Source organism: Gossypium hirsutum, chromosome D11 (assembly GCF_007990345.1).
Source record: "Gossypium hirsutum isolate 1008001.06 chromosome D11, Gossypium_hirsutum_v2.1, whole genome shotgun sequence".
Lineage (NCBI taxonomy): Eukaryota > Viridiplantae > Streptophyta > Magnoliopsida > Malvales > Malvaceae > Gossypium > Gossypium hirsutum.
Window position 1 is genome coordinate 65,475,623 of NC_053447.1, and position 62,813 is coordinate 65,538,435.

Here is a 62,813-nt window from a genome sequence, read left to right on the forward strand (position 1 = left end):
TGAATTTCAAATTCAAATTAAATATCAAACATCAAATTTTAAATTAAGTTAAAATTCAGCTCAACTCGAATCCACCATAAGTGTTAAAGGGATGGGGGAATTGTCTCCTTGCTTCCTGGCCCTTGTGGCAGTGGATCTAGGTCTGCTTGCTATGTTAGGCCCTTTATTTATGGATTGTATTTCTCTTCTTCAATCAGTGATGTTTTTCTTTCAATAAGAACACAATTGGAAAAAAAAGTATTAAAGAAATAAATATAAAATTATGTTAATTCTTTCATGTTTATTACAACTAATTCTTAGTACTATATGTGTTTATTGTGATTTTACTGTGTTTATTTTCTTAATTTATTAAATAATATATTTTAATTTATATAATTCATATATTATTCGAATACTAATAAAAGTGTAACCGAAACAAAACAAAACAATTTAAATTATAAAATATAATTTAATATAAATATAAATATAATAAAAAATATATTATTTTTGTATGAATTTAATATTTTATGTGTCCAACTTGTAAAATAATAAAAGCTAGTTGTATTTCCAGAACTTTCATGACTTTTCTATCCTGCTGAAATCCTGATGCAACAGCTGTTAGCAAAATAATAATAAGGTTAAAATATGCCATTAGTCCCTGTATTTCTACATAATTTGATATTTAGTCTTTATACTTTAAAAGATAAAATTTCAATCTTTTTACTTTTTCAATTTCAAAATTATAGTCCAATCATTTTCGGTTTTAGGAATTTCTGACAGAATTTGTCAGCTTGACATGTCTATTTTTGTCAATCATATACATTGTTATATGTGAACAATTAGTGGATTCATTAGGGGGCCAAATAAAATTTTAAAAATTTGAAGGGCCAAAATTAAAAAAATTATTTGAAGGGGTTTAAATTATATACTTCATAAATAAAAGAGACTAAAATAGATATCATATCTCTTAGTTACGAGCGACCTTGATGATAATTTAATTCATATACTGCATTGACAAAATAAAAAAAATAAAAATTAAATTAAAAAATTAATAACTTTTTAAATACAAAAATTAAATCTCAAAATTTATCCACTAATAATTGAATATTTAAGTAATAATAACTTGTCAAATCATGTCTTTGTTTTTATTTATCAAAGCATGTCTTTTTTTTAATCTTTTGATCCAAGAAAAGATTATGTTTGGATACAAAGTGTATATTTTTATACTTAGATCTGTCATTTCCTTTTAAAAATTACTGTTTTTATTATCCTATTGAGGATTTTATTTAAGTGCTTTGAATAAAACAATACAGCTACAACAAGTAAAAAAAAAAAAAGTAAGTGAGAAAAGCGAAGTGGAGAGAGAGAGAGTTGTACATATACCATGACATATACAACACTCTCGTGGATCTGTTATACTGTGGAGCACTATTTGGGTTTTGTTAAAGCCTTTCAGTTTCAAAACTGCGGCTTTGGTTCTTTGTATCTTAAGCTGATGAAGGCAAAGCAAAAAGATGGAAGAAAAACCCTATTTTTCTGCCATTTTTGAAGCTTTATATTAAGATTCATCTATATTTTATTTTATTTTATTTTTGAGATGAACCCATTTCAGTTTTTCTGCTCTTGAACCCTAAAGTAAAGTTTGTTCCTTGATCTACTTTTGCATGTTGATCAGAACATGCATTGTAAAGGTTAGCTCTTTTTTATTTTATGTTTTTGGATAAAGTTTTGAAAGTTTGGGTGTTTGGTATTGGATGGATGTATCGATTTTCTCTCTGATTTTGATTTCTGGGTTTTGATCTGCATCTGGTTTGGTGTTTTTTAGGTCCTAAAATATTTTGGGTTTTGGTTTCTTTTACCATTTCTAGTGAATTTTTTAGCTGAACTCTTTTTTTTTTCTTGAATTTTCAGGATTTTTCTTTGAATTCAGGTTACTGAAAGTTGAAACATGATAAATTGGTGATGAAAAGACTGTGAACTAAAAAAAATTCAAGTTTACAACTACTGTTTCTTTAACTGGTGCATGATTGAGTTTTACAATTCCTGTTAATGGCATAATTATATATAAGTATATATTTCCTTCTTTTGGGGATTGGGGTAAACCGGTAAGAGTTAAGTGTGTGCTTTGTAGGATAGATGGTCTTAGTTTTTAGTAAAAGGAAAGCATACTGAAGATGTGGACTTGAGAAAGACCTGGTTGTGCAGTTTATAGTGTGCAAGTGCAGTTCTATATTGATTGTGCTCCAAATTTGGATCTTTGTTGCGTTTAGAGTACGAGTTTTTCTATTTTCTTTGCTCTCTATTTTTCTTTGTGAAGTACAATAGCTTTTTTCTTTTTGCATGAGCAGAAAGTAGGTTAGTTGTTGACTTGTTTCGTTTGAAATATAGGCTAATATACTAATTTCACAGCTCCAGCCATAGTAATGGCAACAAGGATTCGACATATCTGTTATACCTTGCTAGCAAAATTGTACTAAAGGAAAAGACATCTAAGTAAAAGTTTTGCAATTGCTCTTTTCGTATCAATGGAATTACTGGGCATTTTTGGCAGCAACATTGTCTTTAAAAGAAGTATTGTCACTTTATCACTGTTTTTTATCCGACTTTGTGAGAAGAAAGAAAAAGGGATGCATGTTAATATTAGGTTAATATGCAGTTACATTTTTGGAAGTCTTTATGCATGAAAGTAGCTTATTAATAGAACATGTATGATTCAGGAAAGAAGTTTAAGAATCCTTCTATAGAATGATTTGCGTATTTTAAGATGTTATTTAATGGTCGTACCAGATGTTTGTCCTATATAACATGGAGCATGTGATGGTAGGCATTTGGAGATGTATATTGACAAACAAAGGTGTTGCTACATGGTTAATTAGATAAAAATTTCATTATAGGAAATTAAATACAGTGGTATTGTTTAAGTGTTACCATCATTTGTACAAACCAACTATAGTGCCGCATCAGTTAGGGTTTTTCTTTCTTTTCATTTGTATAAACCAACTATAATGCCCTGCTGAAGTGAGTCAAAGATGCGGATTTTGTATTTCCCCTCTTTCTCCCAAATTCACAATGAGTGCTTTAATTGATATTTTGTAACCGTATTTGGATATTTTGTCTTCTTACTTCCATTTTTGCTGCTTGGTTCCTTCGTTTCTTGTATGCATTAAATGGGAAACTGTTGCTGTTTTGTTATAACTGAACTATATATGTGATGAAATTTCCTTCTACCAATTAAATAAATTGATTGATGTTAATCCAGTTAGTTTCTTGATTTTACGGTGTTATATAATGTGCATGTTAGTTGCGTATCTTGCATGTAATGTAACTTAGGGTGGTACGAGTCATTGCTGTTATAAAGTTAATTCAGGCTTAAGGTTTATAGTTAAATAATAATTAATTATGTATTGATTGTCTTCTTTATAGATCTTCTTTTTACTCTTTTGCTACCAATTAATAGATGGTTTGAATCTAAAGCATTTATTATTGAGGGATATGTCTAACATCTTTTCTTATTGTGGCATATAGATTGTGCAAAGCGGGTTTGCCTTTAGCAGAGATGTCGTTTAGTGCAGATACGGAAGATCTGCATGATGATGGTTTTGAGGGGTCACATGATGAGCATGGCATTTTTACGAAGGTTTTCTTTGAAAATGGTGGTGGCAGCACAAGTAAAAGATGTCCTGTTGCTGGTGTAGATAATTTTGAATGTAAGCATAGCAAGAAATTAGATACATCATTGTGTTCAAATAGTGCAAATTCAGCTGTAACAAGCTGGTCTTGCTCGAAAAATTTATGCCAGGAGGATACTAATGCAGTAATTGAGAGTTATGGTGGAGTTTGTGCATCAGGTAGCTTTCTTGACAGAAATGCTCTGGCTGAGAGAGATGACCTGGATGCAAGTGTCAAGCGAATTAAGTTTTCTGCAGCTGAAGTTTCTAGGGATAAAGCGGAAAGGAGAATGGTTTTGCATGCACCATTGCAGCAGAATGAAATTGTTAGTGGCTTGTACTCGAAATCTCTGGGTTCTGTTTATCAGAAAGTTACACCTGATTTAATTGATTCATCTGCTCAGGGGTTTACATCTAGTGGCCATCTGTTGAAGCAGTATGTGAAAGGGGGCAGAGGTACTAAAACGAAAGATAAGGATATTACTAAGTCTAGGATACAAGACTTAGATGCAAGTGACAGAAAAGAAGCAGTGATAGGTAAAGCTATAGCTTCACCAGTTTCACAGGAGAGCTTTGCATCAAAGCTTGTGGTTTCTAGTCCTGCCGCTGTTGTGGAGAAGTTCGAGTCTCCTTTTAGTGTGGAGGAACAACGTAGTGGATTTCAATCATCTGGAGTGGGCAGTTCTGATATATCTGGGGTAATAGACTCTAAGAAGGATCCTCGTCCTCTTCTTCAGACCCATGTTTTTCGCATACTAAGAAGTGCAGGCTGGTCTATTGAGAGACGTAAACGATCCTGTAGGACTTATGTGGAAACAGTTTATAGATCACCTGAGGGGAGGCTATTTCGTGAATTCCCTAATGTTTGGAGGTATTTTGGGCAGGTTTTGTTTTCTGATAGCTGCAACTTTGTGCTGGATAATGATGGTAAGAAATGGACTGATATGAGCCAGTTCTGGTCTGATCTATTAGATACGTTGGCGAATATTGAGAAAGAACTTAACCAACCTAATGTTTCTTATACATTGGCTCATTATTGGGCTATATTAGATCCCTTTGTGAATGTTATATTCGTTAATAGGAAGATTGGTTCATTAAGAAAGGGAGCTGAGGTTAAAGCAGGGAGCAGTTTAGCTACTCAAATTAACAAGAAAAATGGTGTTGTTTTAGCACGGAGAAAAAATGTTACTAAGGAAAAGTTCTGTTCTCAGGGACATATGTCAACTCAGCTTCATGATTCTTCTCTGGCTGCTGAAAGCTCGTTGACAGCTTCTGAGAGGAGTTACAATACCTGTAATGGCCTATCCGGCAATGGAAGTTTGTCAAGGGCAGTGAGACGTCTGAAAGGTGTACGTGTTCCTCAGGCAGACCAAGTAAGTATGTGTTTGGAAGATACTGCCAACAGGCCAGAAACTTTTGATTGCAAGGTCAAAGGTCAGCGAATTGCTTCATCATATGCTTGTGGGTCAGATAGCACCCATGGCCAGCTAGGCAATTTGAAGTATATTGATTTTGTTGCATCTGGGGATGTTTCCGACATACTTCAGGGTTCTGTATCTGCTGCCCCTTACCAATATAGCAACTTAAGTTCTCCAAGTTCTAACAAACAAAGATCTGAATGTAACGTAAAAACTCCTTCTGAACTTCCAGGAGATTTATCATTCGAGTCTCTGGAGGAAAATGATAAATCATCTGGAGCTCAAGATACTGGCAAGGTTGGAAAGCTTCCACAGCATTTACTGGATGACCATCCAAGTTACCTTAGTGACGGCCTTCTGCAATCTGGGTGCGATGAGTACCAGTTTGATAAGCTCACTGATGCTCTGAAGTTTGAAACAAAGGATGAAGGTTCTGCCCTGGGTGTTATTTTGAAAAAGAAGGCTTGCAGGAGATCTAGAAAGATATCTGAAATTAGATTAACCGCATTAAACCAAAGTGGTTTTTTATGGTCTTATCCTCCTGGTATGAATGATCATCGTGATACTGACGTATGCCAGGCTGAGTTAAATTCAAAAGAGGCCCAAGAATCCTTTGTAACCAAAGGAAACCTACGGAAGTCCTCATCTCTTGGCACTTGCCTACATCAAGTGAAGAAAAAAGGTTCGAAGTTTAAGAGGAGTTTTGGCACTCGTGATGATTCTAAAAACAGACAAAAGAAATCAACTGAATGCCAAATTCAAGACGATGACCTGTTGGTTTCTGCAATAATAAGAAACAAAGACTTAGGCTTGGTTGCTACTGGGTCTAAATTGAAGGGCCCCAAGAAAAGACCTCGGACCAAGTTCAAGAGCAAGAAGAGCCGCTGCAAGTTGCTTCCTCGAAGCATTGGTAAAGGAGGGAAGCATATTACTGAAATTAAATTGTATAATATCGGATCCAGGACTGTGCTCTCGTGGTTGATCTTAGCTGGGGTTATTTCTCTGAATGATGTCATCCAATATCGGGACCCCGAGGATGATTCTATCGTGAAAGATGGTATTGTTTCTTGGGATGGAATAGTGTGCAATTGTTGCAATAGGGTGCTATCAGTTTCTGAGTTTAAGACTCATGCTGGATTCAAGTTCAATCGTCCCTGCATGAATCTTTTCATGGAATCCGGTAAACCTTTCACTTTATGTCAGCTGCAGGCATGGTCTGCTGAGTACAAGACCAGGAAAAATGGGATCCAGAAGGTGGAAGCAGATGACAATGATCAAAATGATGATTCTTGTGGTCTATGTGGGGATGTTGGTGAACTGATTTGTTGTGACAACTGCCCTTCTACTTTTCATCTGTCTTGCCTGTTTATGAAGGTTCCTTCTTTACTCGCTCTTGCCCTTTTTTTTGCATTGACCTGCATGTTGTTCTCACAACTGATCTTTATTCTTAATTATTCTCCTTATTTCTTTTCCTTTTTGTTGCAGCTTTACTAAATTTACTTATGTTGAATATATTTGGCCTAGTCTCACTTATTAATCTTGCAAGTTCCTTTTGCAGTTACCAAAAGCTATTCTTGGTAAAATTTCTTTTTGGTTGCAAATGTTCCATATGGTAAATTAGCTTCTGAGCTTGTAATAAGACAAATAGCATAAGTAGGGATGATTAATTTGCCTCAATGACCAAAAACCTGTGAGACTTTAAACTATGTGTGCTTTTCCATTTGCATGGTTATATATCTGCAAATGAATGCTGAGCTTAGTAACAATTAAATATTATTTCTTATAGACACCAACATAATGAGCTTTAAAAGTGTCAAGATAGACATGTTAGAATCATGTAGGTGGTGTGCTTTCTATGTAATAGATTTCATTGATGATTTTTTTAATGGAGCTTAAGTTAAGGAGTCCAGTAGCAGGTGCCTTGTATTTGTACTAAGATTGAGAACAACAAAAAGAGCCACAACTTTGATGCTTATACATTGTGCATAAAACATATTGGTTGAGTTTCTCTCCCCTATATACTTAACTTTGTTTTATATATGTCACCAAAAAAGTGTGTATTTATATGTACATGTCTCTTGACTGCTCTGATTCAAGTCAAACCATTCGAGATGGTCTTCTTTTCCTCTGTATACTTCTATCTTGTAAATGTTGGTAAAAACTTTCTTGTCTTCTTTGTTTTCATTTTCTATCTAAAATGTTTTCTTTGGTTTTAAAAACATAGTTTAACTACTAGTGAACAATGATTTTTCCCCCTTCCATTTTTGTCCAAAATTTTCCTCTATATATATGACTTGGTTCTACTTCTGTGTTCTACGGTGCATGGAAATTACTCTAATTTCTTTCCTTTTCACGTGCGTGGCTTTACTATTTTCGTCCTTTTTTTTTAATTACTAATGACTTCACGTGCTTTACTTTGTTGCTTCCAGGAACTACCGGAGGGCAATTGGTATTGCTCAAATTGCACTTGTCCGATATGTGGCAACTTTGTTAATGATAAAGATGCTTCGAGTTCATTTGATTCATTCAAATGTTCACAGTGCGAGCACAAATGTAATTCTTTCCCCTCGGCATGACGTTTCTCTGAAAAAATTATATTATTTATTAGGACAGCATTGAGTTTCTTGAAATATGGTTTGGACCAATAATCTTTAGTTTAATGTAGGGTAGCCTACTAGTTACCGTTTTAAAGAACATTTTTCTTTTATTTGTTTCTTGATTTAGCTTTCTCAGAGAGGAAAAAGAAAGAAGATGGAATTGTTATATCTATTGTAGAGCATAACATTGAAAATCTTCGTAAAGCCTTTCTCTTAGCATATTTTCTTTTAAGAAATTGAGATTTTTATTCAGCATCCGGAATCAGTTGTATCGTGCTACATGAAGAAAGGTAGGCTAAAAGTATGAAAACAGAGAATATGATACAATAAACTACCCAATTCTGCTCATTTGAATGTTCTTGGTTTTCTTTAGGCTTTTTGTTGAAATTGCTCTTTTACCATTATAATGCGAGTGTTTCATGATACTTCTCTGTGATTTGTGTTTCTAATTTTTTAGCTTATTCACTGTTTGTAAACAGATCATAAGGCATGCCTGAATGATAAAAGTGAGCTTGAAGAAAAGGTTTCTGATACTTTGTTTTGTGGAGGAAGCTGCAAGGAGGTACTTTTGTGATTCAAACTTCTTGAATCTTATTATGCTGCAAAGAATCTGTTGGATTTACCTTATTAAATAGTTTTCTATTCTGGGCATAAGTTCAAGTCTTTGCCTTTGTAATTTTATTTAGCTACATGCCTTGCCTTCTGTAGCTTGGTATATTCCACATTATCCGCTTTCTATGTTCTGATGCAAGTTCACTGGTATTTGCAGCTGCACTTGGGTCTTAGTTCTCGTCTCGGGATGATTAATCACCTCTCTAATGGCTTTTCTTGGACACTTCTTAGATGTATTCATGAGGATCAGAAAATTCATTCTGCTCAAAGGTTGGCCCTGAAGGCAGAATGCAACTCAAAACTGGCAGTTGCACTGTCTATCATGGAAGAATGCTTTCTGTCTATGGTTGATCCGAGAACAGGTGTTGACATGAGGCCCCATCTCATGTACAATTGGGGGTGAGACACCTGTTCTTTTTTTTTCTTTTTTGTATTAATTCCCTATTTGTCATTATCTTCAATGTTCTGGGTCTGGCTTTTACATGTAGAGACAAAAATTTTCTCATTCTCCTCAAATATTAATTATTTTTATTCGCTTCATGCTGCGTTCTTATGATCATATATTTTGTAGAAAAATAGTAATTTGGGTTAATTTCTTTTCAATGTCATCTAGTTCTTGATCTGTTTCTTGCTCTCATAAATCTTTCCATTTTCTGATTTGAAGACTGCTTATGATTCACATTCTTCTGTTTTTAAAATGATCAGGTCAGAATTTGCACGCTTGAATTTTTCCGGATTTTACTCTCTTGTCTTGGAGAAGGAAGATGTGGTTATTTGTGTGGCATCAATCAGGTAGTATAGTAGGTATATCATATTAGATCATTTTATACCACATTTTCCATTGTTTCTTTCTGAATGTAATAAGATCAAGTTTTAACAATAATTCTTCTTTTTTTAAGTATGAGATATAATCGAGTTGTTTTCATGTTTATAAGTTCATTCCAACCATACCAAATAGGAAGATGGCTATATATACATTCTCATTACGAGAAGGGGTCATTCGAGCATATCTGAATAAATACTATGTTTACATAAGGCACTTATGTCCTTGCATTCCATTTACAGAAGGGATGGGAGTACTTGGGCCTTCATATAAAACTTCTGGGGATTATTCATCTTTGTCATGTTCAATATAAAGATATCAATTTGCCACATGTATAGTATTATCAACATCTAATATATTTTGCTTATTGTCACTTTAGAAGTGATCATTCTGAGATCTGCAAATTTGATTCGGGCTCCAATTATTCGACATTGCATTTAATTCCTCCTAGTTAATTGAGCAAATATGTCTTAGACTTTCCGATTTATAATGATGTTCTAAGCCATTTTGAACCTTCTATGTCATTGGCATTTTGATTTACTTTTGGTTTTTCTGTGTTATTTGGGGTAGGATACATGGTGTAACAGTTGCGGAGATGCCTCTTATTGCAACTTGCAGCAAGTACCGTCGTCAAGGAATGTGTCGATCTCTTGTAAACGTCATTGAAGAGGTGTGTTCTCTTCTCCATAATCGATATGCTTTGATACACTCTTTGTAGCACTAGTTCAAATATTATATGCACAAGTTGTTTACCATAGGAATTTAACATTGTAAAATCCTCACAGTTGATAGATATTATTGCTTACGTTTTTTATTTTTTGCAACTGTTGTGTTTGAAACTTAATTTTATTTGTTTTATTCACCCTTGTGGATCGATGTTTCCTCTATAGCTGCTGATCTCATTCAAGGTGGAAAAGCTTGTGATAACTGCCATTCCGAATGTTGTGGAAACATGGACCAAGGGTTTCGGTTTCAAGCTGGTGGAGGAAGAGGAAAGAGAAGCACTTAATAAGATCAACTTGATGGTGTTTCCAGGAACAGTATTGCTGTCAAAGCCCTTGTATCAATCCCAAAAAACAGATGTACAATCAGGTAACTTCCACCCACTTTTTAAAGTTCATAGTTCTTCAAGTTCAAAGAAACAAAATTTGATCTTCGTGGTTATACAGAAACCGGCAATACATCATGTTTGCAACAAGATAACTCAATTGAACATTTGAGACGTGAAGAACTAACCAACGCAGGCATTCAAGCTGTAGGAGATCAATTAGCCGATTCATTACAGCATACCATTTATGCAAAAGAAGCTTGTGCAAAAGTAGTAACCGAGTTTGTTGGAGACAAGACTCTGCAAGAATCGGAAATCAATGGTACAAAGGAAATAGCCAATGCCGGTGGAGAGGAGCTGTGTGATAACTTGGCCTTACGAGTTATAGAAGAAACTACTAGACTAGTTATCTGTACGAAGGGAAAGTCGGCAGACGAATCTGTACAATGCGCTGATTGTAATTTTTTGTCTGAAGAAGTTAGGATCAAGCTGGAGGAGCGGCCTAAGGTCAGGAGTTGTCAAGAATATCCTGCTGGAGAAACCAACTCCGTGTCCCAAACTGATGGTTGCTGTGGAGACAATGAAGCTGACACTGTAATGAAAGTGGAGTCTGTGCAGCAGTCGGATCCTGTTTGTGTCGATAACCATAGTGCTAAAATCGATGAAGGGGTAGTTGTGACGCCAGAACAGTTTTTGGAGGTGTCCTGTGAAGAACAAGAAATGGCATTAGCTTCTTCTAGTGTTAAGGAATCATGTATTTGTAATGGAACACAGGTGTCTGTAGGGGAAACAACTGCTGAAAGACTGTGAATTGGATGTATAAGTAACAATGTAACTGTAAATTTTAGAAAATCCCTTTTCATGTGCTATTTTTCCCTGTTTTGGGTACAATTCTATGTTATCATAAATGATCCATCTTTTTGAAGTGATTTGTTTTTAATTTAAATTAAGTATATATATTTAAATATAATAAAAATAATACATATAAATTAGATTTTAATTTGTTATGATTTATAATTTGTAAATTATAATTATCATTGGCTTATTGATACCAAATGTGTAATTTCAACTTAAATCATATAATAGCAAAAATCTCATTGATTTCTACTGAACTCTCAAATTTTAAATTAAATTACGTTATTAAGGAAATAGAAATATAAAAATTTAAATTAAATAAATGTTTTTAAAAGGAAAGATGTAATTTATTAATAAAACTTTAAAAAAATATAGCGAATTATCATGAAAAATAAGCATCTTACACACATATATATATATATATAAGTTTAACTAATACAATAGATCAACCTGAACGCGAAATTCAACCAATTCAAATTATTGTGAATGAAGAATTGGATAAAGTCAAACCAATTCAAAAAAAGAAAAAAAGACAAAATTTAAGTAGAATATACACATATAATGAGAGCTAAATTCACGAAACTCGAACTTGATATCCAACGTTAAAACTTTTGCCTTAACCAATAACCTAAGTACTCATTAGCATCTTACCCATCTAGTCTTATTGTCCTCTCTAGAGGAACGTAGTTTATTAACAACAATTTTTATTAATTGTTAATTTCTTAAATATTAAATAAATTATAATTTTTATCATATATTTATAGATTTTAAAATAATGTTTATTGCAGTTATTCTCTCTTCACTATAATTTAACTTGTAGTCATTACTGCGATTGAATTCAAATATATTTTAATTTCACTACTATAATATTTAATCTCACTACATCGATACAAATATTTAACTGCCACTCATTGGGAGGCAATATCACAAGGGAGCCTGGATTACCAAAACAAACTTACTTCGCCCAATTGATGGCATATAACATTTTATTTAATTGATTAAATAATATGTTTAAAATTTAACAAGCAAAAGACATTCAATCAGGGTGGCCGAGTGGTCTAAGGCTCCAGACTCAAGTTCTGGTCCTCGTGAGAGGGCGTGGGTTCAAATCCCACTTCTGACATTTGTAACATTTTATTTATTTATTTTTGAAAATTTTATTTTTCATGCCATCCTATTTTACTTTTATATCAACCATTTTCTCCATTTTTATAACCATTTCTCTATTTTTTTTCATATTGTTTTCACTATTTCATTTTTCATATTTTCCCCTCGGATTAACCAATATTTATCCCCTCAGATAAACATAGGCATTAGGTTCGACTCTTCATATATGTATCTGAAATAAAATACTTAAAACAAATATTGAAACCTAAGTTTGAAAAAGAAAATAATGAAAAGAACTCTACCAAAGTTTTTCCATATCAAGTTTTAGAATGATGAACTTCTATTAAAACCTATCATATTTTCACATGTAATCTCCACAATGAGAGAAAAGGGTATGAACATAGTCATGGCCAAGAGGCTCTACATTGGCAAGTAAGAAATATAAAATGAACCAAAAACAAGAGGCACATAGTAAAATGCAAAATGCAAAAAACAACAATCAAATTGGGACTAGATCTTTCGAAACTGGAAAAATTACCATGCCTACTTCACATATGTGATGGTCTAGTTGCAATTACAGCACGAACAATGCCCTCAGTCCAGCCATTCCGGTTAATTTTCGTAAGGCATGAAAGAACCAAGTAAACCAAGAAAGGTTGCAAATGTACGAGGATGCCGAAAAATAACTTGAAACTTTGAGCATATTCATATTGGATGCATACTTGTATCCAATAATCACCTTTGAAAGTACAACTCCTAGTAATAATTCTTCCCATACAAAAGAAAAAAACATAACGCATTCGAAAGATAGGCTCTTTTCCTCAGGGGTAGCCAACTCTTAAGACCACTCAATTTCTAAAGTTTCAGCCGAGATGATTGGTTAAAAACAAATGTAAGGTCCTCTAACGTAATTTCACAATTCATTCAAACAATTAAAGGATGCAAGTTCAACTAGACGCAACTAAGTAGACTCAATACAACCGATGACTAATCGGCAATGCCAAGGATCATTCTAAAATCAATAACCATAAATTCAAGTAACTACTTGAATTGAATTGCATCTAATAATCCAAAGACAAATTAAGGATACAAGTAGGCACCAGTAAGCAAATACAACCAATGACTAATCAGCAATACCAAGGATCATTCTATAATGAATAATCATAGAGTCAAGTCACTACTTGAATTGAATAACATCTCCCAACATTAACGATCAGCATACCCGAAAAAAAAAAAACGGAAAAAAAATCCAAAATCAAATCAAGGATACAAGTAGACACTAGTAAGTCACTACTAGAATTGAATGAGTCTCCCAACATTAAGGATCAACACACAAGAGAAGATCCAAAAGCAATTTATGGATACAAGTAGACAGTAGTAAGGAAATTCAGTAGCAATACCAAGGATCGTTCTAAGATCAACAATCATAGGTTCAACACAACTAGAATTGAATGACACCTATCAAGATTAAGGATCAAGTGATCAAACATACAAAAACAATCCAAAAGTTACCCATATAGAAAGAATTGCCATGGTAAAAAGCTTAACCATCCATTCACTAATATGAAAGGACAGACTCTTGTCAAATAAACCATAAGTTAGAACTTGAAATTCCATTTCAAAGGTCTGAAGTTCAAATCTTTGGAATAAAGAACTATCCAAATTGTGTAAGCTAACACTCCATTAGTTCCAATATGTATGAAAATTTATTCTAGTCTCTGATGACCCTATTTCCATCATCCATAAAACAATGACATTTAGTATAAAAAGTATTTGAATTTCGTTCAATTTCTAAAAATTGACTGAGTTAAAACCCTCAATTATGCCCAAAACTCACTAACCATCTGATTTCTTCAGCAAATCCTTGGAATCTTCCTGAGCACCCAAACTCTCCTCTTCCTTTTCTTTCTCCAATTCAATAAGTGCCTGTTCCTCGGCCCTCTTCTCGGCTCGTAAAATGGGTTCATAGTAATCAGCGTGGGCTTCCATACACTTCTGCAAAACTGACATTGCTTCAAAGCATTTTTCCGCAATATCTTCCTTGTTTTCTTCAGCTTCTTGGATGCAATTTTCCCACCCAACAAAGCTTTCTTTGCATCCTCCTGCTTTCATGAACAAGCAAAACCCACACTCACCTTCTTCTTCTTCCTCTTCTCCTTCTACTTTGGGTTCTTGATTTGGGGGTTCTTCCGAGGGTTGCTTGGATTCTGGGTCTTTCAGGGTTTTGGGATCAGGGGATTGTTCGGGTTCTGGGTTCTGAGAAGACATTTCTTTGGGAGGTTTGGGCGAGCTGGAATCGGTGAGTCAGAGAGCTTGGTCAAGGTTTCTACAGGTGTTTGCGGAGTTGGCTGACGACAAGTACAGAACTTTCCTCCATTGCTGGCTTGCCCTGCTTAAAACCTCCTAAAACCCCCCATTGGTTTTCCTTTTTCTTCTTAAAATTTAATTTTTTTCTCCATCTATTTTATTGGGCTGAAAATTTGACATCAAAGACCTTTTTTCTTGTAGGCCTCAACCTATTCTTTAGGTTTCTTGGAGGCCCTTTTTCTAATTTTCTCTTCTAATTATTTTATTGGGCTTAAAATCAATATAATAGCATTATCATCTATCTTAATTAATTTTTAATTATTTAGTATTGAAATTATTATATGACATAAATATTATTTTAATAAATTTTGGTTATTTATTAATTTCATAAATATCGAAAATTTATAATTTTTAATATAGGTTTTAGATTTTAAAATAATATTCATTATGGTCATTTTCTTTCTTCAATATAATACAACTTATCATCACTGTTGCAATTGAATCTGAATATATATATTTTAATCTCATTGTTATATTACTCAATTTCACTATTGCAATAATTAATCTCACTGCTATCATTACTTTTAATCTAATTAAAGACAGTCTTACCAGTGATCCAAAGGGAGCCTAAACCAAATGGATTAGCCAAAACCAACTTGCCCAATTGATTCATACAGTCAGGATGGCCGAGTGGTCTAAGGCGCCAGACTCAAGTTCTGGTCCTCGTGAGAGGGCGTGGGTTCAAATCCCACTTCTGACATTTGTTCTATTTTATTTATTTATTTAGATAATTTTATTTTCCAAATCAACCATATCTCTATTTTATTTTTCAAATCAACCATTTCTCTTCTTTCTCCCCTATTTTATTTTTCATATTTTTCCCTATTTTATTTTTCATATTGTTTTTTTCCCGTATTTTATTTTTCATATCAACTGTTTCTCTATTTTATTTTCCACTTTCTTTGAAACATAAATCTATTTTTTTTTTACCATTTCTCTATTTCATTTTTAATAATTTCTAAATATTTTAATATGCTCAATATTTTATTTAGTTAAAAAAATATTTTCTAATATTGTTTTGAAATACCAACCATTTCTCTATTTTGTTTTCAATATTGTTTGAAACATATTTAGTTATAAATATAAAAAATATGAATTTTCAAATATATGAAAAAATAGAAAAAAAAGTATACTAGTATTGGATTAACCGATATTTATCCCCTCAGATAAATATAGGCATTAGGTTCTACTCTTCATATATGTATGTGAAATAAAATACTTGAACAAATATTGAAACCTAAGTTTAAAAAAGAAAAGAACGAAAAGAACTCTACAAAGACACCAAGTTTTTCCGTATCAAGTTTTAAAATGATGAACTTCTATTAAAACCTATCATATTTTCACATGCAACCTCAACAATGAGAAAAAAGGGTATCCATTCAAATACCATCCCTAATTTTTGTATACAATTAAATACATATAGTTTGGTGTAAATAAATAATTAGCTTGGTAATGCCAAATATATATACACTTGCTTTGTAATATTGAGATGAGTGCATGTAAAAAGCTCACATAACAGGAGGCAATGGAGAAATAAAATGAGCCGACAGGTTTTTTTTATAATAAGGAGAAACAACTGCAGATGTTGAGATTCCAACCTCAAATCTACTAGATGCGACTACTAAAAAGGTTACGAGGTGTGAACTTGTGCCAAAACATCACATCTCGGTTTTGTTCACAATATTCACTATCAACTAATACTTGAGCCTTGACACAAGAAATTAGGTGCTAATGGTACCATTCATAAACATAATGGCCAAGAGGCCCTACATTGGCAAGCAAGAAATATAAAATGAACCAAAAACAAGAGGGATATAGTAAAATGCAAAAAACAACAATCAATTTGAGCCTAGATCTTTCAAAACTGGAAATTACCATGCCTACTTCACCGATGTGATGGTCTCGTTGCAATCACAGCACGAACAATGCCCTCAGTCCAGCCATTCCGATTAATTTTTGGAAGGTATGAAAGAACCAAGTAAACCAAGAAAGGTTGCAAATGTACAAGGATGCCGAGGAGTAATTGACGAAGGCAAATGTACGTTATGTGATTTAACTATTCATTCAAACAATTAAGGATAAAAGATGAGGCAATAAGTGAACCAAAAACAACCAAGTTTTAACTAAGCAACCCAAAATGTGTTCTATATAATGGTGGATTCAAGTCACTACTTAAATGATATCCACTAATAATAAGGAAGCTATAAAAATAGTTTAGAAGGCATAAAAATGCAATGAAAACAAGGGGATTCTGATCATTTATGACCTTTTTCTAGAATCCTATGAAGCAACACAGTACTTGACTACTTGATCATATTACTGTACGCGTATCATGACACATCATTTAAATAATACGAATATCTTAGCTTATTAATAGGTGACATCATGTGGTTCATTGATGTTGTAGAGATTTATAAACTAATAGTACATCCAATGTGAATCCTTCATGATTTAGCCTTTTGAAGAATACTAAAGTGATCTTTACACTACAACAGTAGTAGTAATATGACCTAATGTACCCAAACTCTTCATTTTCCATAAAGTACTGTTTTTGACACTAGTGTCCAACGCGTTTTCAAACATATCCAAATATAAGGAATAACTTGAAACTTTGAGTATATTCAAATTGGATGCATACTTGTATCCAATAATCACCTTTGAAAGTACAACTCCTAGTAATAATTCTTTCCATACAAAGGAAAAAAATATGGTCATTTGCTGTGGACATCATAACACATTCGAAAGATAGGCTCTTTTGCTCAGGGGTAGCCTACTCTAAGACCAATCAATTTCTAAAGTTTCAGCTGAGGTAATTGGTTAAAAACAAATTTAAGGTCCTCTTATGTGATTTCACAATTCATTCAAACAATTAAAGGATGCATGCTCAACTAGACGCTAATAAGTAGACTCAATACAACAAATGACTAATCGGCAATGCCAAGGATCATTCTAAAATCAATAATCATAAATTCAAGTAACTACTTGAATTGAATTGCATCTAATAATCCAAAGACAAATTAAGGATACAAGTAGGCACTAGTAAGCAAATACAATCAATGACTAATCAGCAATACCAAGGATTATTCTATAATGAATAATCATATAGTCAAGTCACTACTTGAATTGAATGACATCTACCAACATTAAGGATCAGCATACCAAAAAAAAAGGAGAAAAAAAAATCCAATATCAAATCAAGGATACAAGTAGACACTAGTAAGTAAACTTGATATAAATGACGACTAATCAGCAATGTCAAGGATCGTTCTAAGATGAATAATCATATTATCAAGTCACTTCTTGATTTGAATGAATCTCCCAACATTAAGGATCAACATAAAAAAGAAAATCCAAAAGCAATTTAAGGATACAAGTAGACACTAGTAAGGAAATTCAGTAGCAATGCCAAGGATCGTTCTAAGATCAACAATCATAGATTCAACACTACTAGAATTGAATGACGCTAATCAAGATTAACGATCAAGTGATCAAACATACAAAAGCAATCCAAAAGTTATCCATAAAGAAAGAATTGCCATTGTAAAAAGCTTAACATCCATTCACTAATATGAAAGGAAAGACTCTTGTCAAATAAACCATGCAGTTAGAACTTGAAATTCCAATTCAAGGTCTGAAGTTCAAATCTTTGGAAAAGAACTATCCAAAATGTGTAATCTAACACTCCATTGGTTCCAATATGAATGAAAAATTTATTCTAGTCTCTGATGGCCATATTTCCATCATCCATAAAACAATAACATTTAGTATTAAAAATATTTCAATTTCGTTGAATTTCTAAAAATTCACTAAGTTAAAATACTCAATTATGCCCAAAACTCACTAACCATCTGATTTCTTCTGCAAATCCTTGAAATCTTCCTGAGGACTCAAACCCTCCTCTTCCTTTTCTTTCTCCAACTCAATAATTGCCTGTTCCTCAGCCTTCTTCTCGGCTCGTAAAATGGGTTCATAGTAATCAGCGTGGGCTTCCATGCACTTCTTCAAAGCTGAGGTTGCTTCAAAGCATTTTTCCACGATATCTTCCTTGTTTTCTTCAGCTTCTCGGATGCAATTTTCCCACCCAACAAAGCTTTCTTTGCATCCTCCTGCTTTCATGAACAAGCAAAACCCACACTCACCTTCTTCTTCTTCTTCCTCTTTTCCTTCTCCTTCTACTTTGGATTCTTGATTTGGGGGTTCTTCCGAGGGTTGCTTGAGTTCTGGGTCTTTCAGGGCTTTGGGATCAGGGGATTGTTCGGGTTCTGGGTTTTGAGAAGACATTTCTTTGGGAGATTTGGGCGAGTTGAAATCGGTGGGTCAGAGAGCTGGGTCAAGGTTTCTATAGGTGTTTGCGGTGTTGGTTGACGACAAGTACAAAACTTTCCTCCATTGCCGGCTTGCCCTGCCTAAAACCTCCTAAAACCCCCCATTTGCCTTTTTTTTTTCTTAAAATTTTTTTTTCTAATTATTTTATTGGGCTGAAAATTTGACATCGAAGGCATTTTTTTCTTCTACGCCTCATTTTCGGCTGATGGCCTCAACCTATTCAATGATTTAAAAAATATATCATTTCATACCTGACGACTTTTTTTTTAACGTGATAATTGTGTTATTTTTTTTGTCCAATTTATTATATGTATTTAAAAAATTGATATATTTTGGTATTTAAAGGTAACAATACTAAATATTTAGTGTCTAATTTAAATTTTAAAATTGATTTGATAAAAATAAATTGTTATTATTATTAGGTTTTATTTTTTTATAATTTTGTTAATAGAATAACCTTAGTGTTGATTATGAATTTGTTTAATTTGTCAAGTACAGCACAATAGAATACGTAGTTTGAGTTTTAAGATTGATTTGATGAAAATTAATTGATAATATTATTAATTAATTATTACTATTCATCAAATCAATTCTAAAACCCGAATTAAATATTAAAAAGTTGAAATTGTTACTTTTGGGACCAAAATATTTAACTTGATTAAATATAGGTACCTGATTAGGCAAAAAATTAAGACAGATATCTAGTACCAAATTATGTATTAAGATTTACATAACAATAAGCCTAAAATTCAAAATTTGTTTATAATTTTTATTAATTTATATAATTTTTATCATTTTTTATCATGTGTCACAATCACAACATGACACAGGATACTTAAAAAAAACTACAACAGAATGATTTTATCATTTTTTTATAATTGTTTATTATTTTCTTCCTTTTTAGATTTAACTACATCTTATGTTATTCACATTTCAAAACTAAATTAGTTTAGATTTGCTTTTTTAAATTTAATAGAGAATAATGAATAACAAAAACAATTTTTTTAAATCTTATTGATCTATTGTAAAATTAGAGCTATAAAATCTGTATTATTAACTTCAAAAATATCATAACCAAACCTATACTACCAGAATATATTGGTGAACTTAGCATAACATTAAAACAAGTTGAAAATGTTATAGGTTTCAATGGTCCAAGAACAATACACAACCCTAAGCCTCAAAATTTAATCAATCCATTCTTTCATTTCCAGTTGATAGATTCATTACACACACACATATAACCAGAATCTGAAATCACCATATTAGAGAATAATCCCATAGTTGAAGCCTTTGGGAGTTTTAGAGAACCATGTGTATTATCATACAAGCTTAGAGATTGCTTCCGACCGAATTACAATTAAAAGGGTAGCACCTGGAAGCTTTTTTTTCTTTTTTTTTTTGCAAATATCAAACTGTTTCAAACTGTCATTCGTCCAGATTTCCATATGAAATTGACATTGAATAGCTCACATTGCATAAAAATGTTATTTTATGAGAGCAAACGGTTCCACCGGTCTTCATGCACCGCTTGCATATAAACGCGTCCATTCCTTTGCTGCAAATAGTCAATCAAGAACAGTTGATCAGTGAATCAATATAATCCTTGATTTTAGTATAGACTTAAGCAATCTCGATGATCTATGATTGCAACTATGGATTTTACCTGTCTCAACAGCTTCAGCCTCGTTTGATTTCCAGTGCTTAGCAATATTCTCGGAGAGTGGATCATCTGGATTTGGAGCACTCAAGAGTGCCTGGATGCTGAAATAAAAATATTAATGTCAATGTAGAATCGTGCTACTCAAGATAATGCAGAAATAAGGATAAATGAGTCCATTTCCACAGTTTTAGTATAATTTTAGTGCTAGAAATAGCAGAGAAGTCTTTCTAGCAAAACAAAAACTACGTAAATAGGCAGCGATGGAAACATTCAACTGCCGTTTTTCCTTATAATACCTAATTTTCCAGGAAAAAACAGTATAGCACCATGAAATATGGTTTTTAGGAATTTTTGCAGGCAATTGTAAGCCATACCAATTTACAAAAATAGATTACATCTACATTAACTTATAATACCTTAAAAGTACAGTTCGGATCTGCAGAGCTGGACTCCATTTGTCCTTGAGAATATCAAGGCATATTCTCCCAAGCTGCAAGATATGCTCAACCTTAAAAGCCCCCCAAAACGGAAAAAAAAATAAATCTTTCACATCATATAATAAGGACAAAAGAAGGAACAGGTGCCAACCTTATCAATGTTAGGATGATATATCTTTGTAAGAAATCGAACCTGTTACATCAAAGTGGTTAATGGTGGACAGAAATGCAAAATATACCCAAAAAAGGATGATGTTAATGGTTGATAGAAAATTTTTGAGAATAGAGAACAATAAATTGATGCTGAATGGCCAACCAATACACTAAACTCATGAATCACAAGTGCAAGAGAACCAAATAGAAAGTTCCAATTCGTTGAGTAAATATTTTAAATACGAAAATAGAGCAAAACATAACAAGCCAAAGGAGACCAACTATATGCCAGAATCACCAAGGGGGAGTGATGAAAACCAGAAGCACTAACAGTAAAAGATAAAACAAACTACATCATTTTAAATCATATTAAGATCCCCATAAGTAACATTTTTTAGATGAAGCCAAGTATTACTGTATATCCAAGGATCAGCAATCCAACTTACAAACAACAGATACAGAAACAGGAAGGTCATGCTACTTTACAAATGACTCAAAGTCCAGTACCTTGGGAGCGGCCATGGGATATTCTTCAGGCAAAAAAAGTTCCAACTTGAAAACCCCTCCTAAAATCTCAAACAAGAAAAGGCATCATAACCTATACATAAGCACAAAACTAATTACATAATGCAACAAAAAAAAAGGAGATATTACCAAAAACAATATTCAATAACCAGACTAAGCACCGCATAAGACTGAAAAAAGCTAATTTGACCAAAGCTTTCAAGAATGAGAACACCAGACTGATTTTCTCTTTAAAAAAGATCGAAAACCAACAAAAAATATTAAGTAAACTAGAAACTAGGAAACCATTTTATCGAAAACTTTCCAAGTTTAACCATACAGAAATCAGCATTGGGGACTGATGATTGGCAATGGTGCCCCACTTTATGATTTAAATTAGCCCATTCTCAACCATTATACAATCAAATGTAAAATTTGCAGTTCTACAACAAAGCAAAAATATTTGCAACAATTAGATGAAAAAATAACTACCTTCATATGGAGACTGTGTGGGACCAAGGATCATCACATTGAAATATCGCATATTATCCTCTGATGGTGAAGCACTAATTCCCGGAGCTATCATAATAAAAAGAAACAAAAACAATACTCTCTTACTAAAAAAACCCAAAAAATTCAAATTTGTTCAGCTAATCTTTTTTTAAAAAAAAAAAGAGAAATGAATAACAACACCGGTACCAACATGAATTTCTATAATTTTTTTTAAATAAAAAGAGCGAAAAATAAAAAGTGCTTACCAGGTTCACTGAGGAGACGCTGAGTTTCCTGCTTAGATCAAAGATAAAGAAACCAAAATTAAAGCATGAAAAATACACAATTCAAACAAAGAAGAAAAAGAGGTAATGCTTTCTTCAATATCAGAAGACGATCATAAAATAAATAGCTGAGGATTTTGATTCATCAAAGCCAGAAAAAACTTGAGTTACTAAACTAAACTTTAGGAACGAAGAAAATGAAAAACAAAAGTAAAAGAACTAAGATTTTATTTAGGAATCTCGGGAAACAAACAAAGCGGGAAAATTGAGAAGGATCAGAGGAAGATCGAGAGAGGAACCTTGATGATTCTTCGAGGGAGATTACTGTTGGCCATTGGCAAGCTTCGATTTCTGAATCAAAATGGGAAATAAAAAAATATAATTAGGGTTTTGAGAAGTGGGAGATGAAGAGAGAATCCGGGAATAAGAAAATCAGAGGAAAGAAGAAAGGTCCCTTTCCCTTAACTTGCTTTAGGTATATATTATTTTTAGGTCCTTATACTATACGTTTCTTTTTAGCTATAATGATTTATTTGGCCCTCCAACTATACAAAAAGTCATTTCAGCTATCTATTTATTTTTTACTCTTTTAGCCCTTAAACTTGTATTTATTATCAAATCACCCCAAATAGATGAAAAAATTAACATTTTTTTAACTTTACGTACGTGGGGCATACATGTGGATTAGATGTTAACATTTAATTAATTTTAAAAATTTTAAAAATTCAAAAAATTATAATTTTTTACTATTTTAAAAAATTAATTAAATACTGACATGACATGACATGTATGCCATGTCAGAAAAGTTAATAATCGTTAACTTTTTCATCCATTTTGGGCAATTTGACAAAAAAATGTGATTTTAAGGGCTAAAAGAGACAAAAATTAAATGGATGGCTAAAATAACTTTTTTGTAAAGTTGGAGGGCCAAAAAAATTATTATGCCTTCTTTTTATGAATTTTCTTATGGTATAATGATAAATTTAGCCCTTGATGTTTACATTTTCTGTCAATTTGGCTCTTATTCTTTTTTTGGGGCTAAATTTGACAAAATACTAACTAAAACATTACATTTTTAAACATGACAACACTATGGCAATCCCCGTGTATTTTATGCATTTAAAAAAAAGATCCCCGTGCATTTTATACATTTAAAAAAAAGATATTTTTATACTTTATATTATATATGTTCTTAATTTTTTTGAATACTTTATAATTTTTTATTTTTTTGACATTGCATATAAGACAAATAATGTCACATCAATATAAAGTACATGTAGATTATCACATGAGTTGTTATATCAACATTGTTAAATAATTAATATTTTAGTAAGCATCTCTGTTAAAAGAAGTGGTTTGACTTTTTTTGAAAGATTGAATGTCAAATTTAGCTAAAAAAAGAATAAGGATCAAATTAAAAAGAATATAAACATTGAGGCTAAATTTATCATTATATATACACAATTTTTTTTAATTTTTAAAACATTGAATCTTAAAACTGTATTGATACTTTTGTGAAAGGCACTGATACTTTATTAAGGGTATTTGAGCTGGGCAAAAAAAAAAACTTACACGAGACCTGGTTTGTTTAGAAAACGAGTATTATTTTTTTATCCAAGTCCATTTTTCGAGGTTATATTTTTACCAAAACCCATCAACTTTTTGAGCAAGCTTTCGAGCTGGGCCAGGTGGCCAAATTTATAGACAAGTTTAATTTAAGTGAAGCAACTAAATAATTTGAGAAGTGAGTTGATCTTTACAATATGTTTGGTTTACTAAAATGAAATAAAATAGGAATTGAATAGTTTATTTTACGAGGATGGAATAGAAATGTAGTAGTATTACTAGAATAAAGTAATAATAGTATTATTTGGTTATATGAGATAGTGTTGTTGAATTGAAAAGTGATAGTCGTAAAAGATTATTTTATCCTTAGTATAAAATTATTAAGTAAAAATTTAAAATTAATTTCTTAATATCATAAAACTATATTATTTAATATATTATTCATATTAAATATTATATTATTTTAATTTATATACTTATAAATAAGATATTTGTTAATATTATATTTAAAATATTTATTGATTAAAATATAATAATTAACTATTTTAATATTAGTTTAAGGGTGCAAAAAGTCTTCAAACTTTTTCAAAAAAAGCAATTAAGCCTTTTTTTTGCACTCATTTAGGTACTTAAACTTTCAAAATACATCAAAAAAGACCCTCAAGCCTTTTCAAAAAAGCAATTAAGCCCCTATTTTTTTTGCACTCAATTGGGTACTTGAACTTTCAAAATGAATTAAAAAGCCCTCAAACTTTTTCAAAAAAGCAATTAAGCCCCTGCTTTTATTAAAAATTAGAAAAAAATTTATAAAAAATAAAATCAATAAAGGCTATAAATATTATTAAATTTTAATAAAAATATAAAAATCTTAAAAAATATATAAAATATTTTAAAATTTTATAAATATCGTAAAAAATTATAATATATATAAATATAAAAATATAAAACTTTATAAATTTGTAAGAAAATTATAGAAAATGTAAAGAAATATAAATTTCGTAAATTTTTTTATAAAAATTATCGTACCAAAAGAAGTATTTTATAATTTTTCTATTGTTACATGTGTACTGCCATGTCAGTTTGCTATTAACACATATTATGTGCATAAAAATCAGTTAATGGATTTAACAGTTGTTGTTTGCGTGAAAACTGAAATTTCAAAATTCGAAAAGTATAGTGACTAAAAATGATCGAATTGGAGAACATAAACTAAATTCATAACTTTACACGTCTTATAAGAGTAATAACAAAATTTACACAAATGAATTTATCTACTATCATTTGAGTTAGGAATAAAATTTCAAAATTCAAAAAGTATAGGGATTAAAAAGGACCAATTTAAAAAGTATAGTGACTAAAAACAATCACCTTAAATTATAGAGATTTGGCCAAAAAATATTATAGAGATTAAATCCAAGACATGCACAAAATATAGGGACTAATACCCGAATTTAACCAAAGTACAACCTTGCCAGGCAAGTAAAGTGATTATACTCGGTTTCCAGTCTTTTTCAGTCTTCTTTGATTGTGAGGTAAAGAGGGCTGCAGGTCTCTGGCTTATTGATGAGTAAGTTCAAATATTGATTTAGTTGGATTGAAATTTCAATTGTTTAAGATTATAACAGCAATTTATCCAGAATTTCAACTCAAATTTCACTTCTGTGTTTATGAGATGAATTTGATGCAATTTTGTTGTTTCCATCCTACAGGGCTGACAAAGGCGAAGAGGAAAGCTACACTGCTGGGGTTTTGCAGGAAACCTCCATATCCTTTTCAAGTTCCAAAATTCAAGGAAATAACGCTAGTGTGCATTTTGATCTACACAAGCACCCTTGGGAAATTGCGGGTTAGTGTGGACTTTGATGGCCAATCATCCGGGAAGCTTTTGCAGCATAACATTGTTGCTCTTGGTGTTTAATCTTCTGTGACAGATTTTTAGGGCATCCTCAACTGGCGGATCAAAACAAAATTAACCCAGGATTTTAGTTATAGAAACTCTCATGGAATTACCCAAAGGACGGGAAATTTGCAGATAGTGAACCAGATGATCCACTCTTTAATCTCAATTCAAAGAAATCACTCAATAGGTTGGTAACATATACTCTGATCATACCAATCAATGACATGAAACTTCATTGGCTAATAGCGAAACATCATTTGGATTAGAGACATTTTGATAAAATGTAATATTATTTTATATGAAATATAAATAATACTTATCAATATAATGGATATTATTTACTATTTTAATAATTAATAATGTTATTTTTGCTTAAAAATTAATAATTTTATTTAAAATTAATACAATATTAACCATGGCAGAAGACAGGAGTTTAACTCTTCATTTACACTAATTTCAAATTCAGTCCCTCAACATTCAACAATCCTTATCTTTTTTAAAAAGTAATATCTATATTTATGTAAGTATTAGTTGTATTTATACAAGTATTTTAAAAACTAATATTTTTTAAATTTTAAAAATAATGTATCTAATTGAAATTAGATAATGATGAAATTAAATTGGTTAGTTATAAAACTTAACTGTTTGTTTCACATTAGAACTCTCCATCTAGGGTGGAAGAGTACAACTAGGGTGTAACCATGAAAGCATTAGATAATCATGAAATTAAATTGGTTAGCTATAAAAGTCAACTGTTTGCTCTATGTTAGAACACTCTGTCCACGTTGGAACGCTACAACCAGAGTGGAACCAAGTTTTCATGATATTTATGAAGAACTTATGTTAAGTTCTCATTTGTAACTGCGAATTTAGTTAAGTTATTGAATCAGTTACTAGTATTCATTAATTTAGGTATGTATGTATTTGATTTAAAGTTTTCATTAATAAAATTGTATGAAATTTTATAGTTTTGTTTTCCGCAAATATATAACGAAAGTGTATGATCAATCAGGACTACAAAAGGATGGTATTTGTTGAAGTTTGGCCTGCATGCAGACAAGAAGCAGAGAAGCTGCCTGAGCCATGCAGTTGCAGCTGAAGTTCATGCTGCTGTTTTGTTTAGTTTTGTTACTTCAATTGATATTTTGTAACTTAGTTGGATTAGAACTAAGTTGTTAATGTACTTGTTGTAATTAGGTTAAGTTTGAGCTGATAAATCAGCTTTACCATGTGTGCAAGTCATGTTTTTAACAAGTTACAATGTTATTAATTAGTGGGGTTAGGTGAAGTTTAGGTGATTTCTCATTTTCACTAGCTGAAAAGCTTGGTATATGTAATGGCCTAGTGCCTTCATTCATTGTTAATGAAATTATCAGAATTCTTCTTCATTTTTCTGGTTTTTACTCAAACATTTTGTCCAAAAGCCTTAGCTGATTCTGTTTGTTTGCTCAGCAAGTTTCGAGCCTTCAAGCTCAAGTTTCTGTCAAATTTCTTCAAACTGTTTTCTTAGTTCCAACAGTATTGGAAGATAAGATTAGTGGATTGACAGATGATATCCTCGTAATCATTTTATCACTGCTGACATTGAAAGAATTAATTGCCACCAGCATCATCTCTCGAAGATGGCAATATTATGGAGATCCCTCTATAACCTCAACTTTAGATATGAAGAGATCTTACATCGTAAAATATATGGAGCTGATTACACGCATACATATATACAAGTGGTTAACCAAGTGTTGAGGCTTCATAAAGGTCTAAAACTGCATGAGTTTGGCATTCATTATCCATTAGATGCAAGCTCTGGTTGTCATATTGATCTTTGGGTTGCTTTTGCAATCGCATTTAGGGTTTCTAAGCTTGAATTAAACTTCTCAACCTGTCCAGTCTTATATTGGGCATTCGACACCAAGGACTACTCTATCCCACTTACCCTCTTCGATAGATCGAAGGGGATTGAGCCTTATTTGGTACAATTGGATCGTGTTTTATCCATTCGTACACCGCTTTTGAATGTTGACAATCGTTTCGAGGGTCTTAAAGAGCTCTTCTTGAAATCTGTAGAACTTACGAACCAACAGTTTGAAACCATTTTATCTAGCTGCACATCTCTTGAGTGCTTACGTTTGCTTGACAGCCCTGGGCTAGAGAATATAAAGCATACAGTTCCTCACATGAAGTTGAATTGCTTGGAGATATACCATTGTTCTGGTTTGAAGAATATTGGAATCTTTGCTCCAAATCTTGTTTCCTTTAAGTATTTAGGGCCCAGGATTTATATTTTGGTTAAGGATGCTAAACAGCTCATTAATGTTTGCATGTGTCCTTCTTGGAGATATGGGGAATACCCAATTACAAATTCTTTGGCTTTACCTTATAGGCAAAGCAAAGATTTTGGTTTTGACCTATTTGCTGCTTACTTTCCCCAGTTGGAGTATTTGATGATGGATGTTAGGTCTTATAAGGTGAGTGGAAAGCATATCCGAACACGTTGTCATTTAAGGTCCCTTTACTCTGCAAGTTAAAACATCTGTCATTGAGCACTTGGAATTCTTCCCTTGATCTCTGTTGACACCATTTTTTGGATAAAACGGGGTCGACTTGGATTTTGAAAAAAGAATGAAAACGGGAGTCGCCACCAATCTTTTTTGATAAGGTGTGATCGGGTCACCTCGAAAAGTGGTTGTTTTTAATAAACGATTTAATTTTTATTAAAACAAAGATTTTGGTCTATGAAATTCAAAAAAAGAAAAACGGGTTCGGGAGTCGGTTACGCACGAGGAAGGATTAGCACCCTCGATACGCCCAAAAATTGGTACCTAGTTGATTAATCAGTGTCTTAGTGTCGAAAATTGAAAATTTGAAGAGTTTTAAAAAATACGATCCTTAAAAGAAACTCTGATAACGTGAATTGAAATATAAGATTCTCTTGTTCCGAAGGAATATCACATCCAGCACGTTAGGACACGATACTCTAAACCATCGAAACCAAGATCACCTTATAGTTTAATGAAACCATACTTTGAAGCTTTAAGAGGATATTTGGCTATTTAGTCGAACGAGAAATCAAAACCCAGCACGTTAGGGCACGTTTTCTCGATTTTCCAAACGCGAAATATTGCCTTATTTAGAAAAATTTTCCTTTTGATGTTTAGTGTCAATGCTTGACAAAACAATAACGAATACGACAAGGTGAGCAAAGTAAAGTGAGTAACAACAATACAATAGGCAAAATGAAATGACGAGGCGATTACATAAACAAAGCATACAAATAAATAAATAGAACTAACATTTTAGAAAAAGCACAAGTGTACATGAATAAATAAACAAACACCAAATAACAATGATGACAATAAATACAATTATATAAAAATGTATATGCATGTATAATTTTAAGCCATAAAATAAGAAATGCATATAAATTATAGAATATGAAAACATAGATAAATATATACATATATAAAAAATCGGTAAGTATTACAAAAATAAAAATGTAAATATGTGTTTATATATATTTACAAATCGTGATAATATAAAATATATGTATGTGAATTATAAAATATGTGAAATATACAAAAAGCATTTTTAAGAATATAAAGAATATATATAAGTATGTATATGATGTAAAATATGCATAAATATATGTAAGTATATAAGAATTATGAAATATGAAAAATATATTTAAGTATGTATAAGTACGTATATATACATATATATGAATTAAGATGTATGTATTCATGCCTATATCTATGTATACATAAAAATATGAAATATAAAAATATAAAAAGTATATTTATAATAAATGAAAAGTATGTACTTAAATATATATTATAAAAATGTATCAACAATTTGAAATTATGAATATTAAAATATTTTAATATAATAATATATAAGATGATGACATATATATTTAGCGATATTAAAAATCCATATAACATACATAGAACATATATAGTATATGCATACCTTAGAAATGATAAGAAAAATAATAAAACTATTTTCTACACTACATAAATACATACACATATATATATATAAACAATAGTATATACAATATAATATTAGAAAAATGTATATAATAGTGTAAAATATAACTAATAATATTAAAATATATACAATGATAATATATATAAAAGATATATGTATATAATTATATAATATAATATTAAAATATAATAATACAACATAAAAACATGATACAAATAAAGTATAGTATTAAGAACACATATATAATACATGAAGAATATACATAATACTAAAATATTTAGGTAATATATGCGTATATCAAAAACTAGTAATAATATTACCGAGGTATATACAAATATGTCAAGTATATATACGTATTATAAATATATAAATATATAACAAAGCATAAACTAATAAAAATAAAAATAATAATAATAATAATGATAACATTGGAATATAAAAGAAACAAACATAAGATTAATAAAATATTAGAATAAAAATGAAATAAAAATATTAAATATGAAAATATATATATGTGTATACACGTACATAATAAAAATATATACTAATACATAATAATAATAATAGTAATACTAATAATACTAATAATATAAAAATAACAAGGATATTTAATAAAGATATAAAAATAAACGAAAAAAAAGGACTAAAATTGAATTAAAAACAAAGTTGTGGGGCAAATGTGAAAGGAAATGAAGAGAAATGGGCTTATTTAAGCGCGCACAAAACATAGGGGGACCGAAACAACAATTATTCCATTCCATTAAAACGCAGCACATTAGCGGGGACTAAATCGAAAATCGCGAGAAATTATGGGGCCAAATTGGAAACAAGAAAAATGACTTAATTGCAAAACCCTGAAAAAGCGGGAGGACTGCGCGCATAAATATCCCATTCAAACGAAAACACGCCGATCCTCTAGCGGGTCGGGTCGGATGGGTCGGGCAATGGTCAAAACGACGTCGTTTTGAGGCTTAAGTGTAGCCCCCAAAACGACGTCGTTTTGGAGGGCTATATAAGGCCTAAAATAACCAAAAAAATCATTTAGGGAGAGGGAAAGAAAAAAAAAGAAGAGAGAGGGAAGAGAGAAGGGAGAGAGAAGGGAGGGGGGAAGGGAAATCCGGCCAGGGGGGCCGGTCACCGGACGGCCACCGGAGGCTCGCCGGCGCCGGCGCCGGCCACCGCACGCGGTGGCTGGAAAAGGTAAAAAATTTATATTTTTTTTTATATTTTTTATTTCTTGTATTTTTTATATATATTAATATTTATATATGGAAAATAGGTTTAGAGAACGAGACAAAAAAAATAAAGAAAAAGATTACCTTATACTTGTAGTTTTTGATTTTTTTGACAACTTTGAACTTCTGATTTCAGTGTTAAAATCACGGCTTGTACATGTGTTTCATTCTATCTTGGTTATTGATTTCTTTTTAACATTTGAACGAATGTTAAAACGAAAACAGAAAAGAAAAACCCCCATGTTACAAAAATAGATTTCGGCTTTTAAAGCCAATATATTTTTTTTCGTTTCTTTTGTTTATTACTTCCCCCATCATTCGCATGTTTTCTTTGCTGTTGTGTTTGTTCTTGTTGCAGATGATGGGCACGGTGGAGCAGGTGGGGGTGTCAGACGCGTGGGGCGTGGTGGCCAAGGCTGAGGGGCATGGTAGCCGACATGGTGGCATGGAGAGCTGGAGGTGTGGCAGATGAGGAGGCCACGTGAGGCATGCGACGGCCACCTAGGGTTTGCTGCTGAACTTTGCTGAAAAATGTTTTAGATTTTGGGCCATTTGGGCTTTAGGGTTTTGATTTGTTTGGGTTTAAATTTTGGGTCAGAGTTTGGGTTTGTAAATAGGCTGTTACTTTTGGGTTTATTATTTGAGTTATTTTGTTGGTATGGGCCCGGGCAAAATGGGCTCGTACAATCTCTATGGGATTCACATTGCTACAAAATGGTTAGTTGCTTTGTCAAGGCATCACCATTCTTGCATCGGCTCGAGTTACATGTAAGTATTCTTGTTCAATCGAACATAAACTTTATCAAGAGACACGCATCTGTACCTAACATTTACTTTCGAAAATCCAAATAACAGTTTGAGCTACCTTCCGATAAAAACCAAGCATTGAGAAGAATTTCTATATCTCCACACCGATATCTAAAGGAGGTTTCGGTTTCTGGTTTTTTTGGCAATAAGATCGCTGTGGATTTCATCATAGCTGTTTTCGATTTTGCCATTGAACTCGAAAAGATTGAGATAACAGCAGTTTATTTAGGTGATCCTAGCAACTGCTTTAACTCGTTAAGACATTCGGAGATTGATTTTAATCTTGTTAGGGAAAGTATTCAACAGCTCCATGAAAGAATGCCTGCAAAAGTTCAGTTGTATTTTCTTGATGATCTTTGATGGTTATTTGATTTTACCCTATTTGGAGTGTAGTTTTCACTTGTTGATGGCATTTAATCCTACACAGTAAATTTGTAATTTTATGTTACATTTTACTTTTTTCTGTCGATTTTAGTATAGAATGTGAGTATACGCTTGATGTAAGTATGCTCAATTTTATATTATTATATATTTTAACAACTTACCGCAATTTGTAGTTGAATATGCATCGAATATAGATGCAAACATGATAAAATAGAATCCCCATCTAGTATTGTATCTATATTTATATTTAAGATTTTGACAAATTTATCAGTTTGTGTAGTATTTAATAAAATAAGTTTTTAATTAAATAAATTTAATTTAGACTGTCATGTAGGGTATTTATGTTGGCTTTTAAAATCTATTGAGATTGTCATGTAGAACCGCTATTAAGGAGGTAACGGAGTTTAACGGGAGAGTGACCACTTCGTAACAAAAATATAATACAAGTGACTAAAACGTAACATTTTAAACATAAGTGATTAAAATGTAATTTGAGGTAAACAAAAGTGATTATTTTTGTAGTTTACCCTAAAAAAATACAACACTAGGAATTCCAAAAAAAAAACATGGAGTACAAAAAAATTAGAGTCAAATCGACAAAAGATTTAAACATTAAGAGCTGAATGTATCATTATGCCAAAATAAATCAATTAAAATTTAATATTTTCAGTAGTTTATTTTTTCAAACACATTTGATAATATATAATATATAGAAAATAAACTTATTTTAAAATGATCCTAAAATATATAATAATTAAGTGCGAATAAAATAATGTCACATAATTAGTTTTTAAAAGCATACAAAGATTATTGTACACTCAATCATATATTATCTTTAACTTAATTTAACTTTAATTAAATTATTTTAAAATAATTAAAAAATTAAAAAAAATTAACAAAATGTTAAAATAAAATTACTTCTTAACCCTCTTACGATTTTAGTTTTTTTTATTCTTCTCCACCGTCTCTCCATTTCTTTCACCTTCGAAGATGGCTTCATCTAATTGGAAAATTTTAGGATCCATCTCTTTGAAAGCTTCTTGAATTATTATTGTAAATATGGACGCAAAATCTGTTCTTGAAGAAAGAATACAAAACCTTAATACTAATGTTTAACGATCTAGAAGAGGAGGATCGTTTTAAGTGCTTGCATAATAACAATACATAAATTGATAGTTTATGTGTTACATAGGATATTTTTAAAATACAGATATTACGTTGAAAATTTTATGAAAGTACTTGTACTGGATAATATACAAAATATTGATAGTTTAAGTATCATATTTGACATTTTCAAAGTATATCTACCACATCCATGTGGCAATCACCATGTATGTTAAGTTAATTGACGTTAACTTTTTCATTCATTTTGAGATGATATGACAAATAGTGTAAATTTAAGGGTTAAAAGAGATGAAAAATTAAATGGAAAGCTAAAATACCTCTTTTTTTTTTATAAAATTGGAGAGCCGAATAAGTCATTTTTTTGCTCGATCGAATTATTACACATTTTAAGCTTTTGCAAATAATGTTACAATCTGCAAAATGCAACAACACTCCCACAAAAGTGTCCCTCTCCCAAGTACAAAACACCAAAATCTCAACCCGATAACATCATAATTTTATACCACTAGACCCCCCAAAACCCCCTTCTGTTATTCCGCCCTCTAAAAAAATTGTGCAAGCAACCAAAACATAAGCCCCATATAACCAAGAATCCTTTAGACACTAACAGCTAACCAATTCTTTAGAAGAAACACAACAACATCACTCAAGATATATTCACCACCATGCCTTAAACATTCCATGCCTTTTTATTCCAGCTAACGCCAGAGCATAAGCCATCTTATTTCCGTGCTTTTCAGCTTTCGAGAAGGAAACATTACTTACTCTAACCATTCAGTTTTCGATCCTTGAAGGTAGATTGCAGCAACCATGGTCTCAATCTTTTGTTCTCAAACTAACTAAACACCTCATTTGAGCCAATCTCAATGATTAGAGAGCTTTTACCTTTCCAACCCATTGCTAAATACACATCCAAAGCAATGATAATCGCTCCAACCTCGGCTATAATGGAGTCTTTTGCTGCAACTGGAATCTAAAATGATGCCCTTGCCACCCCATCGAGTCTCTTAACACCCTTCCACACCCGACTTCATCCTCGTTCGCCACTCCACTTACATTAAATTTCACCCAACCATACTTCAGAGGACACCAAAACATGCCACCCATCCCAGATTTTTTTAAATCACACCAGCTTCTAAACGGGCAAATCCACCATTATCTCTTTTGCACTCTTAATTCTTCTTGAACAGACCTAACCCACATCAATGCCCACATCTTGGAGTGAAATAACAAACTGCTCGTTGTAGACCACTTCCTTTCAAACACTAACTCGTTCCTTGCCAGCCACACGGACCAGCATGTCGTCGTCACCGATATCAGCCATAGGTTTTTACACATACCTGGAAACTTTACATTATTACATAAAGAGAAAAAAATCTAAGAACCTATCAACTGGATTCCAATCAACATTCTGTTGGGAAGAAACCGAACAACCGAAACAAAGCGAAAGCACAACCGGTGTTCTTTCTCTCCTTATAACTCCTGTCAAAAATTATGGCAAGCACAATAGCACAATATATGTTCTCTAGCAACCTTAATCAACCACAAATTGATTAATGCAACCACAACAAAAATAAATAGAGACACCGATATTTTTACGTGGAAAACCCCTCTAAATCAAGGGTAAAAACCACGGGACTTTAGAGTCCGATAAAGAGTTCCACTATCATCAAATGTTCAACTACAAGATCACAATATCAAGCCTACAACAAGCATTCAACTCCGACAAGGCTAACAATATGTAATCTTTAGCAAAAGAGAGAAAAATGAGAGAACATCACCAAAAACGTAGCTGCTGAAAAATGGGTATTTCCGACGCTACAAGTCTCGGATGAAAAATCCGACCGTACAAAGTCAAGAACACCTTATCACCTAGCTGCTGTCCAAAAATCAGCTCAATCGAACCACGGATGGACCTTCGATCGAAGAGTTGATCACTGCTGCACCAAGCTTGAAAAACTGATTTTTCTATTCTCTTTCTCTCTATTTTTTTTAGCTCTCTGCTAAAATTTTTGCCCAACACCCGTTAAAAACCCAAAATGGCTTTTGACAAAACCAAAGAAGGGACAATAAATTGTGGCAGAAATTATGGGTTTCCCACATAGTGGGACCCATACCCAACAAATCTCCCCCTCCAACTATGTGGGGAATGCCTCCATGCCGGAGGTCAAACAACATGCTTCAAACTTTCCTTTTGGTAAGGCCTTCGTCAACATATCAGCACCATTATTATTAGTGTGTATCTTCTCAAGCTCTAACAACTTAGCTTCAAGAACATCTCGTATCCAATGGTACCTCACATCAATATGCTTAGATCTAGCATGAAAAGTTGAGTTCTTACCAAGATGAATAGCACTCTGGCTATCACAGTACAGGACATACTTCTCCTGAGTAAAACCAAGCTCATGCACAAACTTCTTCATCCAAAGCATCTCCTTACACGCTTCGGTTGCTGCAATGAACTCTGATTCGGTGGTGGACAATGTAACACACTTTTGCAGTCTCGATTGCCATGCCACAGCTCCCCCTGCATAAGTGATTAAGTAACCTGAAGTAGATCTCCTCGAGTCAATGTCTCCGGCCATGTCTGAATCTGTATACCCAACAAGAACAGGTTTCTCATTGCCGAAATAAAGTTTCATGTTGGAAGTGCCACGAAGATATCTCATAATCCACTTCACTGCATTCCAATGCTCTCTGCCTGGATTAGAAAGAAACCGACTAACTATACCAACGGCATAAGCCAAGTCTGGTCTCGTACAAACCATTGCGTACATCAAACTACCCACGGCTGAAGAGTAAGGAATTTTCTGCATCTCTTCCTTCTCCTTTTCTGTGGAAGGACTATGCTTAACACTCAATCTAAAGTGCATAGCAAAGGGAGTATTCACCGCTTTAGCTTTGTCCATACTAAACCTTTGAAGTACTTTCTCAATGTACCTCTCTTGTGATAACCATAATTTCTTGGCCTTTCTATCACGTGTCAGTCTTATGCCAAGAATTTGCTTTGCTGGCCCCAAATCCTTCATTGCAAAGGATTTACTCAACTCTTGTTTCAACTTCTCAATTCTAGAAGCATTCTGACCAACAATAAGCATATCATCAACATAGAGCAAAAGGATAATAAAATCATCACCAGAGAATCTCTTAACAAACACACAATGATCAGAAGTAGTCTTCTTGTAGCCTTGCTCCCCCATAACAGACTCAAACTTCTTGTACCATTGCCTTGGAGCTTGCTTCAAACCATACAAGCTCTTCTTCAATCTGCACACATAGTCCTCTTTCCCTTGTGCAACAAAACCCTCTGGCTGCTCCATGTAAAGCTCTTCTTCCAAGTCACCATGAAGAAAAGCAGTTTGCACATCCATTTGTTCAACCTCTAGGTCATAACAAGCTACCAAACTCAGTATAGTTCTGATAGAGGACATCTTCACAACCGGAGAAAATATTTCTTCAAAATCAACCCCCTTTTTCTGAGTATAACCCTTGACGACCAATCTAGCTTTGTATCATGGAGATGAAGACTTCTCTTCTTGCTTCAACCTGTAAACCCACCGATTCTTCAAAGCTCTTTTGCCCTTAGGCAGTTTCACCAATTCAAAAGTATGGTTCTCATGCAAGGATTGAAGTTCGTCTTTTATCGCTTCAACCCACTGATCTTTGCATTCACTCTCCATAGCCTCTTCATAACATTCAGGTTCTCCCCCGTCAGTCAAAAGAACATATTCATCAGGAGAATACCTGACAGAAGATCGTCGATCTCTGGAAGACCTTCGAAGTGGAACTGCTGGTGGAGCTATAGGTGCTTGTTGTTGATCATTCACAACATCATCCATGGGAGTATCAAAGTCACCTATAGTCTGATGGTCACCACTAACATCACCATGCACATCATCCTGGATAGGATCTGGTGAAGAGTCTAGGGGAACCGGATTCACATCGATCAAGTCACCACTACCTTGTGAATCCACTTTCTCCGTCTTATCAATGTCATCAATGGTCTGATCCTCAATGAAGACAACATCTCTACTTCTCACGAGTTTCTTCTGAACTGGATCATAGAGTCTATAACCAAACTCACCATCTAGACCATAACCAATAAAAATGCATTGTCGAGCTTTGACATCCAACTTGGATCTTTCATCCTTTGGAACATGAACAAATGCTTTACAACCGAACACACGTAGGTGATCATATGACACGTCTTTACCAAACCAAACTCTATCTGGCACATCACCTTTCAAAGGAACACTAGGAGACAGATTTATCACATGTGTCACTGTATTCAAAGCTTCAGCCCAAAACGATCTTGGTAACTTTGCATCTGACAACAAACATCTGACTCTCTCAATCAATGTCCGGTTCATTCTTTCAGCTAACCCATTTAACTGTGGAGTCTTTGGTGGTGTTCTCTGATGTCTGATTCCCTGTCGCAGACAATACTCATGAAACGACCCTGTGTACTCGCCACCATTATCAGTACGAATGCACTTCAACTTCTTCCCAGTTTCCCTTTCAACTGATGCTTGAAACTGTTTAAACACCTCAAAGACTTGATTTTTAGACTTCAAAGTGTAAACCCATAGCTTTCTTGAACAATCATCAATGAAAGTCACAAAGTAAAGTGCACCACCACGTGATCTTACTTTTATCGGACCACAAACATCTGAATGGACCAACTCTAGCAACTCTGATTTCCTATGAGGAGGATGGCTACTAAATGAAACTCTTTTCTGCTTTCCTGCTAGACAATGAGCACAATTCTTCAGTGTAGCATTCTTTAAACCCGAAAGTTGATTCTTCTTCGCTAAACAGCTAAGCCCCTTCTCACTCATGTGACTGAGTCGTTTATGCCACAACTCAGTTGAGTTGTCATTCAGTGTCACATTCACCGTCTCTCGAGAAGTCAAAGCTTGCATCAAGTACAAATTTGAGCTCTTCTTTCCTCGAGCCACAACTAAGGAGCCTTTAGTCAGCTTCCACTGCCCTTCACTGAAGGTGTTACAGAATCCCTCATCATCAAGTTTTCCTGCAGAAATCAAATTCAAACGGACATCCGGTGCATGTCTGACATCCTTGAGAGTTAACTTTGTTCCATTGTTACTTACCAAGCTAACATCTCCCATACCAATAACTGAAACCAAACCATCATTACCCATCTTCAATACCCCAAAATCACCAGGAGTATAAGATGTGAAGAATTCTTTCCTCGACGTGACATGAAGTGATGCACCAGTATCAATCACCCAACTAGTCTCGTCGCATGCTAGGTTGACCAAATTCTCATCACAAATAACTAACAAATCTTCACGAGTAACAGTAGCAACACGCTCGGATTTTTCATCGTCATTCCGATCGTGTTTATCACCACCACCTTTGTTCTCTTTCTTCCACTTGAAGCAATATTTCTTGATATGACCTTTCTTACCACAATGATGACACTCAAGATTCTTGTATCTCGATCTTGACTTGCTTCGGCTTTTATCTCTACCTTTTCCATCTTTGTCTCTGTTTCTCCCCCTGTTTTCGATAACCAACACCTCGGACTGTGATGTAGAACCCTGAGATCTTCTTCTAACCTCTTCATTCAACACACCACTCTTAGCCAAATCCAAAGTAATAATACCTTGTGGGGCAGAATTAATGAGTGAGACTCGAAAGGTCTCCCAAGAGTTTGGTAGAGTAGCAAGCAACCAAAGTCCTAAAATCTCGTCATTAAATTTGACACCCATACCAAGCAACTGATTCATCACACTCTGAAATTCACTAACATGGTCAGCTATAGACATTCCTTCTTTATATTTCAGCGCCATCATTTTCTTCAGCAAAAATAACTTGTTATTGCCTGACCTCGAAGCATACAAGCTTTCAAGCTTCTCCCACAATGTTCGAGCATGTGTCTCCTAATCAATGTGATTGTAAACATTTTCTTCAACAAATTGCCGAATAAAGCCACACACTTGTTGATGCTCAAATTCCCATTCTTCATCACTTTTCGAATCGGGTTTTTGAGTAGTAAAGACCGGAAGATGCAAAGCCTTCACAAACAACAAGTCCTTCATTTTATTCCGCCAAAGTTGATAATTTGTGCCATTCAACATAATCATCTTGCTCGTATTAATTTCCATAATTATCTGACACAATAACCAAGCTCTGATACCAGTTTGTTGGGAAGAAACCGAACAACCGAAACAAAACGAAAGCACAACCGGTGTTCTTTCTCTCCTTATAACTCCTGTCAAAAATTATGGCAAGCACAATAGCACAATATATGTTCTCTAGCAACCTTAATCAACCACAAATTGATTAATGCAACCACAACAAAAATAAATAGAGACACCGATATTTTTACGTGGAAAACCCCTCTAAATCAAGGGTAAAAACCACGGGACTTTAAAGTCCGATAAAGAGTTCCACTATCATCAAATGTTCAACTACAAGATCACAATATCAAGCCTACAACAAGCATTCAACTCCGACAAGGCTAACAATATGTAATCTTTAGCAAAAGAGAGAAAAATGAGAGAACATCACCAAAAACGTAGCTGCTGAAAAATGGGTATTTCCGACGCTACAAGTCTCAGATGAAAAATCCGACCGTACAAAGTCAAGAACACCTTATCACCTAGCTGCTGTCCAAAAATCAGCTCAATCGAACCACGGATGGACCTTCGATCGAAGAGTTGATCACTGCTGCACCAAGCTTGAAAAACTGATTTTTCTATTCTCTTTCTCTCTATTTTTTTTTTAGCTCTCTGCTAAAATTTTTGCCCAACACCCGTTAAAAACCCAAAATGGCTTTTGACAAAACCAAAGAAGGGACAATAAATTGTGGCAGAAATTATGGGTTTCCCACATAGTGGGACCCATACCCAACACATTCCACCACTCGGAAATTTTTCTCTAAAACCCTTCAATGAATTTGCATTGAAAAAAAAAAGATGCTCCACTTTCTCCAGTTCTCTATTGCACCAAGGGCAACCTCTCTCCGATTGATAAATCTACACACCTCTTCTAATCAGGAACTCCTTAGTAGGTTGCCTATCTATTGAAATCATCCAGAGGAGGCTTCTCACTCTAAGAGGCACCTTTAACTTCCAAATCTTATCAAAGGCGAAACTAATGTGATCCACTCCTTTGATCAATAATTCTGTTAATTTCTTCACCGAGAACACCGCCTTATTTTCATGTATCCATATTAATTGATCCTCCTCTTCTGGAACCGACACTTTACTACTAACTACTTCTTTTAAACGATTGAGCATATCCAATTTCCTATCCAATTATGGTCGTATAAAGAAATCAACCCAATTAACCTCGTTAAACCCGTTCGAGTTCAAAAGTCTTTCACCACACCTTTCTTGTTATTGACTGAACGGAACAACTTTGGAAGTTCCACTTTTAGAGGTCGTTCTCCACACCAAATATCCTCCCAGAACATTGTCGTATTACCATTCCTAGTCAGCCAACGAAAAGATTCTTTCCCCATCCATTTAGCTACTTTTGTGTCTTTAGCATTCTCTACGATACCCCTCCAAACCATCGGCATATCTTTTGTGTTGCTCATTCTAATTCGCCATTGTTGCGCAAGGGATTCGTACTTCGCAACTATAATTTTCCCCACAAAGCTTCTCTTTCCACCGTGAATCTCTAACTCCATTTGGCAATGAGTGACTTGTTTTTTACCCTGATATCCACCACTCCCGCACCCCCTTATCCTTTGGCAAACAAATCTATTTCCACTTTACCTTCGCCATTTTCCTTCGTCCACCAATATTTCCCCACAAAAAATTCCTTCTAATTTTGTCAATTACATTAATCACATTTCCCCACAACTTCCAGCCCGATAGTTTCCTCAACTCTTTCCACGATTCCATTCCAAGGAGAAATCTTCCTTGGATCAGCTCCTAAAGGAATTCCCAAGTAATTGAACGGCAATTCCCCTATCAGCAGCCATTCTGTACATAAACTCCTCTTCGATGCCAAACCCCACAATGCATGACTTACGGAAAGTTAATCCTTAACCCAGAGAAAATTTCAAAGCAGCGGAGAATATACTTAGTATTCCTCACCACGTCCTCATCCGCCCTATAAAATAAAATGGTATCGTCTGCGAATTGTAGATGTGTGACTGACTGACCAGGTATAACATCTTTTATCCCCTCAATGATCCCCATCTCCTCAGCTTTATCCATCATCAAGTGCAGTACTTTCGTCACTAGAATAAATAAGAATGGTGATAATGGGTCCCTTTGTCTAAGACCTCTGTAGACTCTAAACTCATTTGTGACCGTACCGTTAATAAGCACTGCTGCTCTCGCTATTGACACACCCTCCAACATCCAACCAGTCCACCTCTTTCCAAAACCCATCTTCAACAATACAAGCTCCAAAAAATCCCAGCCCACACAATCGTAAGCTTTGGAGAAATCCAGCTTAAAAATCATATATCCTCCCGCACCTACCTTCTTCTTAACCGAATGTATTATCTCATTTGTGATTAATATTCCATCAAATATATGTCTTCATCGAATAAATGCACATTGTGCATTACTTACCACGGCCCCAATAACTTCACGTATTCTTCTTGATAGAACCTTTGCCACTATTTTGTACAACGAACTCACCAAACAGATTGGTCTAAATTTGGGAATGTCATTCGGATTTTCATTCTTGGGTATGCGTGCTATGAAAGACGAGTTAATGTTTCTCTCCAACTTTCCAGTTTTATAAAATTCCGCCATCATTTCTAACAAATCCTTTTGTACAACCTCCCAACATTTTCTGAAAAAGCATAGATTAAATCCATCCGAACCCGGAGCTTTGTTCTCATCACAGCTTCACGTCGCTTCGTTGATTTCCTCCATAGAAAAAGGCACCTCAAGTTTCAAAGCTTCTGCTTCTTTTAGCCTATTGAATTTCAATACCATATCCATTTTCCATTTCCTCGAAGGGCGGCTAAAGTGGTCTCTAAAAAAATTGAACATCTTCTCTTTCAGCTCCTTAGGTTCACTATACCAAGAATTTTCAATTTTCATCCCATGCACAATTTTCCTCTTCGCTTTAATCTTTACCGCCCTATGAAAAAATGCTGTGTTAGAGTCTCCGTCTTTCAACCATGTCATTCTTGATTTTTGCCTCCAAACCGATTCCTTAAATTTAATCATTTCGCCTAGTTCTAGATTCAAACTTCTCATCTCCTCCATTTCCAACTCAGTTAACTCTCGATTATCGCTTTCATCATCCAGAATCTTAATCCTCTCTTCAATCTCATTTATTCTTTTTTCCAATTCATTTCCTGCATCACCATTCCATTTCCTAAGGGCTCCTTTTAACTTCCTCAATTTTCTCGATATTCTACCATTCGTGCTGTCCATTTCATTCCATTCTTTTTTAATTAAACTCGGACACTCCTTGCTAAGCCACGCATTTATAAACTTTAAAGGTTTCGAACCCCAATCCACTGCTCCATTAGTTAAAAAAATCGAAATATGATCCGATACTGATCTTTTTAGTCCCTGCTGTTGAAGATCTTCAAAATGTTCTAACCATTCTTCATCATGTCAATAATTTACTATAATATTATATATTATCAAAAGATAAATATGAATATTTACTAATATTAAACACAAATTTACTCAAAATTAAACTATTTAAATATTTTAAGCATGAAATACATTTCAAATATAAAAAAATTCCATTAACTAATAAATCACTAAAGAACTATATCCAATTTCTACATTCCTAGAATAGCAAAGATTTAAAGCCATCATATTTGTATATTTGTTGGGTATTTCCAGCTCTATCGACAACCAAGTTATACTTCACAACCATGAACCCATTTCCTTTATGCAAATTCCTCACTTTATCTTTGAACCCCAAATATGCATTGTAAAAGGTTAAAATAAAATAATCAAAGACCATCATCAAGAATGTATAATTGAGCTTGTGCAGGCATTCTTCCATGCAGCTGCTCAATGCTTTTTCTAACAAGAAAATCATCATCTGGTTTTAACGAGATAGTTCACTTGGAAGGGTCACCTAAATAAGCTGTTGAAATCTCAATCTTTTCGAGTTCAATGGCAAAGTCGAAAACAACCATGATCAAGTCCACAACCAGCTTATTGCCAGAAAAACCAGAAACCAAGACCTCCTTCAAATAGTTGTGTGGAGATACAGATCTTGTAGAGGATATAGTTCAAACTGTCGCACAGATTTTAAAAAATAAATATAAGATACAAATACATTTCGTGTATAATTAAGTTCAAAGAAATAAGAGTACTTACATGTAACTCTAGGCGATGCAAGAACGGTGATACCTTAACAAAGGATGCAACCATTTCAAGCAACCTAAAATCCCGAAGGGACCATCGGCAAAATTTAAACTTGACAATGATAGATGCCTTAGATTGTAGAGCAAAGGGCCATTGTCTAATACTTTTGTTCTCTGTAAATAACCAAAACCAGTTATAAGAGAGAAAAAAAAAAAAGACTTCCTGACAAAATGAAAATGTCAAATCCTATAGAAGGTCCTTGTATTATACATATTTGACAGAGTAAGTCCCTCTTCTGTAATTTGATCAGTCTCAAAACATGTATTTTCAATCAATTTTGTCAAATTATTTGTCCAATACTTACATGGCATGACCCTAAAGAACTTAATTTAGACATTTTTCCACTTACCCCAAAAGAACTAGCATCCATCACCAAATGCTCTATTTGAGGAAGGTATGCAGCAAATTGGCCAAAAACAAAATCTCCCCTTTGCATATTGGGCAAACCCAAAGAATTTGTTCTAGAAAACTCCCAAGTTTCCCAATTGGAACGCATGCATGCATGAACAAGCTGTTTAGCATCCTTTACACTACTGTTTATCTTAGGCCCTAAATACTTGAATGAAACAAGATTTGGAGCAAATATTTCCAATTTCTTCAACTGAAAACATCTATACATCTCCAAGGATTTCAACTTCATGTGAGGAACAGCATGCTTCACATTCACTAGCCTGCTACTGTAAAGCACATGTAGGAACTCAAGAAATGTGCAGCTTGATAAAATGGTTTCAAACTGTTCATCCGTAAGATCTACAGATTTCAAGATGAGCTCTCTAAGACACTCGAAACCATTATCAACATTCAAAGGCGGTGCACAAACGGAGAAAACACGATCCAATTGTACCAAATAAGGCTCATTCCTCTTCGTTTTATCGAAGAAATCGAGCGGAAAGGAGTAATTCTTGAATGAACATACCCAAATTGGGACTTGATTGGTCGAAAAGTTCAATTCAAGCTTGGAAACCTTAAATGCAATTGCAAAAGCAACCCAAATATCAATAAGATCACCACGGCTTGCATCTAATGGATAATGAATGCCAAACTCATGCAGTTTTGGAGCTTTGTGAGATCTAAGCACTTGGTTAACCACTTGCATGAATCTTTCCATGTAATCAGCTTCATATATTTTACATCCCCATTCATTATCTGTGTCATCGTCATTGCGATGCAAGATTTCTTCATATCTAAAGTTGAGCGTGTGGAGCGATGTCCATAAATATCGCCATCTTGAAGAGAGGATGCTGGTGGCAACTGCTTGTTTCAATGTCAAAAGTGATAAAATGGTTAACAGGATATCATCTGGCAATGCACTAATCTTTCAATTTGCTCTTTCAACCCTGAAGCAAACCCTTATAGAAGCAAACTCTTTCTAAGTTGTATGACTGACCGATTTAATTTCATATTATTTACACTATTAAATAGTAAAAATATTTTATAGGATAAATTACACTTAAGATTACTCTAAAAAAGGGTTTTTTCTTAATTTGGTCGCCCTAAATTCTTTTCTCAATTTAATTACTGTAATTAAAATAATTGTTTGAATTAGTCACGGCTGTTAAAAATTTTATTAATCCACCAATAGATTGTTGATGTAGTATATTATCCAATTGAATTATGACATGTGGCATTTTTTTTTTACTTTTGACTAAAGTTTAGAAAGCTCTTTTAATTTTGTCACTTTAAAAAGATTGATTAAACCGGTCACTCATTGTTAATTGGTAACAAAGAGACTAACAGTGCATTTTTATGAATTGTTTTGAGGTGACCAAAATAGAAACCACCTCTGTTTAGAGTGACTAACAAGTAGTTGATCCTAATTTTAGAGTGACTAATGTGGAAATACACACTCAACATTCTATTACCATTTGACGATGGAGTGGCTAATTTGATCCACTTTTTTTTTTGGATGACCAAATTAACAAAAGAAAATTTAAAGTAACCAAAATAGAAACAACCCCTATTTAGAGTGACTAATGGGTAGTTTACCTAATAATTTACTATTAATTAAATGTTTATAATATATTTTTTGTAAGTCTTTATTATTAAAATAATAGAGAAATAATGGTATGAAACTGTGATTTCATCCCTATCCCTTTTCAATAAAAGATATGATTTGTCATTTTTCTAATCACAGTTTCATACAATCATTTCTTTAACATGATATTGCAATTTATTATCATACAAAATAATAAATAATATTCATTATATTACATTTTAGATTCATATTTCTAAACTTCACTTATGAAGAAAATTTTTTTTAGAGATAATATATCAAATAATTTACAAAATTACTGAAGAATACAATATTAAAATATTTTAAAGAGCCAAAGACATTTCAAAAATAAAGATTTTATTTTCCATTAACTAATACATCTTCTAATATTGCAACTCAAGAATCAAAGTACTCAAATGACTAATTTCCATTAATAAATTACATAAGATGCTAATTAAGGACCATAATCCAAATGATGTTTTGCTCTTCTACTGCAAGTATATCCAATTTCATCATAAAGAATGGTGTGATTTGAGCTGCTTACATTCCTATAATAGCAAGATTTAAAGCCATCATATTTGTATATTTGTTGGGTATTTCCAACTCCATTGACAACCAAGTTATCCTTCACAACCATGAACCCATTTCCTTTCTGCCAATTCCTCACTTTATCTTTAAACTTCTTTTCATTGAACCCCAATGTGACATTAGCTACAGTCAATGAAGTTCCATTTCCTTGATTTATATAGTCAGAGTATATGTTGAAAACAAACCTCTTCAATGATTTCTTTGGTTTGAGATTGAAGCCTGGCATCTTTGAATGAACCCTGTCATCAAAATGGATCTTCTGGTTCACAATGTGCAGATTTCCATCCTTGGCCATCACCATGGAGTTTCTATAACTTAAATCTTGGGTTGATTTTGTTGTGATTGTCCCATAACTTGATTTGATCCAACCAGTTGAGGATATGGACCTGGTTGCTTTTGTAACAAATGTTCCATTTAAACCCTCAACATCTATCACAGAAGAAACACTTAAAGGAGCAATGCTATGGTGCAAAAGCTTCCCTTTAGTCTTTGAGCTCTTACAATCTAACCATGGGTGCAAATTCGCATCAATATACCACACATTCAAGGCATTTGTGACACTAAAACTTAATTTGTGGGATTTCCCATCTAATAATTTCCCCAAAAATGGGGTAATTTCAACGTCATAGTAGGGAGATCAAATGAACCAATGGCACTAATGGGTCTCCACAACTGAGGAATAATTCCACACCTGTGTAAACCACAGTAAAAGGCCAAATAGCACCAACAAGTTCACCATCCAAAGTAACCAAAACTTCCCTAAATGGTCCATTTCCAGGCAAAGTTGTAAGATTATTAGCAATAATATACTCACTTGGAGGATTTCCATACCAAAACTCGTCATTCTCATGAAAAGACACATAGACCTCTAACACAGCCTGATAAACATTCTGAGGAATTTCAAATTCCTTCACTTTAATATCAGTAGAATTCTCTATCTTATACCACAATCCATCATTCAATGGCAAATCCTTGGAAAAGGGTATGATTAAATCAGCCTTAGAACCAATCCCAGACGCTAAATTTACTTTTTCTACTGCAGGGTAAAAATAAAGAGATACATTGACATGGTAAACACCAGTATAAGTTTGGTCAACAAGATTTCCCATATAAACAGCTAAAGTTTGAGTCTTGTTCATCAAAAGCAATGAGGAATATTGTGTTACATCCTTTTTGCCACTCCAAACAATCCCAGTAGCTTTAGGCTCAGCTGTGCAGCTCCTTAGAAGCTCCACTCCTGATAACCAAACTCCAAAGATCCGATCAAATTGCCTTCCTTTGCATGTTGCATTCCATTCTAGTACGATCTTGGAAAATTCTTGAAATGGGCAATTAGATGGGAAGGCGTAGTTTGCAAAAACAGGAGGCTTACCATAGGTGTATCCAAAGTCATGTTGTAAAACAGTGAGGGAACATGGCTTTGTGTTGGGAACATTGATGGGTTTGGTGACTTCAAAAAACAGAGTTGGTGGAATGGTATCATTGGTTGATGATGGTTGGGAGAAAAGGGTTGATTTGAGGAAGGTTTTGGATTGATGGAGATTGGCTTGGCTAAAGAGAGGGTAGAGAAATAATTGGAGAAGAAAGAAGAGCAAAGGGAAGAAAAAAGAAGCCATGGATAGTTGCTGATAGGAGGAAGAAACTATTGGTTTGAAGGGTTTTGAAGTTAAAAACCAATGTTATGACTGAAGGATTTTGAAGGAAAAAAGGGGAAATTAAGCTGACAAAGAAACAAATCTGGGTCTAGCAGAAAGTGCAGCAATAAGATGAAATTACAGGGTGGCAGATGTTTGTTCAAATGGTAAAATATATTATTCCTTTTATATATAAAATTAGCATGATTAATTCAATATATTAATGGTAATATCTTATATCACTAAACATTTTTTAATACTTCAAATAATTTCCAAAAAGTAATGTATAAAAATAGTTACCGTATAATGAGTTAAATTATATTTTTTTCTCTATATATTATAACGTGTTAATATCCAACACTTACTACTGTGAGCATATTTTACTTGAGCCTTTTTAAAGGGAAAAAAAGTTTAAAAGTTAAGTCATTACCTAGTGCTAGAGTTGTCTATGGTTTGGCCCGAAGGTCTGGCTGAAAATGAATGAGTTTGAATAAAAATATATGTCTGAAAAATATGCTAGATTGGACAGAAATACAAGGCTTATCTAAAAAATGGACCAGCCTTGGGTAAGATTTTTTATCCCGACCCAACATTAATTTTCAATTAAAAAATCCTGCTTTTTTTGTTTGTAATTTTTCTATGTTTTGATGTTGTTTTCTTATTTTTTTACCACTATTTTGTTATCATTCTACTATTATGTTGTTACTATTTTGTTGTTAATGTTTGGATTTATATAACACTTGTTTTATTGTTAATTTTGCTACTATTTTAGAAGCATTTGCTTATTAAATTGCACCTATCTTAGTGTTATTTAAGTATAAATATTTTTTTAATTTATTTTTAATTTGTTGAGAAATATTTATTTTAATATTTTTAGTGTATTTGGTTATTATATATTTAATTTTTTATATAAAAAATAAAATTAGCAAAAATTAATACGATTCGATCTAGGCTAAGACTTTAGCATTTTTATCCAGATTGGACTTGAACAAAAATCTAAATCCATTTTTTAAGTCGAGCCTAGGCTTAACAATTGGACCTAAAATTTTATTAGAGCCCAATCTAAACCCGGCCCGCCCCAAGTAAAACTCTACTTGGTGCCATATAACCAATTGTTACTAGTGTTATGGTTTGTAAAATTTGAGTCCTCTTGACCTAATAACTTTGCAAGGCCGGAATCACCCAAACGTGCAACCATATCTTCATCTAACACAACATTACTAGGCTTCAAATCGCAATGCGCTATTGGAATTGTCTGGCTATGATGAAGGTATTCTAGTGCATATGCGGCGTCGATCATTGTGATCAACCTTTGTAACATAACGAGAAAATAGTTGTGAGAATACAACCATTTCTCGAGACTTCCATCAGGCATGAACTCAAGTACCAAGGCCTTAAAATCAAGGTTACAACAACTACTGATGATTTTCACTAGATTTGGGTGGCTATGCTGCGCAAAACCTCACACTCAACCTCGAAGCTCTTAAATGCTCCTTCTAACTCTAAATTGAAAACTTCAATGGCAACATTCAATCCCTCTGAAAGAGTACCTTGATAAACCGACCCAAAACACCCCGCACCTAGTAAATTGCTTACACAAAATCCATTAGTGGCTTGACGAAGCTCTTGGTATGAATTTGTCTCCAATTTGCTAAAGCGTTTGAATTCTGTCAACCCATAAGCATTGTAATTGGTAATGCATTTGAATCCAGATGGTACTAACTCGCTCATCCAGATGGTAATTTTGTCCATTAATCCATAGTAGCTTCGGCTTTGTCCATGATAATTTCCGCTTGACACGTGAAGCTTCGTAATTGATAAAAAATATTCTTCGTCTACATAACCATCTAATACCGAACAAGCTGGATTTTATCTGGTTTATTGCCCTGATGAGATGCATTCCTGGTGTAGTGACTGAGTTTGCAATGGAAATGTAGTCTCCCAAACAAAGAAAAGTTAGGCTCATGAAAGTTACCAGGATCAGGACCAGGAAGTGCAAAAGGGCCCAAATAGCATTTTTCATTCTTTTAAAATAGCAAATTATCTGTAGCACATAAATGCTTCCCATTGTAGTTGAATATCAAACAATTTGGTCCTTGCTGGTTTGTTGGAGAAACCTGAAATCCAAGTTTTGTTTATAAATTTTAATGATAGCCTTAAAACCTTGATCAGTTAAGGAAGATTTAGGCTGACGTGCTCTTATCATATTCTTCCCATTATAATTTTTAATGGATTATATCTTTTTGTAGATTTCAAATGCATTATTTGTAATTTATGATTGGTGAGGAAAGGTGGACTCCTCTTAGAAAAGTCTTCGAAGTGTTATTCTCAGATACGCCAATTTGATCCCTCAACAATGAAAGGTATTGTCCCTCAAGGAAGGATTTTATCTCCCGTGCTGTATCGAGAGCCGATGTACCGTGAGTGCTGCCTTGAGAGCTTAGTTCACAGAGTTAGGAATGCCTCAACTACACGTGGACATAAGACCACCCATTAAGAGGTGGCGTGAGCGCCTTGCTTTTGGTGGAATTCAAACCCTTGACCTATGAAATACAGAGGTTTAAATCACATCAAGAATGAAATACTCATGTCGCCTCTTAATAGGTGGGCATACGTAAACGTACAACCGAGACGCTCCCGACTCTATAAACCAAACCCTTAAAACAGTAGCTCACATCTTAAGTACAATGCCTCTCATTGTTGAGGGACCAAATCAATGTTCCGAAACAACACTTCAAAATAAATTTTTTCCGAAAGAGCCGATACCCACAACGGGTAAGAGATTTTTGCCGCATTTTCCATTGAATTAATTGCTTTGGCTGATTGAAAACGGGGGAAATGGGGACCATGTTCCCCAATGATTTGGATAGAACTGCGTGTCAACATCATACCCTTGATTAGATTTATTTTTTTCTTTTCCGGAATCAATTTGTTTAAATATGTAATAAATTATTAAATATGTAAATAATCTAAACCCTAAATAAGACATGTATTATTTGTATATCACGAGTTCAAAATTTCACTATTTTTGGTCAAAAGATGATTAAAAGAAAGCCAGTCTTCTTCAACTTTTTGTTTCATTAAAAGACAAAGCAAAGTGCATCTTTCCGAAAATTAATTGACAATTCATGTATTCATATTAATAAAGAAAGATTGAAAATAATGAAAATGGAAAGACATGGACTTGACAATAAAGCATGCCAACATGATCATGTCTAAGTTTTCACAAAGGGCAATGGTAAAAGTCCAACATATCCTAATTTTCATCAAAGGTTTGCTGGCCATTGGGAGAAACAGTACAATTGACTAGTCATTGTGGCATGTCTTCCAATGGCAAAAGCAACTCAAGACAAAGACATCAATCATACAATCATCATTTATCCTAATTTCTTTTCAATAATATTTATGTTCGACACTCCAAAAATTAAGATTTAAACAAAGAGAGAGAAGGGCTGAACAAGATGCTAAGAAATCACCATTGAAAAACTGACTATATATTTAGAGAAAAAAATTATAAAATTAAATGAAGGCTAATAATAAGATTCATGCTCACCCTGATCCCTTTTGTTCCCTTTTTTCAGAGAGCAAAATATGGAATCAAAGTTCATACAGATTGCTTTATATGCAAGGTATTGTAACACAAAGTAAAAACAGGAAGGGAAAACAAAAGGAGTCAATTTTGGCCATCTATCTACTCAATAAGCTTAAAAACTCACCTAGTCCTGGAACTGCCAAGGGTGAGTTCTAGGTCATCCGATCCGCAATCTTCATGAATCCTCTCTCCTTCCCACGGTTTCACGAGTCCTGTTGCATTGCTTCCAAATGCGAACTCGTCTGATATAACTTCAGACATTGGAACATCAGCCGTATGATCTGATCCTGCAGCTATTGCAGGAGAGCATGTTCCGCTTTGCCCTGGAGTCCACATACGGGATCCTCCACCAGCTAAAACTTCCTCTTTGAATCCAAAGGGATTTGAGGAGACAAGGCTGAATGTGGGAGAAGTTGGCCCACTGAGAGGGATACGGAGCCCAGCAAACCACTCTGGGTCAGGAACGATCTGACGACCAGGGCTAGGTGGAGTTGAAGAGGGCAGGAAAGAGTGTTGTTGTGCACTCCAACCTGGACGGGCAGTCAGGTCCTCCCAATCAGTATTGGTTCGTGGAGTTCGCGCAGTTGGTGAGCTCAATGGAGGGGTGACAGGAGCACTGATGGAACCACTATGAATGTAGATATGAGGAAGCTTTGAAGACATCGGTGATGAGGAAGCAGATGAGAGATTTTTGAGCCATGGGATAAGAGAACTCCCATCACCGTTGGAATTAACCACATACGAAGAGGAAGCTGAACTTGGAAAGGAAGATGACATGGGGCTTGGGTGGTAAGATGAACTGGGGCTCGCTGTTGCTGATCCACCTACTATATCCATGCGCTCCAAAGGCTTACAACCCTGTGGAAATTAGATAGTTATCAGTGCCATAAAATGCAGATGCAACAGATCAAACACAATTACTGCAAGCCTAGTATGCTCAATTATGGAAATAAGTAATTTAAATAAATAGCAGCTCCAATAACTCATTCCAGCAATTGATAAGGAACACAATTTCTGTTCTGATGAATGTCATTTATTCCAACAAACTAGGCCATCGTTATTCACCCCCTTCAATTTTTCTTTATGATCTCAATAATCTGACATCTTAAATCATTTCAATAATGGATATCTTTAGTTGAATTCAGCTTAATACAGCATCATATAACACATTGTTATTCCATCTCTTCACTTATCAGACTCACAATATCTCCCCCAAACCACCATGATAATGACCTAAATTTCTCACTTTAAACTGCAGTCCCAAAATCACCCCCCTGATTCAAACTTCATTAGTAGGCCACACTTGTTAACTATATATATAGCCTTTGCTTAGTTGAGTACTCAAGCTAGAAACATTAAAACAAGCTAAAACCTAAAAAGTGGTAATAAATTGGCTAAGAGGTAGCAATAAATACCTATGTTACTTGGATTTAAGGGTGCATGTGAGATACATATATGTGCCCTATCTGCATATATTCAAAATTTTTTCCTGAATATTTCATATATTTAGAGGATTATACTCGTGTTTCTATTTCTGAATATCCATAGAACATAGGTTTTAAACACAATTATTCAGGAAAAATAATGAGTTCAAGTAATATAAATAAATATAATCAATCAACCAAAACAGGAAAAAGGTGGCTGGACCACCTTGCCAGCTAAATCACGTGTAAAAGTGTAGCAAAGCACGTGAGTGCCTATATATCTTTTCCCTTTCCCTCTGGTCATAATGTGGTTCAAGTCAAGATCTGATCTCAAAGAAAATTAGATAATTCATAGTAAAAAGATAGCAACTAATTTCAACCAGAAACACACTGTAAACTTTATCATAAAAAACAACCTAAATCTTCCTACTGTTGCTACAGATCCACTAAATGACCCATAAAACCATTAATGGATGTAATATGTTAGCAGTCCAGTCAATTTGTTATCTTGATCATAATGAACAACCAAAAAAAGGTGAAAATGACCTTTCTAGTGACTCAAGTTACCCCTACAACTCTAATAATTGAACTCTAGTCCTCGAAATGAAAAGAAATACCAAAAAGAAAAAAAAAAAAAACATCATGAATGACTAAAGATTAAAGTTGTCGCTAAAGTGGGAAGCTATGCAAATCTTGAAAATGGACATGGTTACCTAGCAATTGAAAAAAATCAGACCTCATTATAAAAATTCAGATGATGCCAAAGCTTCCACATAATCATCATTTTGAAAAGGCAGTTGGGTCTTTTTCTAAAGATCTATGCCTATTCGCACTAGTGTTCGATTAACACGAATGTTATCCGAGCTTAAAAGGAATACCAATACGGGTATATGAAATGCCCAAACAATTATTTTTTAAAAAATAATCATATAACACAAATTAACATATCTTCAACTAAACAGGAAAATTACACCAACATTCAACAAATCTTCAGTTTAAATTCCAAAGATGTGTGATTCTTAATCTATTTTGCAGACACTAAAAAGGAATCTTTCTTTGGTGCTTCACGGTTAACGCGTTGGATAAAGTGAGGAGCAAAACAACATGATAATAATAATTAAAAAGAGGGCTGACCAGATCAAACGTACGATTGATGAAGACTAAATGACACATGATCAGATGGTTCAGATCTAACGTACAACAACACATACTCTATTACCTCAGAGAATAAGGGTAAAACCAATTAAAAGCAGTGAAAGGAATCTAAAACACGAACTGACGCTGCTAACGTGCGCCGGTACGAGCTGTGCATGTTAGCACGAGATCTTGTTGTTGGTCGGATTTCAAATTCGCTCGCCGGAATTGGCGTATACTAGCTCAACGGGGACACTTCCGAAGACTAACATGCACCGCAAAAGGCGGCACAATTTAGAAAACAGACCACGATTTTGTTGGTTGTGACGATTATTTAGTATAATAACTACACTTGCAATAATTAAGATCTTCATCCTGCTAAATATACCGGAGAAAATCAATTTCCAGTTGCTTCGGATCTTTAAAAAAAAAAAATTGAACATGAAATGAAAGCAACTCTAAATGCATGACTTAAGTGAACTTTCTTTATCCAACAAAGAATTAACACTTCCATCTCCATCATTTCATTATTTTTTACTCAGAATCAACGAAAGAAAAAGAAAAGAAAAAGGTTAAGGTGAGGATAGTAATACCTTACGATAAGTAGTGCCATCGGGTTCAACAGTCCAACCAGCCTCATTACAAAGAGCTTTGAGAACTTCATTGTTATCGCAGTGTTTTGGAAGCTTGTAGTTACCGTACATCCGAAGTCCAGCGAAGATCTCGCAGCAATAGCTCTCCTCCGCCGTTCTCTCCGCTTGTTGTTCTCTCTCTTTCCATGTCGGCATCCTCGTCCCCGACGTCATTTCCAATCGAAGAAAACAAACCATACTAGATTTCTTGAATTATAGAAAAATTAATTGTTTGGTTAAAAAGAATAGAATTTGAGTAAAGGCAATGAAAAGCAAATGAAAGAAAATGGGTAGGAAAAGAAAACGAAGATGAGGTAAGCTAAGGAATTTAAGCTGCAACGGAGCCGTTTCAACTGTGATCGGAGAAAGAATTTTCCAGTTCCAACTTTTAGACCGTTGAGTGGAGAGATATCAGACGGCAGTGATTTATGGCGGATGAACCGGTGGAACGGGTAAAAGGTGAGTTGATGAGATCCAGTTAAAGATGGATCTGGATTGGCGGATCAATGGCTGGAGCGGAGCAGAAATCGACCGGGAAATATGGTTTGGGTTTTGCAAAGAGTTGGAAAACCCGGGAAGAAAGAACAATGAAACGATGAATTGAGTTTGAAGGCTTGAAATGAATTAGTGCTTCTCAATTAACACTGATTTGCGAGGTGGTCAGCTAATACAGCAGTGGTTGGATATCTTTGCCCTTGATCTCTTTTCTATTACAAATTTGCCACTTATAATTCATATATTTTGTTTAATAATAATATTATTATAATTTAACACAGTCAAATTTGATAAGTTGTTGAATTGTTGTTAAATGTTAAATACCGACTTAAATGACTGATTTTATTAATTTATTAAATATAAATTATTAAATGATAATATCTAATAATTATTAGTTTGTAAATTATGAATTATTGATTTCATGTTTATAATTTAACAGTGGTATTACTCGATTACATTAATTCTTAATTTATAAGAATCAAAATGTGATCAATTAAATTGAAACGATGAAATTCTTAATTTGACCATTAAAATATTATGTAAACAACAACTCAATTAAATTGTTTAAAATATAAAAATTAAAATAAATAAAAGAAATAAAAGGAATTGTTCAATACAAATTTAACACCTTTTTATTTTTTTAAACAATTTTATTATTAAATACTGTCAATTTTATTGAAAATTAAGAGTGTAAATATATAAAGATAATAGGACTAATTGCCGTTAAAAAGAGAGATAAACGGATGATATGAGGGACAAAATAAGGAAATAAAGGGAGAGTTCACGCGATCAACAATGCAAAGCAACACGTTAAGCGTTACTTTGATTGCTCTGCATGACCAACGTGTGACTTTAGCTCGCCACGTGGCCACTGCCTTCGTTGTTGCTTTAGTAACCGTCCCTATCGATCACCGTCCAATAAGAACCGGACTGCAATACGACACGTTTCGCGGTTCAGCGCACGTGCGAGATCCCTCTTTAACGACTCCAATATATTATTAATGACTATTTCTTTATTCCGCAACCATTTAAAAATTCTCTCTTTTTTTAAAATATTTTTAATATTTCAAGTAAAGATCTTCAAACGATAATTCGTTAATCGAACTGAATTACTATTAATTAGATTATTTAAATATAAAAATCTTTAACCGTTAATTAAATCGAAATTTTTTAAATACATTAATTGAACCAAAATATTTTAATTAATTCAATTAACTGACCGAATTAACAAAATTTATATATGTCTTTTGATTAAAATAATTATAAACATATAGAGAATACATTATTAATGTTCATTTTTTAATAATTCAAAAAATTATATTGTATATAATGTATATTATTTTTTCAATTAATATAAAAATAATAGTTCAAAAAATGCACTACTAATATAAACATATATAACGAATTAACTGATAACCAAAATTTTAAAAAATCACTAACCAACCTCCAACTGAACTAAATTCGACAACCAACCAAATAACCAAATTAGATCTATTCAATTGATTGGTTAGATTTAACCGAACTATGAATACACATATATTCGGGGCTCTTTCATTGCATTTTGCTATCATTTTGTTTGTCCAATTATAAAAAGTTCGAATAAATAAAATAATTTGATTTATTAAAATGGGTAAATATTCCAAGAAGTATTTACATATTTAAAATTTATATTAATGGTTGAAAATGTGATAACTTCAGACGGAAGATTGAAACCGTTAACATAGTCAAAGAGCCTTGGAGAGAATCCATAGAACAATCCTACATGTTGACTTTGCCGATATTTATCATAAACAGTGAAAGTTCCCATCAAAAGTCAAAAGTATAAACTAATCAATGAAAAGAAGAAGCTGTCTTCTAACTTGTTATTTGGATAAACCAGTGCTTCACCTTTTGAATTCCATCTTCTAGATTTTGATTTCTAGATAACATACACAGATAAATCACAAGAATGTATAAGCAACATAAATATATTAAAACGAAAAAATCTCGGGTTTGATTATGGGGTGCCTAACTGTTTACCAGTCCAACTGCTATTGTATGCTTGATCGACCGAAGACGGAAAACTCGATTAAAATGGCTTGAATGAATGATCTGATATGGTGGCTAGATTACTGAGAGATTTGCAAGCAGTCAACAAAGGAAATGGGTCATTTATTGAATGTAAATTACATACCTACATCGGTCATCGGTATTCTGCTTCGAAAATTCATCTTTAGACATGTGCTTCTCTGCAAAGAACACCTTTCATGTCACCAGAAAAGCTATGCTCGTCTTTCTTGCATCATATCGATAATCTGTAACATTGAGTCGAACAAATAAAGGGAAACAGCCAAAATGATGATACTGACATAGTTACAGCTGAATTTACCTATGTCACTCCGACTCTTGACGTTCATTTTCCCTTGAGTATTATCCAGCACATATTCAGACATGGATATGGAGATATAATCCTACAATATAGGGAAATTACAAAGTTAAACATATTCATATCTTACTTCAGAGTCCGAGTAAGAGGAATTTACAATAAGTACCTGTAGAACATTTTAGGAGTCTTGGCATGTGGGTGACTTAACTTTATAACCACCTTCAACAATTGGTTGATTGAATCTTTTACCTCATCCGGAACGGTGAGTTTTGCAGGCACTAAATCTAAAACATACAAGTGATAACTCATTACATCAAGAAGGTACCATTCCCATAACCTTAGCTACCACGAATCTTACTGCATCGACTGCATACCTGAGGATCACCCATCATAAACAAACAACATAGAATTGTACTCAGTTAGTAAATGGAATAAGCTTACGGTTTCTGAATTAAAGAACTGCGCATCTCTTAGAGCGAAGACATATTATCAGGAAGCGAACCAAGACACCACTTTCAATGACTCCAGCAACCACTGCAAAACCAATCGAGTTACTTATTACAAGAAGCAAAGGACAGTCTTGAGTATGACCCCAAAACATGCAAGGAGATGAGCTATATATAAAAGCAAGATATATTAATGATCAACCATTGTACATATGTGACCATATATCAATCAAAATATGCACAATCATTGATTGATAAACTGTCACACTGATTTTTTCAAACACATAAAACAACTTTGCACAATTTAGTAACATCATATAGCTCTGCAAACATATCTGCTATTATTACTTAATCACTAACATGATTTTAAGTGAAGGTCAGGCATATCTGCCAGCTTTGCAATGCTTGAATCTAAGACCTTGCTCTTACAGCATGCTATGCTAAATCTCTTGACAATTTGACTGAAGAATGCAGAGAATTTATAATACCTCTAAAGTATTTTATAAGGAGGTTAGGGTGTCAAGGATGGAACCCAAATTGTATCAATTAAATACTGATATCAATCTTTTGCCACTCACCTATGGTTCGTCCAGATGAATACCTAATAAACTACATGAAAAAGAGATCTGACTTACACTTATGTCTATATACCAGAGTTTGCACATTGTAGCATCTTATAAAATTACCCTTCCTATTTTTTCTTTTAGTTTATAACCCTTTACACCATAACTAACAATGGATAAGCCAATCTTTATATATATATATATCCTATCTAGCCGAACCTAGTACTTAAGGAAAATGAACGTATAACAAGAAGTAAAACTATTACAACCCTAGTTATTGATTCATTGAAAAATGCAAAATACATACTCAAACTCCACTTTCCCTACAATGTAAGAACAACCAAATAAACATCAAGTACATCAATCAGCCAACATGAATAAAAACATAACAATTGTCAAACAATGTCAAATCCAAATTAAAAAAGAAAAAAAGGAGAAAACAAAGTTCTTACTTTGCAATATCTTGATGATCTTTACCAAATTGTAAGCAGCAAACTGATAAAATCCCTGCCATAACTATTCTCAAAGTAACCAAAATCCACTTGTGTCTTCCACAAAACTAGCCTCCTTAAATACCCTTTTGCATACAAATGCCTGATGAAAATCTCAGCTAACTGTGAAAGACCCTTCAAAGTCTTACTTTTCCCTTCTCTTCTAGCTTTCATCTTCTTTTTCATCTTTTCTTCTTTGTTTTCATCCCCTATAAACCAACCAAACACTGAATTTCTGAGTCTTTTCCCATCTAATTTCTCTGTTTCTTCTTTTCCCTTTGGGTTTTCTTTGAATTCCTAATTCTTTCACCGACTCATTGATTTCGCCTTTTCCTGGTTCATTCCTGCGGTTTTATGTTAAAAGTGTCTCGAACACAGAGAAGTGGGTGGTTGGTACTGGGAGAGGATAAGGTTCTTCTGATTATGAATGATGGTGGACAAAGGTTTTGAGGGATGGGATTTGAGGAGAACTTGGTACGCGTAGACAAATGAAAGCTTTGAAGAGAACATTTGCAGCGGAAGGGTTAAATTAAAGGAGGGTCTTTTCTGCAGAGGAGCTTAGGGTCTTAAATACACATCCATCTTTTATACTTAAAAAAATTACTTATTTATAATATTAATCTATTTTGTAACTAAATTAAATAAAATTTATAAATAATAGCAATTAAGCTAAAAGTCATAAAGCAGCGATTTCAAGTGTTATATTGAAGGTTTGATCTTCAGTGTGATAATTCAAATTAAAAAATCTTTGGGGGTAGCGATTATGCTTAATCCCATAAAATACCAATAAATTTGCTTAATGAAGCTTATTTCATACTATGAGAAAACCAAAACATGGTAAGAAGTATTGAATCAATAATTAAAAAAAAATTAATACAAACTTTTTACTGGATTTTTTTTATTAAAAAAGTCCCTAACTTTTGTATTTTCCTTCATTGACAAGGGCTTACCATTGAGATGGCAAAGCTAGCAACCTTTTGCCCAAAAAAAGGAGGAATGAAGACTCGGATTCTAGTGTTCAGCTTGCATGTTTGATTCCGGCGATCGACAATGGTGTCGAAATACAAGACTGGGAGCCCTGTGATGGCAACCAAATTTTGGAGCCCGGAACTGGATACAACTTCAAGGCGATATATGGTGTTGGGATGTTAGTTGGAGTTGCTCAATGGTCGTCTGCCCTTGTCGATATATGCCAACAAAGCCGTGACGAATATTTTGGACAATTTGAAGTCTCGAAGCCGTTTAAAGACAAGGTTGCAAGTGTTGGTGAAAGATCAACCAAGAGGCCAACGTAGATAAATGTTGAAGCACTTCCAAGCATGCAAGCCTACCAGCTCTTTAAAGAGCTTTGGAACACATCTTAGACTCTAGTAGGCCACTAAGCTTATTGCCCCAAAGCAAATTATCACAAAGAAAGTGAACAAAAGGGGAAAAATTGATTGTATATTCCATGTGATAAGAGTTCAGATAACAGAAAATTAAGGTCTATTTCAATCAAGAGAAATAAGGTACGAAAAATTGATCAAGAGTATCAAAAAGAATTATCAAGAGAAGGGTATCCAAGTATACACAAAATACAGTTGAGAAAAAAGAATTATCAAGAATAAGCTCTACTTACAGTGGGGAAGCCATCCGGAGAAAAAAGCAGCTCATGTTAGTAAGAAGCTTTCAAAACTGGTGAAGAAGAGCTTTTTATATCAAAAGAAAAAATATATTGTAGATAATATCTTCCTGTTCATGGCTCTAACTGTACTCAATTACTCCAGAACTCTTGACCTTCGAGCAAAAGCGTCGTTCGGGCTTAAAAGGTCAATGGAATCCTCTTCTGCGACGTTGCCGAGAACCAGTTGCTCCTTCTGTAATCTATCTCTCTGTGTCTTTCACGATACTCCAGATAAATTACAGTCAATGCAGCAATCAGAACCATATTATAATACCCAGCTAAGATGTGGACGTTTTCTACTCTATATTTTCTCCTAAATGCTTCATCCAGTAAAAGTGTGCAATCCTATGGCAACGGCACTCTGCCGATAATAACATGGAAATACTCCCAAATATCTCTTTGTGAAGCATCCTCCCCATTAGCAGGTTTCTCCGGTCAGATATGCATTCATTGGTTGCACAGAAGGCAAAAACTATGGCACAATACCAAGCTTAACATGTAAACGAGCTGAACTAAGAAACCCCGAAGTTCGCAACTGCAAAAGAACACCAAGTAGGATAATTGCTAACCTGAATATGTAGGTAAATGAATTGGTACCATCCATCACCCCTACATGTTTTAGGTATCTAGCAGCATATCCACCAGGAATCAAATACCCAGGAGAGGAACATCTAAACCCATGTACAGCTAAGACAGGTTGTAAACTTGCCCAGCCTCCGGAAGAACCACGGGATAAGCCAGCACTTGCACAGGCCTTTGCTCGTGACCGTAGCATGTTTTCTCACTGAGCATGTTATCAGTCCACTTTGAACCCATTGCCCATATGACTTTAAGGAGTTGTAGGAATCAACATGTCTTGGCACTCTGGCTTATCATTATTGATTGCATGATGGTTTTAATGGACGTGTGAATTCCAAAGTATGATGCCATCTTCTGACTTGCACCTGACATGTGTCAGATTCTCATTTGTTGGATGATGTTCAAGGGACGCTTTCCATCATCCAATATGTATTTAATGCCCTTTTCAGTATCGCCAATCCAGCCCCATATGCATAGCTATTCACCATCCCATACCGAAACTATTGCAAATAGCCACTCTTCTTCACACCAGGGCAGCAATAGTTATTGAATCTTCTGATAACGTCCAAAAGAAATGACTTGTGATCATCTAAAAGCCATCACATGTTATACCATCTCGGACAGGGCACCATCAACAACTTGAACTTTCCATCCCATCTTCTCCTGGTACAAGGAGATAATACACTTGATCGGGGGTATCCTCGGGAACCCAAATCAATTCGTGAGGATTTGCTACACTCCTTCCGTTCTGGCCCTCCAGAAAAATAGTCTCAGTGCATTCCTTGATGTAGCCATTCCACCTAGAGAATCTGAAGTATATACATGCAACATCATGCCCTGCCTGCACCAAAACTTAACTGGCACCCCTCTTCCACCCCAACACGGCTTCTTTTATTAAAACAACCTAGACGGACTGGGATTGAAATCCAACCACCCTGTGACAACAAGGTGAACTTCTGTATCAGCATTCATCCGATCCCAATCATCAGCATCAATGGCCAAACAATCATCTACCTTTGAAACATTAAGCAAAATGCATAGCAACCTTCTCTGGACCCCCATGAAATTGGGGAAAAATGAGACCGATTTTCATTTGGTGGTTTCATCAACCCTAATGCCCAAATAACCCTCATATCCTCATTAGGATACACAGGCAAATCATACTTCTTATCAGTCGAATTCAGTGGTTTCCTAAACATAATTAAAGAAACCCCATCTCTCCTATGTCCATAAACCAACCTAGTATTATTCACCATCATGCCATTTTTGAGTTCTCATAAACTACATCAGGGCAAACACCTATAGCTGTACGATCTTTAGAACTCAACTTACATTCACTATAAGCCGTAATGTAAAAATCATCAACAAAAGGCCTACCTTCCTCAGTAAAACTTGCCACCGTAACATCAGCTTCGGACATCAGTTCCTTCGTCCTATTCGGATTTGCCCACCCAAATGCCATGTAATAGGTCGTCGGCGCCGCCGCTTCTAACCCGATCTCGATCCAATTTTCCTCCACATTCAAGTTCCACCGGCCCTA

General features: G+C 34.0%; 7 protein-coding genes, 1 long non-coding RNA gene, 2 other non-coding genes and 2 pseudogenes across 11 annotated transcripts; 4 read left to right on the forward strand and 8 right to left on the reverse strand.

The window, feature by feature from the left end:
* Positions 1-1,299: 1,299 nt before the first annotated feature.
* Positions 1,300-11,070, forward strand: LOC107935657 (increased DNA methylation 1). The gene is made up of 9 exons (XM_016868277.2): positions 1,300-1,670; positions 3,505-6,439; positions 7,495-7,618; positions 8,142-8,224; positions 8,432-8,673; positions 8,980-9,066; positions 9,668-9,767; positions 9,988-10,189; positions 10,267-11,070. The coding sequence occupies exons 2-9, from the start codon at positions 3,536-3,538 to the stop codon at positions 10,953-10,955; spliced, it is 4,431 nt and encodes a 1,476-aa protein (XP_016723766.2). The 5' UTR covers positions 1,300-1,670; positions 3,505-3,535; the 3' UTR covers positions 10,956-11,070.
* A 969-nt stretch (positions 11,071-12,039) lies between these two features.
* On the forward strand, positions 12,040-12,123 carry TRNAL-CAA (transfer RNA leucine (anticodon CAA)). Its single transcript has one exon. It is a non-coding gene; the product is annotated as a tRNA-Leu (tRNA).
* Positions 12,124-13,705: 1,582 nt separating this feature from the next.
* On the reverse strand, positions 13,706-14,539 carry LOC107935627 (uncharacterized). Its single transcript, XM_016868248.2, has one exon. The coding sequence runs from the start codon at positions 14,373-14,375 to the stop codon at positions 13,944-13,946; it is 432 nt and encodes a 143-aa protein (XP_016723737.1). The 5' UTR covers positions 14,376-14,539; the 3' UTR covers positions 13,706-13,943.
* Positions 14,540-15,090: 551 nt separating this feature from the next.
* On the forward strand, positions 15,091-15,174 carry TRNAL-CAA (transfer RNA leucine (anticodon CAA)). The gene has a single exon. It is a non-coding gene; the product is annotated as a tRNA-Leu (tRNA).
* Positions 15,175-18,058: 2,884 nt separating this feature from the next.
* LOC107935623 (uncharacterized) lies at positions 18,059-19,044 on the reverse strand. The gene has a single exon (XM_016868245.2). It carries the CDS (start codon positions 18,753-18,755, stop codon positions 18,315-18,317), a length of 441 nt encoding a protein of 146 aa, XP_016723734.2. The 5' UTR covers positions 18,756-19,044; the 3' UTR covers positions 18,059-18,314.
* Positions 19,045-19,986: 942 nt separating this feature from the next.
* LOC107935668 (ubiquitin-conjugating enzyme E2 35) lies at positions 19,987-22,856 on the reverse strand. 2 transcript variants are annotated; one of them, XM_041104877.1, is made up of 8 exons: positions 22,633-22,832; positions 22,316-22,343; positions 22,050-22,136; positions 21,561-21,619; positions 21,052-21,093; positions 20,880-20,971; positions 20,467-20,564; positions 19,987-20,358 (listed from the first exon to the last, which is right to left on the reverse strand). In XM_041104877.1, exons 1-8 carry the CDS (start codon positions 22,666-22,668, stop codon positions 20,321-20,323), a joined length of 480 nt encoding a protein of 159 aa, XP_040960811.1. In that variant the 5' UTR covers positions 22,669-22,832; the 3' UTR covers positions 19,987-20,320. The 2 variants fall into 2 exon arrangements, with proteins under 2 accessions (XP_040960811.1, XP_016723783.1); XM_016868294.2 differs by having other exon boundaries at positions 20,042-20,358; positions 20,880-20,953; positions 22,633-22,856.
* A 2,575-nt stretch (positions 22,857-25,431) lies between these two features.
* On the forward strand, positions 25,432-27,187 carry LOC121223442 (uncharacterized). Its single transcript, XR_005920783.1, has 3 exons — positions 25,432-25,466; positions 25,609-25,986; positions 26,812-27,187. It is a non-coding gene; the product is annotated as an uncharacterized lncRNA (long non-coding RNA).
* Positions 27,188-41,155: 13,968 nt separating this feature from the next.
* Positions 41,156-42,084, reverse strand: LOC107935646 (uncharacterized). Its single transcript, XM_016868269.1, has 3 exons — positions 41,899-42,084; positions 41,413-41,712; positions 41,156-41,314 (listed from the first exon to the last, which is right to left on the reverse strand). Exons 1-3 carry the CDS (start codon positions 42,082-42,084, stop codon positions 41,156-41,158), a joined length of 645 nt encoding a protein of 214 aa, XP_016723758.1.
* Positions 42,085-42,180: 96 nt separating this feature from the next.
* LOC107935647 (uncharacterized) lies at positions 42,181-42,717 on the reverse strand. Its single transcript, XM_016868270.2, has one exon. It carries the CDS (start codon positions 42,715-42,717, stop codon positions 42,181-42,183), a length of 537 nt encoding a protein of 178 aa, XP_016723759.2.
* Positions 42,718-43,364: 647 nt separating this feature from the next.
* Positions 43,365-44,782, reverse strand: LOC107935648 (uncharacterized). Its single transcript, XM_016868271.1, has 3 exons — positions 44,024-44,782; positions 43,660-43,787; positions 43,365-43,521 (listed from the first exon to the last, which is right to left on the reverse strand). Exons 1-3 carry the CDS (start codon positions 44,780-44,782, stop codon positions 43,365-43,367), a joined length of 1,044 nt encoding a protein of 347 aa, XP_016723760.1.
* A 1,274-nt stretch (positions 44,783-46,056) lies between these two features.
* On the reverse strand, positions 46,057-47,988 carry LOC107935663 (peptide-N4-(N-acetyl-beta-glucosaminyl)asparagine amidase A-like; annotated as a pseudogene).
* A 3,366-nt stretch (positions 47,989-51,354) lies between these two features.
* LOC121223443 (BES1/BZR1 homolog protein 4-like) lies at positions 51,355-54,845 on the reverse strand (annotated as a pseudogene).
* Positions 54,846-62,813: the final 7,968 nt, after the last annotated feature.

Excerpts from the sequence above, each read along its gene's own strand:
- LOC107935657 (XM_016868277.2), top strand. The coding sequence starts at position 3,536 with ATGTCGTTTAGTGCAGATACGGAAGATCTGCATGATGATGGTTTTGAG. Across the intron at positions 8,225-8,431 it reads GTGGAGGAAGCTGCAAGGAG|CTGCACTTGGGTCTTAGTTC; the intron begins GTACTTTTGTGA and ends TGGTATTTGCAG. Across the intron at positions 10,190-10,266 it reads AAAAACAGATGTACAATCAG|AAACCGGCAATACATCATGT; the intron begins GTAACTTCCACC and ends GTGGTTATACAG.
- LOC107935627 (XM_016868248.2), bottom strand. The coding sequence starts at position 14,375 with ATGTCTTCTCAGAACCCAGAACCCGAACAATCCCCTGATCCCAAAACC.
- LOC107935623 (XM_016868245.2), bottom strand. The coding sequence starts at position 18,755 with ATGTCTTCTCAAAACCCAGAACCCGAACAATCCCCTGATCCCAAAGCC.
- LOC107935668 (XM_041104877.1), bottom strand. The coding sequence starts at position 22,668 with ATGGCCAACAGTAATCTCCCTCGAAGAATCATCAAG. Across the intron at positions 22,344-22,632 it reads TCCCTCGAAGAATCATCAAG|GAAACTCAGCGTCTCCTCAG; the intron begins GTTCCTCTCTCG and ends TGATCTAAGCAG. Across the intron at positions 21,094-21,560 it reads ATCCCATGGCCGCTCCCAAG|GTTCGATTTCTTACAAAGAT; the intron begins GTACTGGACTTT and ends TTGATGTAACAG.
- LOC107935646 (XM_016868269.1), bottom strand. The coding sequence starts at position 42,084 with ATGGCGGAATTTTATAAAACTGGAAAGTTGGAGAGAAACATTAACTCG. Across the intron at positions 41,713-41,898 it reads GTGAAGTTATTGGGGCCGTG|ATGGGTTTTGGAAAGAGGTG; the intron begins GTAAGTAATGCA and ends GTATTGTTGAAG. Across the intron at positions 41,315-41,412 it reads ATAGGGCGGATGAGGACGTG|AGGAGTTTATGTACAGAATG; the intron begins GTGAGGAATACT and ends TTGGCATCGAAG.
- LOC107935647 (XM_016868270.2), bottom strand. The coding sequence starts at position 42,717 with ATGGACAGCACGAATGGTAGAATATCGAGAAAATTGAGGAAGTTAAAA.
- LOC107935648 (XM_016868271.1), bottom strand. The coding sequence starts at position 44,782 with ATGGAAAGATTCATGCAAGTGGTTAACCAAGTGCTTAGATCTCACAAA. Across the intron at positions 43,788-44,023 it reads TGGATGCTAGTTCTTTTGGG|AGAACAAAAGTATTAGACAA; the intron begins GTAAGTGGAAAA and ends GGTTATTTACAG. Across the intron at positions 43,522-43,659 it reads TGGTTGCATCCTTTGTTAAG|ATCTGTATCTCCACACAACT; the intron begins GTATCACCGTTC and ends ATCCTCTACAAG.